General features: G+C 57.0%; 1 protein-coding gene and 1 long non-coding RNA gene across 3 annotated transcripts; one reads left to right on the top strand and one right to left on the bottom strand.

The window, feature by feature from the left end:
• Positions 1 to 32433: 32433 nt before the first annotated feature.
• On the bottom strand, positions 32434 to 58360 carry ZNF335 (zinc finger protein 335). Of its 2 annotated transcripts, none has more exons than XM_061630698.1 (29): positions 58105 to 58360; positions 56239 to 56338; positions 55166 to 55380; positions 54683 to 54956; positions 54377 to 54454; positions 53848 to 54132; positions 52852 to 53001; positions 52601 to 52753; positions 50694 to 50943; positions 50396 to 50573; positions 46170 to 46282; positions 45974 to 45992; positions 45565 to 45681; positions 45380 to 45456; positions 45130 to 45290; positions 44288 to 44520; positions 44118 to 44196; positions 42790 to 42884; positions 42472 to 42704; positions 42116 to 42227; positions 41680 to 42033; positions 41061 to 41203; positions 40778 to 40917; positions 40348 to 40451; positions 36560 to 36640; positions 36361 to 36444; positions 36192 to 36257; positions 35898 to 35979; positions 32434 to 35360 (listed from the first exon to the last, which is right to left on the bottom strand). In XM_061630698.1, exons 3-29 carry the CDS (start codon positions 55370 to 55372, stop codon positions 35242 to 35244), a joined length of 3987 nt encoding a protein of 1328 aa, XP_061486682.1. In that variant the 5' UTR covers positions 55373 to 55380; positions 56239 to 56338; positions 58105 to 58360; the 3' UTR covers positions 32434 to 35241. The 2 variants fall into 2 exon arrangements, with proteins under 2 accessions (XP_061486682.1, XP_061486683.1); XM_061630699.1 differs by having other exon boundaries at positions 41680 to 42030.
• A 120-nt stretch (positions 58361 to 58480) lies between these two features.
• Positions 58481 to 66062, top strand: LOC133386906 (uncharacterized). Its single transcript, XR_009763309.1, has 3 exons — positions 58481 to 58879; positions 59749 to 60141; positions 64726 to 66062. It is a non-coding gene; the product is annotated as an uncharacterized LOC133386906 (long non-coding RNA).
• The last annotated feature ends 3606 nt before the right edge of the window (positions 66063 to 69668 follow it).

Below are 69668 nucleotides of genomic sequence, written 5' to 3'. Positions count from 1 at the left end.
ACCTCCATCACCCTTCCCAGTGGGACTGCTGCCTGGCAGACGTGCCTCCTGCAGGACCAGGGCCCAGGCACCCAGCCAGCTGTGACTGATTCCCATCACCTGTCCCTCTTGGGAGGGATACATAAGCCGGCTGGCTGAGGCGGCCTGGGAGACCCAGTGCCTGCAGGAAGAAGGAGAACATCGCCACCCAGGGAAGGAGAGCCTGCTGCTGGAACACCACCTCCACCACCCTTCCCAGTGGGACTGCTGCCTGGCAGACGTGCCTCCTGCAGGACCAGGTCCCAGGTACCCAGCCAGCTGTGACTGATTCCCAACACCTGTCCCTCTTGGGAGGGATACATAAGCCGGCTGGCTGAGGTGGCCTGGGAGACCCAGTGCCTGCAGGAAGAAGGAGAACATCGCCACCCAGGGAAGGAGAGCTTGCTGCTGGAACACCACCGCCACCACCCTTCCCAGTGGGACTGCTGCCTGGCAGACGTGCCTCCTGCAGGACCAGGTCCCAGGTACCCAGCCAGCAATGACTGATTCCCATCACCGGTCCCTCTTGGGAGGGATACATAAGCCGGCTGGCTGAGGTGGCCTGCGAGACCCAGTGCCTGCAGGAAGAAGAACATCGCCACCCAGGGAAGGAGAGCCTGCTGTTGCTGCTGCTGCTGGAACACCACCTCCACCACCCTTCCCAGTGGGACTGCTGCCTGGCAGACGTGCCTCCTGCAGGACCAGGTCCCAGGTACCCAGCCAGCTGTGACTGATTCCCAACACCTGTCCCTCTTGGGAGGGATACATAAGCCGGCTGGCTGAGGTGGCCTGGGAGACCCAGTGCCTGCAGGAAGAAGGAGAACATCGCCACCCAGGGAAGGAGAGCTTGCTGCTGGAACACCACCTCCACCACCCTTCCCAGTGGGACTGTTGCCTGGCAGACGTGCCTCCTGCAGGACCAGGTCCCAGGTACCCAGTCAGCTGTGACTGATTCCCATCACCTGTCCCTCTTGGGAGGGATACATAAGCCGGCTGTCTGAGGTGGCCTGGGAGACCCAGTGCCTGCAGGAAGAAGAACATCGCCACCCAGGAAAGGAGAGCCTGCTGTTGCTGCTGCTGCTGGAACACCACCTCCACCACCCTTCCCAGTGGGACTGCTGCCTGGCAGACGTGCCTCCTGCAGGACCAGGTCCCAGGTACCCAGCCAGCTGTGACTGATTCCCATCACCTGTCCCTCTTGGGAGGGATACATAAGCCGGCTGGCTGAGGTGGCCTGGGAGACCCAGTGCCTGCAGGAAGAAGGAGAACATCGCCACCCAGGGAAGGAGAGCCTGCTGTTGCTGCTGCTGCTGGAACACCACCTCCACCACCCATCCCAGTGGGACTGCTGCCTGGCAGACGTGCCTCCTGCAGGACCAGGTCCCAGGTACCCAGCCAGCTGTGACTGATTCCCATCACCTGTCCCTCTTGGGAGGGATACATAAGCCAGCTGGCTGAGGTGGCCTGGGAGACCCAGTGCCTGCAGGAAGAAGGAGAACATCGCCACCCAGGGAAGGAGAGCCTGCTGCTGGAACACCACCTCCACCACCCTTCCCAGTGGGACTGCTGCCTGGCAGACGTGCCTCCTGCAGGACCAGGTCCCAAGTACCCAGCCACCTGTGACTGATTCCCATCACCTGTCCCTCTTGGGAGGGATACATAAGCCGGCTGGCTGAGGTGGCCTGGGAGACCCAGTGCCTGCAGGAAGAAGGAGAACATCGCCACCCAGGGAAGGAGAGCCTGCTGTTGCTGCTGCTGCTGGAACACCACCTCCACCACCCTTCCCAGTGGGACTGCTGCCTGGCAGACGTGCCTCCTGCAGGACCAGGTCCCAGGTACCCAGCCAGCTGTGACTGATTCCCATCACCTGTCCCTTTTGGGAGGGATACATAAGCCGGCTGGCTGAGGTGGCCTGGGAGACCCAGTGCCTGCAGGAAGAAGGAGAACATCGCCACCCAGGGAAGGAGAGCCTGCTGTTGCTGCTGCTGCTGGAACACCACCTCCACCACCCTTCCCAGTGGGACTGCTGCCTGGCAGACGTGCCTCCTGCAGGACCAGGTCCCAGGTACCCAGCCAGCTGTGACTGATTCCCATCACCTGTCCCTCTTGGGAGGGATACATAAGCCGGCTGGCTGAGGTGGCCTGGGAGACCCAGTGCCTGCAGGAAGAAGGAGAACATCGCCACCCAGGGAAGGAGAGCCTGCTGTTGCTGCTGCTGCTGGAACACCACCTCCACCACCCTTCCCAGTGGGACTGCTGCCTGGCAGATGTGCCTCCTGCAGGACCAGGTCCCAGGTACCCAGCCAGCTGTGACTGATTCCCATCACCTGTCCCTCTTGGGAGGGATACATAAGCCGGCTGGCTGAGGTGGCCTGGGAGACCCAGTGCCTGCAGGAAGGAGAACATCGCCACCCAGGGAAGGAGAGCCTGCTGCTGGAACACCACCTCCACCACCCTTCCCAGTGGGACTGCTGCCTGGCAGACGTGCCTCCTGCAGGACCAGGTCCCAGGTACCCAGCCAGCTGTGACTGATTCCCATCACCTGTCCCTCTTGGGAGGGATACATAAGCCGGCTGGCTGAGCTGGCCTGGGAGACCCAGTGCCTGCAGGAAGAAGGAGAACATCGCCACCCAGGGAAGGAGAGCCTGCTGTTGCTGCTGCTGCTGGAACACCACCTCCACCACCCTTCCCAGTGGGACTGCTGCCTGGCAGACGTGCCTCCTGCAGGACCAGGTCCCAGGTACCCAGCCAGCTGTGACTGATTCCCATCACCTGTCCCTCTTGGGAGGGATACATAAGCCGGCTGGCTGAGGTGGCCTGGGAGACCCAGTGCCTGCAGGAAGAAGGAGAACATCGCCACCCAGGGAAGGAGACCCTGCTGTTGCTGCTGCTGCTGGAACACCACCTCCATCACCCTTCCCAGTGGGACTGCTGCCTGGCAGACGTGCCTCCTGCAGGACCAGGGCCCAGGCACCCAGCCAGCTGTGACTGATTCCCATCACCTGTCCCTCTTGGGAGGGATACATAAGCCGGCTGGCTGAGGCGGCCTGGGAGACCCAGTGCCTGCAGGAAGAAGGAGAACATCGCCACCCAGGGAAGGAGAGCCTGCTGCTGGAACACCACCTCCACCACCCTTCCCAGTGGGACTGCTGCCTGGCAGACGTGCCTCCTGCAGGACCAGGTCCCAGGTACCCAGCCAGCTGTGACTGATTCCCAACACCTGTCCCTCTTGGGAGGGATACATAAGCCGGCTGGCTGAGGTGGCCTGGGAGACCCAGTGCCTGCAGGAAGAAGGAGAACATCGCCACCCAGGGAAGGAGAGCTTGCTGCTGGAACACCACCGCCACCACCCTTCCCAGTGGGACTGCTGCCTGGCAGACGTGCCTCCTGCAGGACCAGGTCCCAGGTACCCAGCCAGCAATGACTGATTCCCATCACCGGTCCCTCTTGGGAGGGATACATAAGCCGGCTGGCTGAGGTGGCCTGCGAGACCCAGTGCCTGCAGGAAGAAGAACATCGCCACCCAGGGAAGGAGAGCCTGCTGTTGCTGCTGCTGCTGGAACACCACCTCCACCACCCTTCCCAGTGGGACTGCTGCCTGGCAGACGTGCCTCCTGCAGGACCAGGTCCCAGGTACCCAGCCAGCTGTGACTGATTCCCAACACCTGTCCCTCTTGGGAGGGATACATAAGCCGGCTGGCTGAGGTGGCCTGGGAGACCCAGTGCCTGCAGGAAGAAGGAGAACATCGCCACCCAGGGAAGGAGAGCTTGCTGCTGGAACACCACCTCCACCACCCTTCCCAGTGGGACTGTTGCCTGGCAGACGTGCCTCCTGCAGGACCAGGTCCCAGGTACCCAGTCAGCTGTGACTGATTCCCATCACCTGTCCCTCTTGGGAGGGATACATAAGCCGGCTGTCTGAGGTGGCCTGGGAGACCCAGTGCCTGCAGGAAGAAGAACATCGCCACCCAGGAAAGGAGAGCCTGCTGTTGCTGCTGCTGCTGGAACACCACCTCCACCACCCTTCCCAGTGGGACTGCTGCCTGGCAGACGTGCCTCCTGCAGGACCAGGTCCCAGGTACCCAGCCAGCTGTGACTGATTCCCATCACCTGTCCCTCTTGGGAGGGATACATAAGCCGGCTGGCTGAGGTGGCCTGGGAGACCCAGTGCCTGCAGGAAGAAGGAGAACATCGCCACCCAGGGAAGGAGAGCCTGCTGTTGCTGCTGCTGCTGGAACACCACCTCCACCACCCATCCCAGTGGGACTGCTGCCTGGCAGACGTGCCTCCTGCAGGACCAGGTCCCAGGTACCCAGCCAGCTGTGACTGATTCCCATCACCTGTCCCTCTTGGGAGGGATACATAAGCCAGCTGGCTGAGGTGGCCTGGGAGACCCAGTGCCTGCAGGAAGAAGGAGAACATCGCCACCCAGGGAAGGAGAGCCTGCTGCTGGAACACCACCTCCACCACCCTTCCCAGTGGGACTGCTGCCTGGCAGATGTGCCTCCTGCAGGACCAGGTCCCAGGTACCCAGCCACCTGTGACTGATTCCCATCACCTGTCCCTCTTGGGAGGGATACATAAGCCGGCTGGCTGAGGTGGCCTGGGAGACCCAGTGCCTGCAGGAAGAAGGAGAACATCGCCACCCAGGGAAGGAGAGCCTGCTGTTGCTGCTGCTGCTGGAACACCACCTCCACCACCCTTCCCAGTGGGACTGCTGCCTGGCAGACGTGCCTCCTGCAGGACCAGGTCCCAGGTACCCAGCCAGCTGTGACTGATTCCCATCACCTGTCCCTTTTGGGAGGGATACATAAGCCGGCTGGCTGAGGTGGCCTGGGAGACCCAGTGCCTGCAGGAAGAAGGAGAACATCGCCACCCAGGGAAGGAGAGCCTGCTGTTGCTGCTGCTGCTGGAACACCACCTCCACCACCCTTCCCAGTGGGACTGCTGCCTGGCAGACGTGCCTCCTGCAGGACCAGGTCCCAGGTACCCAGCCAGCTGTGACTGATTCCCATCACCTGTCCCTCTTGGGAGGGATACATAAGCCGGCTGGCTGAGGTGGCCTGGGAGACCCAGTGCCTGCAGGAAGAAGGAGAACATCGCCACCCAGGGAAGGAGAGCCTGCTGTTGCTGCTGCTGCTGGAACACCACCTCCACCACCCTTCCCAGTGGGACTGCTGCCTGGCAGATGTGCCTCCTGCAGGACCAGGTCCCAGGTACCCAGCCAGCTGTGACTGATTCCCATCACCTGTCCCTCTTGGGAGGGATACATAAGCCGGCTGGCTGAGGTGGCCTGGGAGACCCAGTGCCTGCAGGAAGGAGAACATCGCCACCCAGGGAAGGAGAGCCTGCTGCTGGAACACCACCTCCACCACCCTTCCCAGTGGGACTGCTGCCTGGCAGACGTGCCTCCTGCAGGACCAGGTCCCAGGTACCCAGCCAGCTGTGACTGATTCCCATCACCTGTCCCTCTTGGGAGGGATACATAAGCCGGCTGGCTGAGCTGGCCTGGGAGACCCAGTGCCTGCAGGAAGAAGGAGAACATCGCCACCCAGGGAAGGAGAGCCTGCTGTTGCTGCTGCTGCTGGAACACCACCTCCACCACCCTTCCCAGTGGGACTGCTGCCTGGCAGACGTGCCTCCTGCAGGACCAGGTCCCAGGTACCCAGCCAGCTGTGACTGATTCCCATCACCTGTCCCTCTTGGGAGGGATACATAAGCCGGCTGGCTGAGGTGGCCTGGGAGACCCAGTGCCTGCAGGAAGAAGGAGAACATCGCCACCCAGGGAAGGAGACCCTGCTGTTGCTGCTGCTGCTGGAACACCACCTCCATCACCCTTCCCAGTGGGACTGCTGCCTGGCAGACGTGCCTCCTGCAGGACCAGGGCCCAGGCACCCAGCCAGCTGTGACTGATTCCCATCACCTGTCCCTCTTGGGAGGGATACATAAGCCGGCTGGCTGAGGCGGCCTGGGAGACCCAGTGCCTGCAGGAAGAAGGAGAACATCGCCACCCAGGGAAGGAGAGCCTGCTGCTGGAACACCACCTCCACCACCCTTCCCAGTGGGACTGCTGCCTGGCAGACGTGCCTCCTGCAGGACCAGGTCCCAGGTACCCAGCCAGCTGTGACTGATTCCCAACACCTGTCCCTCTTGGGAGGGATACATAAGCCGGCTGGCTGAGGTGGCCTGGGAGACCCAGTGCCTGCAGGAAGAAGGAGAACATCGCCACCCAGGGAAGGAGAGCTTGCTGCTGGAACACCACCGCCACCACCCTTCCCAGTGGGACTGCTGCCTGGCAGACGTGCCTCCTGCAGGACCAGGTCCCAGGTACCCAGCCAGCAATGACTGATTCCCATCACCGGTCCCTCTTGGGAGGGATACATAAGCCGGCTGGCTGAGGTGGCCTGCGAGACCCAGTGCCTGCAGGAAGAAGAACATCGCCACCCAGGGAAGGAGAGCCTGCTGTTGCTGCTGCTGCTGGAACACCACCTCCACCACCCTTCCCAGTGGGACTGCTGCCTGGCAGACGTGCCTCCTGCAGGACCAGGTCCCAGGTACCCAGCCAGCTGTGACTGATTCCCAACACCTGTCCCTCTTGGGAGGGATACATAAGCCGGCTGGCTGAGGTGGCCTGGGAGACCCAGTGCCTGCAGGAAGAAGGAGAACATCGCCACCCAGGGAAGGAGAGCTTGCTGCTGGAACACCACCTCCACCACCCTTCCCAGTGGGACTGTTGCCTGGCAGACGTGCCTCCTGCAGGACCAGGTCCCAGGTACCCAGTCAGCTGTGACTGATTCCCATCACCTGTCCCTCTTGGGAGGGATACATAAGCCGGCTGTCTGAGGTGGCCTGGGAGACCCAGTGCCTGCAGGAAGAAGAACATCGCCACCCAGGAAAGGAGAGCCTGCTGTTGCTGCTGCTGCTGGAACACCACCTCCACCACCCTTCCCAGTGGGACTGCTGCCTGGCAGACGTGCCTCCTGCAGGACCAGGTCCCAGGTACCCAGCCAGCTGTGACTGATTCCCATCACCTGTCCCTCTTGGGAGGGATACATAAGCCAGCTGGCTGAGGTGGCCTGGGAGACCCAGTGCCTGCAGGAAGAAGGAGAACATCGCCACCCAGGGAAGGAGAGCCTGCTGCTGGAACACCACCTCCACCACCCTTCCCAGTGGGACTGCTGCCTGGCAGACGAGCCTCCTGCAGGACCAGGTCCCAGGTACCCAGCCAGCTGTGACTGATTCCCATCACCTGTCCCTCTTGGGAGGGATACATAAGCCAGCTGGCTGAGGTGGCCTGGGAGACCCAGTGCCTGCAGGAAGAAGGAGAACATCGCCACCCAGGGAAGGAGAGCCTGCTGTTGCTGCTGCTGCTGAAACACCACCTCCACCACCCTTCCCAGTGGGACTGCTGCCTGGCAGACGTGCCTCCTGCAGGACCAGGTCCCAGGTACCCAGCCAGCTGTGACTGATTCCCATCACCTGTCCCTCTTGGGAGGGATACATAAGCCAGCTGGCTGAGGTGGCCTGGGAGACCCAGTGCCTGCAGGAAGAAGGAGAACATCGCCACCCAGGGAAGGAGAGCCTGCTGCTGGAACACCACCTCCACCACCCTTCCCAGTGGGACTGCTGCCTGGCAGAGGTGCCTCCTGCAGGACCAGGTCCCCGGTACCCAGCCAGCTGTGACTGATTCCCATCACCTGTCCCTCTTGGGAGGGATACATGAGCCGGCTGGCTGAGGTGACCTGGGAGACCCAGTGCCTGCAGGAAGAAGGAGAACATCGCCACCCAGGGAAGGAGAGCCTGCTGTTGCTGCTGCTGCTGGAACACCACCTCCACCACCCTTTCCAGTGGGACTTCTGCCTGGCAGACGTGCCTCCTGCAGGACCAGGTCCCAGGTACCCAGCCAGCTGTGACTGATTCCCATCACCTGTCCCTCTTGGGAGGGATACATAAGCCGGCTGGCTGAGGTGGCCTGGGAGACCCAGTGCCTGCAGGAAGAAGGAGAACATCGCCACCCAGGGAAGGAGAGCCTGCTGTTGCTGCTGCTGCTGGAACACCACCTCCACCACCCTTCCCAGTGGGACTGCTGCCTGGCAGACGTGCCTCCTGCAGGACCAGGGCCCAGGTACCCAGCCAGCTGTGACTGATTCCCATCACCTGTCCCTCTTGGGAGGGATACATAAGCCGGATGGCTGAGGCGGCCTGGGAGACCCAGTGCCTGCAGGAAGAAGGAGAACATCGCCACCCAGGGAAGGAGAGCCTGCTGCTGGAACACCACCTCCACCACCCTTCCCAGTGGGACTGCTGCCTGGCAGACGTGCCTCCTGCAGGACCAGGTCCCAGGTACCCAGCCAGCTGTGACTGATTCCCATCACCTGTCCCTCTTGGGAGGGATACATAAGCCGGCTGGCTGAGGTGGCCTGGGAGACCCAGTGCCTGCAGGAAGAAGGAGAACATCGCCACCCAGGGAAGGAGAGCCTGCTGTTGCTGCTGCTGCTGGAACACCACCTCCACCACCCATCCCAGTGGGACTGCTGCCTGGCAGACGTGCCTCCTGCAGGACCAGGTCCCAGGTACCCAGCCAGCTGTGACTGATTCCCATCACCTGTCCCTCTTGGGAGGGATACATAAGCCAGCTGGCTGAGGTGGCCTGGGAGACCCAGTGCCTGCAGGAAGAAGGAGAACATCGCCACCCAGGGAAGGAGAGCCTGCTGCTGGAACACCACCTCCACCACCCTTCCCAGTGGGACTGCTGCCTGGCAGACGTGCCTCCTGCAGGACCAGGTCCCAGGTACCCAGCCACCTGTGACTGATTCCCATCACCTGTCCCTCTTGGGAGGGATACATAAGCCGGCTGGCTGAGGTGGCCTGGGAGACCCAGTGCCTGCAGGAAGAAGGAGAACATCGCCACCCAGGGAAGGAGAGCCTGCTGTTGCTGCTGCTGCTGGAACACCACCTCCACCACCCTTCCCAGTGGGACTGCTGCCTGGCAGACGTGCCTCCTGCAGGACCAGGTCCCAGGTACCCAGCCAGCTGTGACTGATTCCCATCACCTGTCCCTTTTGGGAGGGATACATAAGCCGGCTGGCTGAGGTGGCCTGGGAGACCCAGTGCCTGCAGGAAGAAGGAGAACATCGCCACCCAGGGAAGGAGAGCCTGCTGTTGCTGCTGCTGCTGGAACACCACCTCCACCACCCTTCCCAGTGGGACTGCTGCCTGGCAGACGTGCCTCCTGCAGGACCAGGTCCCAGGTACCCAGCCAGCTGTGACTGATTCCCATCACCTGTCCCTCTTGGGAGGGATACATAAGCCGGCTGGCTGAGGTGGCCTGGGAGACCCAGTGCCTGCAGGAAGAAGGAGAACATCGCCACCCAGGGAAGGAGAGCCTGCTGCTGGAACACCACCTCCACCACCCTTCCCAGTGGGACTGCTGCCTGGCAGACGTGCCTCCTGCAGGACCAGGTCCCAGGTACCCAGCCAGCTGTGACTGATTCCCATCACCTGTCCCTCTTGGGAGGGATACATAAGCCGGCTGGCTGAGGTGGCCTGGGAGACCCAGTGCCTGCAGGAAGAAGGAGAACATCGCCACCCAGGGAAGGAGAGCCTGCTGTTGCTGCTGCTGCTGGAACACCACCTCCACCACCCTTCCCAGTGGGACTGCTGCCTGGCAGATGTGCCTCCTGCAGGACCAGGTCCCAGGTACCCAGCCAGCTGTGACTGATTCCCATCACCTGTCCCTCTTGGGAGGGATACATAAGCCGGCTGGCTGAGGCGGCCTGGGAGACCCAGTGCCTGCAGGAAGGAGAACATCGCCACCCAGGGAAGGAGAGCCTGCTGCTGGAACACCACCTCCACCACCCTTCCCAGTGGGACTGCTGCCTGGCAGACGTGCCTCCTGCAGGACCAGGTCCCAGGTACCCAGCCAGCTGTGACTGATTCCCATCACCTGTCCCTCTTGGGAGGGATACATAAGCCGGCTGGCTGAGCTGGCCTGGGAGACCCAGTGCCTGCAGGAAGAAGGAGAACATCGCCACCCAGGGAAGGAGAGCCTGCTGTTGCTGCTGCTGCTGGAACACCACCTCCACCACCCTTCCCAGTGGGACTGCTGCCTGGCAGACGTGCCTCCTGCAGGACCAGGTCCCAGGTACCCAGCCAGCTGTGACTGATTCCCATCACCTGTCCCTCTTGGGAGGGATACATAAGCCGGCTGGCTGAGGTGGCCTGGGAGACCCAGTGCCTGCAGGAAGAAGGAGAACATCGCCACCCAGGGAAGGAGACCCTGCTGTTGCTGCTGCTGCTGGAACACCACCTCCATCACCCTTCCCAGTGGGACTGCTGCCTGGCAGACGTGCCTCCTGCAGGACCAGGGCCCAGGCACCCAGCCAGCTGTGACTGATTCCCATCACCTGTCCCTCTTGGGAGGGATACATAAGCCGGCTGGCTGAGGCGGCCTGGGAGACCCAGTGCCTGCAGGAAGAAGGAGAACATCGCCACCCAGGGAAGGAGAGCCTGCTGCTGGAACACCACCTCCACCACCCTTCCCAGTGGGACTGCTGCCTGGCAGACGTGCCTCCTGCAGGACCAGGTCCCAGGTACCCAGCCAGCTGTGACTGATTCCCAACACCTGTCCCTCTTGGGAGGGATACATAAGCCGGCTGGCTGAGGTGGCCTGGGAGACCCAGTGCCTGCAGGAAGAAGGAGAACATCGCCACCCAGGGAAGGAGAGCTTGCTGCTGGAACACCACCGCCACCACCCTTCCCAGTGGGACTGCTGCCTGGCAGACGTGCCTCCTGCAGGACCAGGTCCCATGTACCCAGCCAGCTGTGACTGATTCCCATCACCTGTCCCTCTTGGGAGGGATACATAAGCCGGCTGGCTGAGGTGGCCTGGGAGACCCAGTGCCTGCAGGAAGAAGAACATCGCCACCCAGGGAAGGAGAGCCTGCTGTTGCTGCTGCTGCTGGAACACCACCTCCACCACCCTTCCCAGTGGGACTGCTGCCTGGCAGACGTGCCTACTGCAGGACCAGGTCCCAGGTACCCAGCCAGCTGTGACTGATTCCCATCACCTGTCCCTCTTGGGAGGGATACATAAGCCGGCTGGCTGAGGTGGCCTGGGAGACCCAGTGCCTGCAGGAAGAAGGAGAACATCGCCACCCAGGGAAGGAGAGCCTGCTGTTGCTGCTGCTGCTGGAACACCACCTCCACCACCCTTCCCAGTGGGACTGCTGCCTGGCAGACGTGCCTCCTGCAGGACCAGGTCCCAGGTACCCAGCCACCTGTGACTGATTCCCATCACCTGTCCCTCTTGGGAGGGATACATAAGCCGGCTGGCTGAGGTGGCCTGGGAGACCCAGTGCCTGCAGGAAGAAGGAGAACATCGCCACCCAGGGAAGGAGAGCCTGCTGTTGCTGCTGCTGCTGGAACACCACCTCCACCACCCATCCCAGTGGGACTGCTGCCTGGCAGACGTGCCTCCTGCAGGACCAGGTCCCAGGTACCCAGCCAGCTGTGACTGATTCCCATCACCTGTCCCTCTTGGGAGGGATACATAAGCCAGCTGGCTGAGGTGGCCTGGGAGACCCAGTGCCTGCAGGAAGAAGGAGAACATCGCCACCCAGGGAAGGAGAGCCTGCTGCTGGAACACCACCTCCACCACCCTTCCCAGTGGGACTGCTGCCTGGCAGACGAGCCTCCTGCAGGACCAGGTCCCAGGTACCCAGCCAGCTGTGACTGATTCCCATCACCTGTCCCTCTTGGGAGGGATACATAAGCCAGCTGGCTGAGGTGGCCTGGGAGACCCAGTGCCTGCAGGAAGAAGGAGAACATCGCCACCCAGGGAAGGAGAGCCTGCTGTTGCTGCTGCTGCTGAAACACCACCTCCACCACCCTTCCCAGTGGGACTGCTGCCTGGCAGACGTGCCTCCTGCAGGACCAGGTCCCAGGTACCCAGCCAGCTGTGACTGATTCCCATCACCTGTCCCTCTTGGGAGGGATACATAAGCCAGCTGGCTGAGGTGGCCTGGGAGACCCAGTGCCTGCAGGAAGAAGGAGAACATCGCCACCCAGGGAAGGAGAGCCTGCTGCTGGAACACCACCTCCACCACCCTTCCCAGTGGGACTGCTGCCTGGCAGAGGTGCCTCCTGCAGGACCAGGTCCCCGGTACCCAGCCAGCTGTGACTGATTCCCATCACCTGTCCCTCTTGGGAGGGATACATGAGCCGGCTGGCTGAGGTGACCTGGGAGACCCAGTGCCTGCAGGAAGAAGGAGAACATCGCCACCCAGGGAAGGAGAGCCTGCTGTTGCTGCTGCTGCTGGAACACCACCTCCACCACCCTTTCCAGTGGGACTTCTGCCTGGCAGACGTGCCTCCTGCAGGACCAGGTCCCAGGTACCCAGCCAGCTGTGACTGATTCCCATCACCTGTCCCTCTTGGGAGGGATACATAAGCCGGCTGGCTGAGGTGGCCTGGGAGACCCAGTGCCTGCAGGAAGAAGGAGAACATCGCCACCCAGGGAAGGAGAGCCTGCTGTTGCTGCTGCTGCTGGAACACCACCTCCACCACCCTTCCCAGTGGGACTGCTGCCTGGCAGACGTGCCTCCTGCAGGACCAGGGCCCAGGTACCCAGCCAGCTGTGACTGATTCCCATCACCTGTCCCTCTTGGGAGGGATACATAAGCCGGATGGCTGAGGCGGCCTGGGAGACCCAGTGCCTGCAGGAAGAAGGAGAACATCGCCACCCAGGGAAGGAGAGCCTGCTGCTGGAACACCACCTCCACCACCCTTCCCAGTGGGACTGCTGCCTGGCAGACGTGCCTCCTGCAGGACCAGGTCCCAGGTACCCAGCCAGCTGTGACTGATTCCCATCACCTGTCCCTCTTGGGAGGGATACATAAGCCGGCTGGCTGAGGTGGCCTGGGAGACCCAGTGCCTGCAGGAAGAAGGAGAACATCGCCACCCAGGGAAGGAGAGCCTGCTGTTGCTGCTGCTGCTGGAACACCACCTCCACCACCCATCCCAGTGGGACTGCTGCCTGGCAGACGTGCCTCCTGCAGGACCAGGTCCCAGGTACCCAGCCAGCTGTGACTGATTCCCATCACCTGTCCCTCTTGGGAGGGATACATAAGCCAGCTGGCTGAGGTGGCCTGGGAGACCCAGTGCCTGCAGGAAGAAGGAGAACATCGCCACCCAGGGAAGGAGAGCCTGCTGCTGGAACACCACCTCCACCACCCTTCCCAGTGGGACTGCTGCCTGGCAGACGTGCCTCCTGCAGGACCAGGTCCCAGGTACCCAGCCACCTGTGACTGATTCCCATCACCTGTCCCTCTTGGGAGGGATACATAAGCCGGCTGGCTGAGGTGGCCTGGGAGACCCAGTGCCTGCAGGAAGAAGGAGAACATCGCCACCCAGGGAAGGAGAGCCTGCTGTTGCTGCTGCTGCTGGAACACCACCTCCACCACCCTTCCCAGTGGGACTGCTGCCTGGCAGACGTGCCTCCTGCAGGACCAGGTCCCAGGTACCCAGCCAGCTGTGACTGATTCCCATCACCTGTCCCTTTTGGGAGGGATACATAAGCCGGCTGGCTGAGGTGGCCTGGGAGACCCAGTGCCTGCAGGAAGAAGGAGAACATCGCCACCCAGGGAAGGAGAGCCTGCTGTTGCTGCTGCTGCTGGAACACCACCTCCACCACCCTTCCCAGTGGGACTGCTGCCTGGCAGACGTGCCTCCTGCAGGACCAGGTCCCAGGTACCCAGCCAGCTGTGACTGATTCCCATCACCTGTCCCTCTTGGGAGGGATACATAAGCCGGCTGGCTGAGGTGGCCTGGGAGACCCAGTGCCTGCAGGAAGAAGGAGAACATCGCCACCCAGGGAAGGAGAGCCTGCTGCTGGAACACCACCTCCACCACCCTTCCCAGTGGGACTGCTGCCTGGCAGACGTGCCTCCTGCAGGACCAGGTCCCAGGTACCCAGCCAGCTGTGACTGATTCCCATCACCTGTCCCTTTTGGGAGGGATACATAAGCCGGCTGGCTGAGGTGGCCTGGGAGACCCAGTGCCTGCAGGAAGAAGGAGAACATCGCCACCCAGGGAAGGAGAGCCTGCTGTTGCTGCTGCTGCTGGAACACCACCTCCACCACCCTTCCCAGTGGGACTGCTGCCTGGCAGATGTGCCTCCTGCAGGACCAGGTCCCAGGTACCCAGCCAGCTGTGACTGATTCCCATCACCTGTCCCTCTTGGGAGGGATACATAAGCCGGCTGGCTGAGGCGGCCTGGGAGACCCAGTGCCTGCAGGAAGGAGAACATCGCCACCCAGGGAAGGAGAGCCTGCTGCTGGAACACCACCTCCACCACCCTTCCCAGTGGGACTGCTGCCTGGCAGACGTGCCTCCTGCAGGACCAGGTCCCAGGTACCCAGCCAGCTGTGACTGATTCCCATCACCTGTCCCTCTTGGGAGGGATACATAAGCCGGCTGGCTGAGCTGGCCTGGGAGACCCAGTGCCTGCAGGAAGAAGGAGAACATCGCCACCCAGGGAAGGAGAGCCTGCTGTTGCTGCTGCTGCTGGAACACCACCTCCACCACCCTTCCCAGTGGGACTGCTGCCTGGCAGACGTGCCTCCTGCAGGACCAGGTCCCAGGTACCCAGCCAGCTGTGACTGATTCCCATCACCTGTCCCTCTTGGGAGGGATACATAAGCCGGCTGGCTGAGGTGGCCTGGGAGACCCAGTGCCTGCAGGAAGAAGGAGAACATCGCCACCCAGGGAAGGAGACCCTGCTGTTGCTGCTGCTGCTGGAACACCACCTCCATCACCCTTCCCAGTGGGACTGCTGCCTGGCAGACGTGCCTCCTGCAGGACCAGGGCCCAGGCACCCAGCCAGCTGTGACTGATTCCCATCACCTGTCCCTCTTGGGAGGGATACATAAGCCGGCTGGCTGAGGCGGCCTGGGAGACCCAGTGCCTGCAGGAAGAAGGAGAACATCGCCACCCAGGGAAGGAGAGCCTGCTGCTGGAACACCACCTCCACCACCCTTCCCAGTGGGACTGCTGCCTGGCAGACGTGCCTCCTGCAGGACCAGGTCCCAGGTACCCAGCCAGCTGTGACTGATTCCCAACACCTGTCCCTCTTGGGAGGGATACATAAGCCGGCTGGCTGAGGTGGCCTGGGAGACCCAGTGCCTGCAGGAAGAAGAACATCGCCACCCAGGGAAGGAGAGCCTGCTGTTGCTGCTGCTGCTGGAACACCACCTCCACCACCCTTCCCAGTGGGACTGCTGCCTGGCAGACGTGCCTACTGCAGGACCAGGTCCCAGGTACCCAGCCAGCTGTGACTGATTCCCATCACCTGTCCCTCTTGGGAGGGATACATAAGCCGGCTGGCTGAGGTGGCCTGGGAGACCCAGTGCCTGCAGGAAGAAGGAGAACATCGCCACCCAGGGAAGGAGAGCCTGCTGTTGCTGCTGCTGCTGGAACACCACCTCCACCACCCTTCCCAGTGGGACTGCTGCCTGGCAGACGTGCCTCCTGCAGGACCAGGTCCCAGGTACCCAGCCAGCTGTGACTGATTCCCATCACCTGTCCCTCTTGGGAGGGATACATAAGCCGGCTGGCTGAGGTGGCCTGGGAGACCCAGTGCCTGCAGGAAGAAGGAGAACATCGCCACCCAGGGAAGGAGAGCCTGCTGCTGGAACACCACCTCCACCACCCTTCCCAGTGGGACTGCTGCCTGGCAGACGTGCCTCCTGCAGGACCAGGTCCCAGGTACCCAGCCAGCTGTGACTGATTCCCATCACCTGTCCCTCTTGGGAGGGATACATAAGCCGGCTGGCTGAGGTGGCCTGGGAGACCCAGTGCCTGCAGGAAGAAGGAGAACATCGCCACCCAGGGAAGGAGAGCCTGCTGCTGGAACACCACCGCCACCACCCTTCCCAGTGGGACTGCTGCCTGGCAGACGTGCCTCCTGCAGGACCAGGTCCCAGGTACCCAGCCAGCTGTGACTGATTCCCATCACCTGTCCCTCTTGGGAGGGATACATAAGCCAGCTGGCTGAGGTGGCCTGGGAGACCCAGTGCCTGCAGGAAGAAGGAGAACATCGCCACCCAGGGAAGGAGAGCCTGCTGCTGGAACACCACCTCCACCACCCTTCCCAGTGGGACTGCTGCCTGGCAGACGTGCCTCCTGCAGGACCAGGTCCCAGGTACCCAGCCAGCTGTGACTGATTCCCATCACCTGTCCCTCTTGGGAGGGATACATAAGCCGGCTGGCTGAGCTGGCCTGGGAGACCCAGTGCCTGCAGGAAGAAGGAGAACATCGCCACCCAGGGAAGGAGAGCCTGCTGTTGCTGCTGCTGCTGGAACACCACCTCCACCACCCTTCCCAGTGGGACTGCTGCCTGGCAGACGTGCCTCCTGCAGGACCAGGGCCCAGGTACCCAGCCAGCTGTGACTGATTCCCATCACCTGTCCCTCTTGGGAGGGATACATAAGCCGGCTGGCTGAGGCGGCCTGGGAGACCCAGTGCCTGCAGGAAGAAGGAGAACATCGCCACCCAGGGAAGGAGAGCCTGCTGCTGGAACACCACCTCCACCACCCTTCCCAGTGGGACTGCTGCCTGGCAGACGTGCCTCCTGCAGGACCAGGTCCCAGGTACCCAGCCAGCTGTGACTGATTCCCATCACCTGTCCCTCTTGGGAGGGATACATAAGCCGGCTGGCTGAGGTGGCCTGGGAGACCCAGTGCCTGCAGGAAGAAGGAGAACATCGCCACCCAGGGAAGGAGAGCCTGCTGTTGCTGCTGCTGCTGGAACACCACCTCCACCACCCTTCCCAGTGGGACTGCTGCCTGGCAGACGTGCCTCCTGCAGGACCAGGTCCCAGGCACCCAGCCAGCTGTGACTGATTCCCATCACCTGTCCCTCTTTGGAGGGATACATAAGCCGGCTGGCTGAGGTGGCCTGGGAGACCCAGTGCCTGCAGGAAGAAGAGAACATCACCACCCAGGGAAGGAGAGCTTGCTGTTGCTGCTGCTGCTGGAACACCACCTCCACCACCCTTCCCAGTGGGACTGCTGTCTGGCAGACGTGCCTCCTGCAGGACCAGGTCCCAGGCACCCAGCCAGCTGTGACTGATTCCCATCACCTGTCCCTCTTGGGAGGGATACATAAGCCGGCTGGCTGAGGTGGCCTGGGAGACCCAGTGCCTGCAGGAAGAAGGAGAACATCGCCACCCAGGGAAGGAGAGCCTGCTGCTGGAACACCACCGCCACCACCCTTCCCAGTGGGACTGCTGCCTGGCAGACGTGCCTCCTGCAGGACCAGGTCCCAGGTACCCAGCCAGCTGTGACTGATTCCCATCACCTGTCCCTCTTGGGAGGGATACATAAGCCAGCTGGCTGAGGTGGCCTGGGAGACCCAGTGCCTGCAGGAAGAAGGAGAACATCGCCACCCAGGGAAGGAGAGCCTGCTGTTGGAACACCACCTCCACCACCCTTCCCAGTGGGACTGCTGCCTGGCAGACGTGCCTCCTGCAGGACCAGGTCCCAGGTACCCAGCCAGCTGTGACTGATTCCCATCACCTGTCCCTCTTGGGAGGGATACATAAGCCAGCTGGCTGAGGCGGCCTGGGAGACCCAGTGCCTGCAGGAAGAAGGAGAACATCGCCACCCAGGGAAGGAGAGCCTGCTGCTGGAACACCACCTCCACCACCCTTCCCAGTGGGACTGCTGCCTGGCAGACGTGCCTCCTACAGGACCAGGTCCCAGGTACCCAGCCAGCTGTGACTGATTCCCATCACCTGTCCCTCTTGGGAGGGATACATAAGCCGGCTGGCTGAGGTGGCCTGGGAGACCCAGTGCCTGCAGGAAGAAGGAGAACATCGCCATCCAGGGAAGGAGAGCCTACTGTTGCTGCTGCTGCTGGAACACCACCTCCACCACCCTTCCCAGTGGGACTGCTGCCTGGCAGACGTGCCTCCTGCAGGACCAGGTCCCAGGTACCCAGCCAGCTGTGACTGATTCCCATCACCTGTCCCTCTTGGGAGGGATACATAAGCCAGCTGGCTGAGGTAGCCTGGGAGACCCAGTGCCTGCAGGAAGAAGGAGAACATCGCCACCCAGGGAAGGAGAGCCTGCTGTTGCTGCTGCTGCTGGAACACCACCTCCACCACCCTTCCCAGTGGGACTGCTGCCTGGCAGACGTGCCTCCTGCAGGACCAGGTCCCAGGCACCCAGCCAGCTGTGACTGATTCCCATCACCTGTCCCTCTTTGGAGGGATACATAAGCCGGCTGGCTGAGGTGGCCTGGGAGACCCAGTGCCTGCAGGAAGAAGAGAACATCGCCACCCAGGGAAGGAGAGCCTGCTGTTGCTGCTGCTGCTGGAACACCACCTCCACCACCCTTCCCAGTGGGACTGCTGCCTGGCAGACGTGCCTCCTGCAGGACCAGGTCCCAGGCACCCAGCCAGCTGTGACTGATTCCCATCACCTGTCCCTCTTGGGAGGGATACATAAGCCGGCTGGCTGAGGTGGCCTGGGAGACCCAGTGCCTGCAGGAAGAAGGAGAACATCGCCACCCAGGGAAGGAGAGCCTGCTGCTGGAACACCACCGCCACCACCCTTCCCAGTGGGACTGCTGCCTGGCAGACGTGCCTCCTGCAGGACCAGGTCCCAGGTACCCAGCCAGCTGTGACTGATTCCCATCACCTGTCCCTCTTGGGAGGGATACATAAGCCACCTGGCTGAGGTGGCCTGGGAGACCCAGTGCCTGCAGGAAGAAGGAGAACATCGCCACCCAGGGAAGGAGAGCCTGCTGCTGGAACACCACCTCCACCACCCTTCCCAGTGGGACTGCTGCCTGGCAGACGTGCCTCCTGCAGGACCAGGTCCCAGGTACCCAGCCAGCTGTGACTGATTCCCATCACCTGTCCCTCTTGGGAGGGATACATAAGCCGGCTGGCTGAGCTGGCCTGGGAGACCCAGTGCCTGCAGGAAGAAGGAGAACATCGCCACCCAGGGAGGAGAGCCTGCTGTTGCTGCTGCTGCTGGAACACCACCTCCACCACCCTTCCCAGTGGGACTGCTGCCTGGCAGACGTGCCTCCTGCAGGACCAGGGCCCAGGTACCCAGCCATCTGTGACTGATTCCCATCACCTGTCCCTCTTGGGAGGGATACATAAGCCGGCTGGCTGAGGCGGCCTGGGAGACCCAGTGCCTGCAGGAAGCAGGAGAACATCGCCACCCAGGGAAGGAGAGCCTGCTGCTGGAACACCACCTCCACCACCCTTCCCAGTGGGACTGCTGCCTGGCAGACGTGCCTCCTACAGGACCAGGTCCCAGGTACCCAGCCAGCTGTGACTGATTCCCATCACCTGTCCCTCTTGGGAGGGATACATAAGCCGGCTGGCTGAGGTGGCCTGGGAGACCCAGTGCCTGCAGGAAGAAGGAGAACATCGCCACCCAGGGAAGGAGAGCCTGCTGTTGCTGCTGCTGCTGGAACACCACCTCCACCACCCTTCCCAGTGGGACTGCTGCCTGGCAGACGTGCCTCCTGCAGGACCAGGTCCCAGGCACCCAGCCAGCTGTGACTGATTCCCATCACCTGTCCCTCTTTGGAGGGATACATAAGCCGGCTGGCTGAGGTGGCCTTGGAGACCCAGTGCCTGCAGGAAGAAGAGAACATCGCCACCCAGGGAAGGAGAGCCTGCTGTTGCTGCTGCTGCTGGAACACCACCTCCACCACCCTTCCCAGTGGGACTGCTGCCTGGCAGACGTGCCTCCTGCAGGACCAGGTCCCAGGCACCCAGCCACCTGTGACTGATTCCCATCACCTGTCCCTCTTGGGAGGGATACATAAGCCGGCTGGCTGAGGTGGCCTGGGAGACCCAGTGCCTGCAGGAAGAAGGAGAACATCGCCACCCAGGGAAGGAGAGCCTGCTGTTGCTGTTGCTGCTGGAACACCACCTCCACCACCCTTCCGAGTTGGACTGCTGCCTGGCAGACGTGCCTCCTGCAGGACCAGGTCCCAGGTACCCAGCCAGCTGTGACTGATTCCCATCACCTGTCCCTCTTGGGAGGGATACATAAGCTGGCTGGCTCAGGTGGCCTGGGAGACCCAGTGCCTGCAGGAAGAAGGAGAACATCGCCACCCAGGGAAGGAGAGCCTGCTGTTGCTGCTGCTGCTGGAACACCACCTCCACCACCCTTCCCAGTGGGACTGCTGCCTGGCAGACATGCCTCCTGCAGGACCAGGTCCCAGGTACCCAGCCAGCTGTGACTGATTCCCATCACCTGTCCCTCTTGGGAGGGATACATAAGCCGGCTGGCTGAGGTGGCCTGGGAGACCCAGTGCCTGCAGGAAGAAGGAGAACATCACCACCCAGGGAAGGAGAGCCTGCTGTTGCTGCTGCTGCTGGAACACCACCTCCACCACCCTTCCCAGTGGGACTGCTGCCTGGCAGACGTGCCTCCTGCAGGACCAGGTCCCAGGTACCCAGCCAGCTGTGACTGATTCCCATCACCTGTGCCTCTTGGGAGGGATACATAAGCCGGCTGGCTGAGGTGGCCTGGGAGACCCAGTGCCTGCAGGAAGAAGGAGAACATCGCCACCCAGGGAAGGAGAGCCTGCTGCTGGAACACCACCTCCACCACCCTTCCCAGTGGGACTGCTGCCTGGCAGACGTGCCTCCTGCAGGACCAGGTCCCAGGTACCCAGCCAGCTGTGACTGATTCCCATCACCTGTCCCTCTTGGGAGGGATACATAAGCCGGCTGGCTGAGGTGGCCTGGGAGACCCAGTGCCTGCAGGAAGAAGGAGAACATCGCCACCCAGGGAAGGAGAGCCTGCTGCTGGAACACCACCGCCACCACCCTTCCCAGTGGGACTGCTGCCTGGCAGACGTGCCTCCTGCAGGACCAGGTCCCAGGTACCCAGCCAGCTGTGACTGATTCCCATCACCTGTCCCTCTTGGGAGGGATACATAAGCCAGCTGGCTGAGGTGGCCTGGGAGACCCAGTGCCTGCAGGAAGAAGGAGAACATCGCCACCCAGGGAAGGAGAGCCTGCTGCTGGAACAGCACCTCCACCACGCTTCCCAGTGGGACTGCTGCCTGGCAGACGTGCCTCCTGCAGGACCAGGTCCCAGGTACCCAGCCAGCTGTGACTGATTCCCATCACCTGTCCCTCTTGGGAGGGATACATAAGCCAGCTGGCTGAGGTAGCCTGGGAGACCCAGTGCCTGCAGGAAGAAGGAGAACATCGCCACCCAGGGAAGGAGAGCCTGCTGTTGCTGCTGCTGCTGGAACACCACCTCCACCACCCTTCCCAGTGGGACTGCTGCCTGGCAGACGTGCCTCCTGCAGGACCAGGTCCCAGGCACCCAGCCAGCTGTGACTGATTCCCATCACCTGTCCCTCTTTGGAGGGATACATAAGCCGGCTGGCTGAGGTGGCCTGGGAGACCCAGTGCCTGCAGGAAGAAGAGAACATCGCCACCCAGGGAAGGAGAGCCTGCTGTTGCTGCTGCTGCTGGAACACCACCTCCACCACCCTTCCCAGTGGGACTGCTGCCTGGCAGACGTGCCTCCTGCAGGACCAGGTCCCAGGCACCCAGCCAGCTGTGACTGATTCCCATCACCTGTCCCTCTTGGGAGGGATACATAAGCCGGCTGGCTGAGGTGGCCTGGGAGACCCAGTGCCTGCAGGAAGAAGGAGAACATCGCCACCCAGGGAAGGAGAGCCTGCTGCTGGAACACCACCGCCACCACCCTTCCCAGTGGGACTGCTGCCTGGCAGACGTGCCTCCTGCAGGACCAGGTCCCAGGTACCCAGCCAGCTGTGACTGATTCCCATCACCTGTCCCTCTTGGGAGGGATACATAAGCCACCTGGCTGAGGTGGCCTGGGAGACCCAGTGCCTGCAGGAAGAAGGAGAACATCGCCACCCAGGGAAGGAGAGCCTGCTGCTGGAACACCACCTCCACCACCCTTCCCAGTGGGACTGCTGCCTGGCAGACGTGCCTCCTGCAGGACCAGGTCCCAGGTACCCAGCCAGCTGTGACTGATTCCCATCACCTGTCCCTCTTGGGAGGGATACATAAGCCGGCTGGCTGAGCTGGCCTGGGAGACCCACTGCCTGCAGGAAGAAGGAGAACATCGCCACCCAGGGAAGGAGAGCCTGCTGTTGCTGCTGCTGCTGGAACACCACCTCCACCACCCTTCCCAGTGGGACTGCTGCCTGGCAGACGTGCCTCCTGCAGGACCAGGGCCCAGGTACCCAGCCACCTGTGACTGATTCCCATCACCTGTCCCTCTTGGGAGGGATACATAAGCCGGCTGGCTGAGGCGGCCTGGGAGACCCAGTGCCTGCAGGAAGAAGGAGAACATCGCCACCCAGGGAAGGAGAGCCTGCTGCTGGAACACCACCTCCACCACCCTTCCCAGTGGGACTGCTGCCTGGCAGACGTGCCTCCTACAGGACCAGGTCCCAGGTACCCAGCCAGCTGTGACTGATTCCCATCACCTGTCCCTCTTGGGAGGGATACATAAGCCGGCTGGCTGAGGTGGCCTGGGAGACCCAGTGCCTGCAGGAAGAAGAGAACATCGCCACCCAGGGAAGGAGAGCCTGCTGTTGCTGCTGCTGCTGGAACACCACCTCCACCACCCTTCCCAGTGGGACTGCTGCCTGGCAGACGTGCCTCCTGCAGGACCAGGTCCCAGGCACCCAGCCACCTGTGACTGATTCCCATCACCTGTCCCTCTTGGGAGGGATACATAAGCCGGCTGGCTGAGGTGGCCTGGGAGACCCAGTGCCTGCAGGAAGAAGGAGAACATCGCCACCCAGGGAAGGAGAGCCTGCTGTTGCTGTTGCTGCTGGAACACCACCTCCACCACCCTTCCCAGTTGGACTGCTGCCTGGCAGACGTGCCTCCTGCAGGACCAGGTCCCAGGTACCCAGCCAGCTGTGACTGATTCCCATCACCTGTCCCTCTTGGGAGGGATACATAAGCCGGCTGGCTCAGGTGGCCTGGGAGACCCAGTGCCTGCAGGAAGAAGGAGAACATCGCCACCCAGGGAAGGAGAGCCTGCTGTTGCTGCTGCTGCTGGAACACCACCTCCACCACCCTTCCCAGTGGGACTGCTGCCTGGCAGACATGCCTCCTGCAGGACCAGGTCTCAGGTACCCAGCCAGCTGTGACTGATTCCCATCACCTGTCCCTCTTGGGAGGGATACATAAGCCGGCTGGCTGAGGTGGCCTGGGAGACCCAGTGCCTGCAGGAAGAAGGAGAACATCGCCACCCAGGGAAGGAGAGCCTGCTGTTGCTGCTGCTGCTGGAACACCACCTCCACCACCCTTCCCAGTGGGACTGCTGCCTGGCAGACGTGCCTCCTGCAGGACCAGGTCCCAGGTACCCAGCCAGCTGTGACTGATTCCCATCACCTGTCCCTCTTGGGAGGGATACATAAGCCGGCTGGCTGAGGTGGCCTGGGAGACCCAGTGCCTGCAGGAAGAAGAACATCGCCACCCAGGGAAGGAGAGCCTGCTGTTGCTGCTGCTGCTGGAACACCACCTCCACCACCCTTCCCAGTGGGACTGCTGCCTGGCAGACGTGCCTCCTGCAGGACCAGGTCCCAGGTACCCAGCCAGCTGTGACTGATTCCCATCACCTGTCCCTCTTGGGAGGGATACATAAGCCGGCTGGCTGAGGTGGCCTGGGAGACCCAGTGCCTGCAGGAAGAAGGAGAACATCGCCACCCAGGGAAGGAGAGCCTGCTGTTGCTGCTGCTGCTGGAACACCACCTCCACCACCCTTCCCAGTGGGACTGCTGCCTGGCAGACGTGCCTCCTGCAGGACCAGGTCCCAGGTACCCAGCCAGCTGTGACTGATTCCCATCACCTGTCCCTCTTGGGAGGGATACATAAGCCGGCTGGCTGAGGTGGCCTGGGAGACCCAGTGCCTGCAGGAAGAAGGAGAACATCGCCACCCAGGGAAGGAGAGCCTGCTGCTGGAACACCACCTCCACCACCCTTCCCAGTGGGACTGCTGCCTGGCAGACGTGCCTCCTGCAGGACCAGGTCCCAGGTACCCAGCCAGCTGTGACTGATTCCCATCACCTGTCCCTCTTGGGAGGGATACATAAGCCGGCTGGCTGAGGTGGCCTGGGAGACCCAGTGCCTGCAGGAAGAAGGAGAACATCGCCACCCAGGGAAGGAGAGCCTGCTGCTGGAACACCACCGCCACCACCCTTCCCAGTGGGACTGCTGCCTGGCAGACGTGCCTCCTGCAGGACCAGGTCCCAGGTACCCAGCCAGCTGTGACTGATTCCCATCACCTGTCCCTCTTGGGAGGGATACATAAGCCAGCTGGCTGAGGTGGCCTGGGAGACCCAGTGCCTGCAGGAAGAAGGAGAACATCGCCACCCAGGGAAGGAGAGCCTGCTGCTGGAACAGCACCTCCACCACCCTTCCCAGTGGGACTGCTGCCTGGCAGACGTGCCTCCTGCAGGACCAGGTCCCAGGTACCCAGCCAGCTGTGACTGATTCCCATCACCTGTCCCTCTTGGGAGGGATACATAAGCCGGCTGGCTGAGCTGGCCTGGGAGACCCAGTGCCTGCAGGAAGAAGGAGAACATCGCCACCCAGGGAAGGAGAGCCTGCTGTTGCTGCTGCTGCTGGAACACCACCTCCACCACCCTTCCCAGTGGGACTGCTGCCTGGCAGACGTGCCTCCTGCAGGACCAGGGCCCAGGTACCCAGCCAGCTGTGACTGATTCCCATCACCTGTCCCTCTTGGGAGGGATACATAAGCCGGCTGGCTGAGCTGGCCTGGGAGACCCAGTGCCTGCAGGAAGAAGGAGAACATCGCCACCCAGGGAAGGAGAGCCTGCTGTTGCTGCTGCTGCTGGAACACCACCTCCACCACCCTTCCCAGTGGGACTGCTGCCTGGCAGACGTGCCTCCTGCAGGACCAGGGCCCAGGTACCCAGCCAGCTGTGACTGATTCCCATCACCTGTCCCTCTTGGGAGGGATACATAAGCCGGCTGGCTGAGGCGGCCTGGGAGACCCAGTGCCTGCAGGAAGAAGGAGAACATCGCCACCCAGGGAAGGAGAGCCTGCTGCTGGAACACCACCTCCACCACCCTTCCCAGTGGGACTGCTGCCTGGCAGACGTGCCTCCTACAGGACCAGGTCCCAGGTACCCAGCCAGCTGTGACTGATTCCCATCACCTGTCCCTCTTGGGAGGGATACATAAGCCGGCTGGCTGAGGTGGCCTGGGAGACCCAGTGCCTGCAGGAAGAAGGAGAACATCGCCACCCAGGGAAGGAGAGCCTGCTGTTGCTGCTGCTGCTGGAACACCACCTCCACCACCCTTCCCAGTGGGACTGCTGCCTGGCAGACGTGCCTCCTGCAGGACCAGGTCCCAGGCACCCAGCCAGCTGTGACTGATTCCCATCACCTGTCCCTCTTTGGAGGGATACATAAGCCGGCTGGCTGAGGTGGCCTGGGAGACCCAGTGCCTGCAGGAAGAAGAGAACATCGCCACCCAGGGAAGGAGAGCCTGCTGTTGCTGCTGCTGCTGGAACACCACCTCCACCACCCTTCCCAGTGGGACTGCTGTCTGGCAGACGTGCCTCCTGCAGGACCAGGTCCCAGGCACCCAGCCACCTGTGACTGATTCCCATCACCTGTCCCTCTTGGGAGGGATACATAAGCCGGCTGGCTGAGGTGGCCTGGGAGACCCAGTGCCTGCAGGAAGAAGGAGAACATCGCCACCCAGGGAAGGAGAGCCTGCTGCTGGAACACCACCGCCACCACCCTTCCCAGTGGGACTGCTGCCTGGCAGACGTGCCTCCTGCAGGACCAGGTCCCAGGTACCCAGCCAGCTGTGATTGATTCCCATCACCTGTCCCTCTTGGGAGGGATACATAAGCCAGCTGGCTGAGGTGGCCTGGGAGACCCAGTGCCTGCAGGAAGAAGGAGAACATCGCCACCCAGGGAAGGAGAGCCTGCTGCTGGAACACCACCTCCACCACCCTTCCCAGTGGGACTGCTGCCTGGCAGACGTGCCTCCTGCAGAACCAGGTCCCAGGTACCCAGCCAGCTGTGACTGATTCCCATCACCTGTTCCTCTTGGGAGGGATACATAAGCCAGCTGGCTGAGGTGGCCTGGGAGACCCAGTGCCTGCAGGAAGAAGGAGAACATCGCCACCCAGGGAAGGAGAGCCTGCTGCTGGAACACCACCTCCACCACCCTTCCCAGTGGGACTGCTGCCTGGCAGACGTGCCTCCTGCAGGACCAGGTCCCAGGTACCCAGCCAGCTGTGACTGATTCCCATCACCTGTCCCTCTTGGGAGGGATACATAAGCCGGCTGGCTGAGCTGGCCTGGGAGACCCAGTGCCTGCAGGAAGAAGGAGAACATCGCCACCCAGGGAAGGAGAGCCTGCTGTTGCTGCTGCTGCTGGAACACCACCTCCACCACCCTTCCCAGTGGGACTGCTGCCTGGCAGACGTGCCTCCTGCAGGACCAGGGCCCAGGTACCCAGCCAGCTGTGACTGATTCCCATCACCTGTCCCTCTTGGGAGGGATACATAAGCCGGCTGGCTGAGGCGGCCTGGGAGACCCAGTGCCTGCAGGAAGAAGGAGAACATCGCCACCCAGGGAAGGAGAGCCTGCTGCTGGAACACCACCTCCACCACCCTTCCCAGTGGGACTGCTACCTGGCAGACGTGCCTCCTACAGGACCAGGTCCCAGGTACCCAGCCAGCTGTGACTGATTCCCATCACCTGTCCCTCTTGGGAGGGATACATAAGCCGGCTGGCTGAGGTGGCCTGGGAGACCCAGTGCCTGCAGGAAGAAGGAGAACATCGCCATCCAGGGAAGGAGAGCCTGCTGTTGCTGCTGCTGCTGGAACACCACCTCCACCACCCTTCCCAGTGGGACTGCTGCCTGGCAGACGTGCCTCCTGCAGGACCAGGTCCCAGGTACCCAGCCAGCTGTGACTGATTCCCATCACCTGTCCCTCTTGGGTGGGATACATAAGCCGGCTGGCTGAGGTGGCCTGGGAGACCCAGTGCCTGCAGGAAGAAGGAGAACATCGCCACCCAGGGAAGGAGAGCCTGCTGTTGCTGCTGCTGCTGGAACACCACCTCCACCACCCTTCCCAGTGGGACTGCTGCCTGGCAGACGTGCCTCCTGCAGGACCAGGTCCCAGGCACCCAGCCAGCTGTGACTGATTCCCATCACCTGTCCCTCTTTGGAGGGATACATAAGCCGGCTGGCTGAGGTGGCCTGGGAGACCCAGTGCCTGCAGGAAGAAGAGAACATCGCCACCCAGGGAAGGAGAGCCTGCTGTTGCTGCTGCTGCTGGAACACCACCTCCACCACCCTTCCCAGTGGGACTGCTGCCTGGCAGACGTGCCTCCTGCAGGACCAGGTCCCAGGCACCCAGCCAGCTGTGACTGATTCCCATCACCTGTCCCTCTTGGGAGGGATACATAAGCCGGCTGGCTGAGGTGGCCTGGGAGACCCAGTGCCTGCAGGAAGAAGGAGAACATCGCCACCCAGGGAAGGAGAGCCTGCTGCTGGAACACCACCGCCACCACCCTTCCCAGTGGGACTGCTGCCTGGCAGACGTGCCTCCTGCAGGACCAGGTCCCAGGTACCCAGCCAGCTGTGACTGATTCCCATCACCTGTCCCTCTTGGGAGGGATACATAAGCCACCTGGCTGAGGTGGCCTGGGAGACCCAGTGCCTGCAGGAAGAAGGAGAACATCGCCACCCAGGGAAGGAGAGCCTGCTGCTGGAACACCACCTCCACCACCCTTCCCAGTGGGACTGCTGCCTGGCAGACGTGCCTCCTGCAGGACCAGGTCCCAGGTACCCAGCCAGCTGTGACTGATTCCCATCACCTGTCCCTCTTGGGAGGGATACATAAGCCGGCTGGCTGAGCTGGCCTGGGAGACCCAGTGCCTGCAGGAAGAAGGAGAACATCGCCACCCAGGGAAGGAGAGCCTGCTGTTGCTGCTGCTGCTGGAACACCACCTCCACCACCCTTCCCAGTGGGACTGCTGCCTGGCAGACGTGCCTCCTGCAGGACCAGGGCCCAGGTACCCAGCCACCTGTGACTGATTCCCATCACCTGTCCCTCTTGGGAGGGATACATAAGCCGGCTGGCTGAGGCGGCCTGGGAGACCCAGTGCCTGCAGGAAGAAGGAGAACATCGCCACCCAGGGAAGGAGAGCCTGCTGCTGGAACACCACCTCCACCACCCTTCCCAGTGGGACTGCTGCCTGGCAGACGTGCCTCCTACAGGACCAGGTCCCAGGTACCCAGCCAGCTGTGACTGATTCCCATCACCTGTCCCTCTTGGGAGGGATACATAAGCCGGCTGGCTGAGGTGGCCTGGGAGACCCAGTGCCTGCAGGAAGAAGGAGAACATCGCCACCCAGGGAAGGAGAGCCTGCTGTTGCTGCTGCTGCTGGAACACCACCTCCACCACCCTTCCCAGTGGGACTGCTGCCTGGCAGACGTGCCTCCTGCAGGACCAGGTCCCAGGTACCCAGCCACCTGTGACTGATTCCCATCACCTGTCCCTCTTGGGAGGGATACATAAGCCGGCTGGCTGAGGTGGCCTGGGAGACCCAGTGCCTGCAGGAAGAAGGAGAACATCGCCACCCAGGGAAGGAGAGCCTGCTGTTGCTGTTGCTGCTGGAACACCACCTCCACCACCCTTCCCAGTTGGACTGCTGCCTGGCAGACGTGCCTCCTGCAGGACCAGGTCCCAGGTACCCAGCCAGCTGTGACTGATTCCCATCACCTGTCCCTCTTGGGAGGGATACATAAGCCGGCTGGCTCAGGTGGCCTGGGAGACCCAGTGCCTGCAGGAAGAAGGAGAACATCGCCACCCAGGGAAGGAGAGCCTGCTGTTGCTGCTGCTGCTGGAACACCACCTCCACCACCCTTCCCAGTGGGACTGCTGCCTGGCAGACATGCCTCCTGCAGGACCAGGTCCCAGGTACCCAGCCAGCTGTGACTGATTCCCATCACCTGTCCCTCTTCGGAGGGATACATAAGCCGGCTGGCTGAGGTGGCCTGGGAGACCCAGTGCCTGCAGGAAGAAGGAGAACATCGCCACCCAGGGAAGGAGAGCCTGCTGTTGCTGCTGCTGCTGGAACACCACCTCCACCACCCTTCCCAGTGGGACTGCTGCCTGGCAGACGTGCCTCCTGCAGGACCAGGTCCCAGGTACCCAGCCAGCTGTGACTGATTCCCATCACCTGTCCGTCTTGGGAGGGATACATAAGCCGGCTGGCTGAGGCGGCCTGGGAGACCCAGTGCCTGCAGGAAGAAGGAGAACATCGCCACCCAGGGAAGGAGAGCCTGCTGCTGGAACACCACCTCCACCACCCTTCCCAGTGGGACTGCTGCCTGGCAGACATGCTGTAGGACCAGGTCCCAGGTACCCAGCCAGCTGTGACTGATTCCCATCACCTGTCCCTCTTGGGAGGGATACATAAGCCAGCTGGCTGAGGTGGCCTGGGAGACCCAGTGCCTGCAGGAAGAAGGAGAACATCGCCACCCAGGGAAGGAGAGCCTGCTGCTGGAACACCACCTCCACCACCCTTCCCAGTGGGACTGCTGCCTGGCAGACGTGCCTCCTGCAGGACCAGGTCCCAGGTACCCAGCCAGCTGTGACTGATTCCCATCACCTGTCCCTCTTTGGAGGGATACATAAGCCGGCTGGCTGAGGTGGCCTGGGAGACCCAGTGCCTGCAGGAAGAAGGAGAACATCGCCACCCAGGGAAGGAGAGCCTGCTGTTGCTGCTGCTGCTGGAACACCACCTCCACCACCCTTCCCAGTGGGACTTCTGCCTGGCAGGCTGAGGTGGCCTGGGGTTTTGTGTTTTGTTTTGTTTTCTTTTGGCTACCATTGGTTTTAGCTATGGGGGTTCGGTTTCGTTTTATATTGTAGTTCTTGGGTTTTTATGTAGTTTGTATGTTGTATTTTACTTTATCTTGTACGCCGCCTAGAGCGGCCGCTTGTGCGGCCAGATAGGCGGCCTCGAAATAAAATTTTTTATTATTATTAGTATTATTTAGCCCAGATTGTAGCATCTGGGCCCCTTTTCAGGGCAAGCAGGTTCCCACATGTGCATTCACCTCGTGTTGACAGTAGCATCATCTGACAACTTGAATCAGGCCCTGCTGTGTATCCATTATGGAGGGGATAACAGAGGTGGCCCCACCCAGCCCAGGATCCTTCTTCTCCCGCGCCTCGGCGTAGCGCCCTCCTGCGCTCCACACGCAGATGCCCCAGAGTGCAGTCCCGGCAGCGCCTCCAGGCACGGCGTGCAAAGACTCTCCTGAAAGGCCCCAGACAACCCTGCGGCAGACTGGCCGGTGGTCTGCCTTGGCATACAGCAGGTTCCCTGGGAAGGCTTCCCCAGATCTGGGGGGAGATTTGGGGTATGGTACCCCTCTCCCGCTCCGCGCGGCCCACCCCGGCAGCTCCTGCACAAACACGGCCCCCTCGACGTCTGCCGCTCCTTCCCCAAGGGGAGGCCGCCGCGTAGCCAACGGGAGCAAGAAGCGCCCCGCGGAAGAGCCAGGCAAGCGGCGCGCTCGGCCGCCCCGTCTACCTGTCGCTGCCTTTCGGAAACCGCGCGCTAGACCTCCCCCCGACAAAGGAGGGCACCGCGGCCGGAGCAGCAGGCAGCTGTTAGTGGGGGGGGGAGGTGGTAGAGCGCGAGCAGCCCCCGCCCCGTCGCGCCTGCTGCTGCCTGGGGCAGCTTAAGGCGTCCCTTGGCTCCCGGCTCGCAGTCCCCGCTCCGGCGATTAAAAGAGTAACAAACCCGCTTCAGGTGGCTCGCTGCGCCCGTGGGAAGGTCGCACCGACCCCGACGCCTCTCGGGTCGGGAAGGCCGTCAAGCCCCGCTGCACCTCCACGGCCCCGCGGCTTCCACGCCCGCGCAAGGCTCTCGGCGCTTCCCGGAGGAGCGGCGCTCGGAATCCGCGCAGCCGCCGACGCAAGACCCAGCAGCAGGAGGCGCTGGGGGGGCCCGCACGCCCGTTTCCTGGGCTGGTGCCCGGCTCTCCCGTGCCTCCCCTTCCGGTGCAGGGGAGGCCCTGATGGGAGGAGAGAAGGCGGGGGGCCGGTGCAGCCCCGCTCTTCCTTGCGCGCTTCCCTTCTGGGGTGCTTTCCGCCGGTCGCAGGCGCGCCCCTCTCGGCCTCCGGAGACGTCGGAACGGAAAGGAAGCAAAGCGATCGGGGAGAGGAGTCACGCCCGTTCTCAGCCTAGGGCCGACCAACGCGCCACTGGCGCAGCCGCTCGAGAAAGACGCGGTCTGGCGGGGCAGAGGCTGCGCGGGGATTCTGCCCGTCCCGATGCTGTTACGTACATAGCGCCGTAGGGGCACAGACGGGCAAATGGCCCTGCGACACGCCCCCCCCCGCACTTCCACCCTGAAATCCGACACGGGAGAGGCAACAGGACTGAAAGCTCCAAGTCTGTGCGAGGACCTAAGCCGGAAGACCCCCTCTCTACATGTGAGCTCATGGGCGGGGTAAAAGCAGAACGACCTATGGGGCCTGGGGGACAGAGGGCATCGCTGCACAGGTCAAGAGAAAAGGAAGCTGCCGGATAATAAGCCCTGAAGGATCCTGTGCGGTGGGGACAGGGGCTCCAGCCCCCATCACCCTGGGCCTTGGGAAAGATGCAGGCCAGCATCACCTGCAGGAACTCGCGGCAGCAACGGCTTCTCTGGGGTTTTAAACAGGAGCCGTCTCCATACAAAGCAGACCTCAGCGGCTAACAGCGAATTGCACCAGCTTCAGCTGGTAAAACAGCTGCAGTGGACAGCCTGACCACTGTTGTCCATGTGCTCCAGGCTGGATTACTAGAATGCATTCTATGTGGGGCTGCCCTTGGGGTTTGTCCAGTGCAAAATGGGGCAGGGCATCGCCACCAAGTTACCCCACTGCTGAAAGAATTTGCACTGGCTGCTTGTTAGCTACTGGGCTAAGTTCAAGGTATATAAAGGTATTGGTATATAAAGCCCTATGCAGCTTGGGACCAGGATACCTGAAAGATCGGCTTACCCCTCCCAGTTGGTCACTGGGCTGTGCAGGTGAGGCTCTCCTGCAGACACCATCTCACTGGGAGATCCATTCTGCACAATATAGGAAGTGGACCTTTAGTGTGATGGCACCTACCCTTTGGAATGTCCTCCCCTTAAATATTAGACAGGTGCCATTTCTGTTATCTTTTCAGTGCCCGCAGAAGACCTTCCTCATTATGGAAATATGCAGAATAACTCAGCAGTCTGAGCTGCATGTGCCAGTGTGTGTACTTGTAGCGGCTTTTACCCTGCATTGAGACCACTGAGACTTTAAGACTTAGTAAAATAAGAAATGCTACTTTATTTGTAGAAATACACAGTAGATAGGAAAGGCATACCTAGTTCTAACTAAGTTGGAGGTGCAGTGCCCAGACGTGGGTCTTGCTCTCATAGCTCAGGAGAGAGCACAAAGACAGAGATCTCTCCTCTTTCCTCTGCCAGGCCAAGTTGAAGAAGACAAGGGCAGGAGGGGCACGTCAGCTTCCCTGAGTGTATCAGTTTACAATGAAAGGAAGTTAGGTAGAGAAGAGCACAGGTCAAGGTAGGCAAGCCCAGCCAGCTGGAGGGCCCTCCCTCTGTCTTCCTTCTGGAATACACACAAAAGAACCCAAACAGGAGTCGCTCTTGCCCCACTCCCAACATCTCTTTCAACAAGTCTTTTAAGCAGAGACCTTATGCTGGAAGCACATGTTTTAAACATGTTTTTATTTAAGATTTTCATTTTTATCATGTTTGTTTTGTTTTTAATGTTTTATAGATTTTAGTGATTTGTCATTTGCTTGCCACCCTGGGTTCCTTTTGGGAAGGCGGGATATACATTTAATAAATAGTAATAATATTCTGCTGCTGAGCTGCTCCTGTGGCCAAAGCTGGCCGGCCTTTCCCCAAACACCTCCAGCAGTTGACTAATTCAGAGGAAAGGGGGGCATCCATTCTTTTATTGAGCCAACAGCCCTCAGCTCACTGCAAAACATTTGGAGGGCACCCACTTAGCAAAGGCTGCTTTAGAGCAGCTGCATCTTGAGTTCAGCAATCCAGACAAGAGCAGAGCACTACCACTTCCCTTCCTGCCTCCTTTCATATCCTTCGAAACTGCTACTCCCTCAAGTTTTCCAGCCTTTCCTAATGGATCTGGCCCTTCCTTGAGCAGTCAGCTGAGGCTCACCAAATGCGTGTGTGCTGCATACAAAGGGGAAATGAGCATACATCTTTCCTCAAGCTCATGGTACACAAATGCCCCAAGCAACCCAACTCTTCATTCCAGGAGCTGGCCAAATACAGAAGAAAGTGGACAGCCACAAGGGGATGTGCACAGCATTGCATCCCTCTTCACCCCTGCCACAGGAAAGGCCAGCTGAGCACATCAACAACTGGGAAGTCTTGGCCCATGAGCGTCCCAATTGGAGGTCAGCCATTATCAAAGGTGCTGTGGACTTTGAAAAAGCACGAGTACAGGGCGAAAGGGACAAACGAACTAAGCGGAAGGCACATCAAGCAAATCCTCATTGTGACCACCTTCCATCTGGAAACCTATGTCCTCACTGTGGGAGGCTGTGTGGATCCAGAATTGGCCTCCACAGTCACAGACCTTACCCTGGAAGACAATCTTACTCGGCCACGAGTGATCGCCAATGAATGGATGCCCTTCTGCCCTCTGCTTAACGTGGCAGCAACATCTTGGAAGAGACTGGGCCAGCTACCCATTCTGGCCTTGCTTGGATGCTGCTGTGCCCTCCACATGTGGAACCATGGCCTTGGCCCCAGAAGACTCTGTGCCACCCACCCTCTCACAGGAGTGTTGTTGGTCGATCTGTGAGACAGCGGCCTGTAAGCTACACACAAGTGCCTTAGCCCCAGCACCTGATTTAATTTGCTGGGGCACAGCTGGAGCCGATTCGCCAGGCAAGGACAACAGCGCTGGGGTGCCCTAGATTTCCAGAATCCTGTCGCACCTGACGCTCCTGCACAGCTGAGCCGGCCAACCTCTAGCCAGCCAGCGTCTGCATGGCTGGCTCAACAGGCCTACAGAATACATCCCTGCTTCAGGTGCCAGTATGGTGCAGTGCTTAGAGTGTTGGACTAGGACCTGGGAAACCAGGGTTCAAATCCCCATTCCATGAGGCACGCGAGTGACCTGGTGGCAGTCACTGCCTCTCAGCCTAACCTGCTTCACAGGGTTGTTATGGGGATTAAATTAGGAGGGGGAGAACCATGTACGACACTTGGAGCGCCTTGGAGGAAAAGCAGGATATAAATGCAGCAATATATAAAATAGCCATGAACTTATCTACCACCCACCATTGGTCCGAAACCCCTTTGCTTACTCAGCCCATGAGGACAACAGCAGGCTACACGGTAAGGGCAGAAGACTGGGATATTTCTTCTCACGGCTGCGGGCTCGACCCTACTGGTCCCTGTGCCCTAGACTAGCTGCCTGCATGCCCACCCCTTGCCGGAATAGAGCCTGAGAGCCGTCTGTGTGCTTCTGCTGAAGGTAATCGGTATAATGCAAACGGCCCTAGTCAAACTCCCAGATTAGCTGTTCTAATCCCATGTAAACACCGGCAAGCAATCGGCTCTGGGAGACAGCAGTTGTACTGGGGTGAGTTGCACGGGAAATGGTCTGTTGACCAGTTGAGTTGATTAATTCCAGGGAGGTGGAGTGGGTGGCCTGAGGTCAGCTCCCCTGCCAGAGTCAATGCCACCTCAGCAGGTTGTAGAGACGAAGCAAGTGGGGGACACTGCTTCCTTACAGTCCTGTGCCTTTATTTGGAAGCATATTTCCCACCATGGCTGTGGTCCTTGCGGGAAGCCCCCTCCCGCTCCCTCCTCTGTCCATAGTGGCTGCTCAAGCATCCAGCTCCCAGTTCAGCCACTAACAGGCAGCAAGTAGGCAGGGCCGACGAGATGGGCTGGGCCTGCCAGTCCCGCGGTGCAGCTCCTTCCGAGAGGCAAGCGCCGAACTGGGTGCAGGGCTGTGCTGTGTCCCATGTTGTGGCAGAAGGCGCAATCCAGACCCAGTGCTGATTCTGTTGCCAACACACAGCAGGTCCCCCAGAGCCATGAAGACGCAGGTTGATGCTTTGGGGAGGGGAAGGAGGCCCCTGCTAGTCCCCCAACGTGATGATGTCATAGTGGATGCCCGGCTGCCGCTCGTGGATCTGGTCAGCTGCGCAGTCTGTGCTAAACGGGCCCTGGCCTTGGGCCATGGCAGCATCAGCCACCGCTGCAGAGAGAGGGGTGGAGTAAGTAGAGCATGGGGGGGGGGGAGGGAGAGTTAAACCAGGGCCAGCAGAGGGGAGACAAGAGGAGCTGCCCGAAAGGCAGAATCTGTATCAACTTATGTAAGACCCATGGAAGAAAAATGGGAGAGGCACAGCAAAGCAGGGTGCTAAGAGATCTAGCCACCTCCACCCCCGAAAGCAAAATGTGGAGCACCCCTACGAGGGGGGTAGGGGGCAGAAAAACAACTTTTGGGAAATACACCATTAGCCCTGCTGGGGCCTCTCATCTTTCCTCTGAAACAACTGCTTGCTCAAGGCTTCCAGAAGGGGAAGGTTTAATACAGCCTTTACCAACCGGGTGCCCTTGAGATGTTGGGACTATTCACCTCCCATCAGCCCCAGCATCATGTGGCCGTGCTGGCTGGGGCTGCAGCCAGGGGCGTCCAAAGGGCACCGGGTTGACAAAGCTGGCTTAGTGCTTTGACCCAGGTCCACATTTAGAGGTCAACAGAGCACAGGCACGTTCCCTCCCTGCCCACCTGTCGCTGCTGAGTGTGCTGCTGCTTCCAGCTGAGCTTGTGTGAGGAGCTGCTGCCCGGGCGACACAGGCACATACTGGATCTGCAGGGACACATGAGAGGGCCTGTAGGAGGTGGGAGGCAGCCCTTCCAGGCACCGCCATCCCCCCTCCCAACCCCAGCCGGGGGCCCGTTGCACTTGCCCATCCCCCTTGGCCCAGCTCCGCCAGCTCAGCCCTCCTGCCCCAAGCCCTTTCTTCCCAGCACGCAGGGTGTGAAGAGGCCCTAGCCAGCCCCCAGGCCCCTTCCTTATACCTGAGGCTCCTGCACGAACTGGCCCCCTTGTTCATACTGGATGTGGGTGATCTGCCCATCGTGCACCTGCAAAGGCAAGAAGGGCCAGCCGTGAGGGGGGACAGAAAAGGGTAGATCTGGTGGGCAGGAGGAAGGCAGCTGGTTCAACTCCCCTCCAACGCTGTCTCACCTGGATGTGATGGGTCCCAGGCAGTACCACATACTCCTGGGGAAGGAGGTGCTGAACACCATCCTGGGCGATGATGTACTGTACCTGGGGGGGGGGAAGAGAGAAACCATTTGAGCCAGCTCCTTGCACTTCTGTCCTCCCCCTCCCAGCTTCTCTTCCTGCACCCCAGGGCCAGAGTCCCTGCAGCCTGCCTGCCTACCTGGTTCTCCGCCGTCACCAGGTGCTGCACCACTTGTCCGTCAGCTGTCGTCATTATCTCCTGGATGTAGGCGGCATCCTCCTGCAAGGAAGCACAATGCCTTAAGGCTCTGCCTCTGCACCCAGCGGGCCATATCTGAGCACTCTGGCTTCCTGGCACACATTATTTACTAGCTAAGAGGCTGCTAAAAGCGAAGAGAGTAAACTGGGGCGAGGGGAAAGGGAATTACCCAAGCTTTCAAAATTTAAGAGCTTAGGGACACTGAAAGTCCTAATTCTGAATTGCAGGAAAAGGCCAGAAGGACACAAGAGCTGCAGCTGGGCCAAGCCAAAGGGGGCACATCCAGCCCAGCATACCATTGTCCACAGTGACCAACCAGCTGCTCCAATGGGAAACCCCCAAGCGGGACATGAAAGGAATAGCCCTCCTCCTGGGTGTTGGCCTCCAGAGAACAGCTCTGGGAGGGCAGGTCCTCAGGACTGCAGCCATGCAGCTGTCATGACTAGTAGCCACTGACAGTCAGAGCCTCCATAATGTGTCTAATCCCCTTTTAGAACCGCTTTCTCCACACCATGCATCATTCTACACACCACCATCATGCCTCGAAAGCCCCAGGTGTTGTGACCTTGTCCTCTACTAGGAGTCACTCCACCCCCTCGATCATTTTAGTAGTCCTAGATATTCTAAATGACTATTCCCTAGATCAGTTGGTCATGGAACCGACCAGAGGGACGGCAACCCTGGACTTAATCCTCAGTGGGGACCGGGACCTGGTGCGAGATGTAAGTGTTGTTGAACCGATTGGGAGCAGTGACCACAGTGCTATTAAATTAAACATACATGTAACTGGCCAATTGCCAAGAAAATCCAACACGGTCACATTTGACTTCAAACGAGGAAACTTCACAAAAATGAGGGGATTGGTAAAAAGAAAGCTGAAAAACAAAGTCCAGAGGGTCACATCACTCGAAAATGCTTGGAAGTTGTTTAAAAACACTATATTAGAAGCTCAACTGGAGTGCATACCGCAGATCAGAAAAGGTACCGCCAGGGCCAAGAAGATGCCAGCATGGTTAACGAGCAAAGTCAAGGAAGCTCTTAGAGGCAAAAAGTCTTCCTTCAGAAAATGGAAGTCTTGTCCAAATGAAGAAAATAAAAAAGAACACAAACTCTGGCAAAAGAAATGCAAGAAGACAATAAGGGATGCTAAAAAAGAATTTGAGGAGCACATTGCTAAGAACATAAAAACCAACAACAAAAAATTCTCTAAATACATTCAAAGCAGGAGACCATCTAGGGAGACGATTGGACCCTTGGATGATAAGGGAGTCAAAGGTGTACTAAAGAACGATAAGGAGATTGCAGAGAAGCTAAATGAATTCTTTGCATCTGTCTTCACAGTGGAAGATATAGGGCAGATCCCTGAACCTGAACTAACATTTGCAGGAAGGGATTCTGAGGAACTAAGACAAATAGTGGTAACGAGAGAGGAAGTTCTAAGCTTAATAGACAATATAAAAACTGACAAATCACCGGGCCCGGATGGCATCCACCCGAGAGTTCTCAAAGAACTCAAAGGTGAAATTGCTGATCTGCTAACTAAAATATGTAACTTGTCCCTCGGGTCCTCCTCCGTGCCTGAGGACTGGAAAGTGGCAAATGTAACGCCAATCTTCAAAAAGGGATCCAGAGGGGATCCCGGAAATTACAGGCCAGTTAGCTTAACTTCTGTCCCTGGAAAACTGGTAGAAAGTATTATTAAAGCTAGATTAACTAAGCACATAGAAGAACAAGCCTTGCTGAAGCAGAGCCAGCATGGCTTCTGCAAGGGAAAGTCCTGTCTCAGTAACCTATTAGAATTCTTTGAGAGTGTCAACAAGCATATAGATAGAGGTGATCCAGTGGACATAGTGTACTTAGACTTTCAAAAAGCGTTTGACAAGGTACCTCACCAAAGGCTTCTGAGGAAGCTTAGCAGTCATGGAATAAGAGGAGAGGTCCTCTTGTGGATAAGGAATTGGTTAAGAAGCAGAAAGCAGAGAGTAGGAATAAACGGACAGTTCTCCCAATGGAGGGCTGTAGAAAGTGGAGTCCCTCCAGGATCGGTATTGGGACCTGTACTTTTCAACTTGTTCATTAATGACCTAGAATTAGGAGTGAGCAGTGAAGTGGCCAAGTTTGCTGACGACACTAAATTGTTCAGGGTTGTTAAAACAAAAAGGGATTGCTAAGAGCTCCAAAAAGACCTCTCCAAACTGAGTGAATGGGCAGAAAAATGGCAAATGCAATTCAATATAAACAAGTGTAAAATTATGCATATTGGAGCAAAAAATCTTAATTTCACATATACGCTCATGGGGTCTGAACTGGCGGTGACCGACCAGGAGAGAGACCTCGGGGTTGTAGTGGACAGCACGATGAAAATGTCGACCCAGTGCGCGGCAGCTGTGAAAAAGGCAAATTCCATGCTAGCGATAATTAGGAAAGGTATTGAAAATAAAACAGCCGATATCATAATGCCGTTGTATAAATCTATGGTGCAGCCGCATTTGGAATACTGTGTACAGTTCTGGTCGCCTCATCTCAGAAAGGATATTATAGAGTTGGAAAAGGTTCAGAAGAGGGCAACCAGAATGATCAAGGGGATGGAGCGACTCCCTTACGAGGAAAGGTTGCAGCATTTGGGGCTTTTTAGTTTAGAGAAAAGGCGGGTCAGAGGAGACATGATAGAAGTGTATAAAATTATGCATGGCATTGAGAAAGTGGATAGAGAAAAGTTCTTCTCCCTCTCTCATAATACTAGAACTCGTGGACATTCAAAGAAGCTGAATGTTGGAAGATTCAGGACAGACAAAAGGAAGTACTTCTTTACTCAGCGCATAGTTAAACTATGGAATTTGCTCCCACAAGATGCAGTAATGGCCACCAGCTTGGATGGCTTTAAAAGAAGATTAGACAAATTCATGGAGGACAGGGCTATCGACGGCTACTAGCCATGATGGCTGTGCTCTGCCACCCTAGTCAGAGGCCGCATGCTTCTGAAAACCAGTTGCCGGAAGCCTCAGGAGGGGAGAGTGTTCTTGGACTCGGGTCCTGCTTGCGGGCTTCCCCCAGGCACCTGGTTGGCCACTGTGAGAACAGGATGCTGGACTAGATGGGCCACTGGCCTGATCCAGCAGGCTCTTCTTATGTCCTTATGTCCTTTTCTAGCTCCATGACATTTTTGCGGGCACAAACAATACATGGCATTACAATACTGGTTTCACCACAGACTTGCAAAGGCATTATGGTGTTGCCAGCTTTATTTTTGACCCATTGATCCTTGAGGTTCCCCTGTTCTACTTCTACAATACAATGACTGTACACAGTATTCAAATGTGCCCATGTCATGGATTTGCACTAAACGCATTATGAAATTTGGCAGTTATCTTTTCAGTCCTGTTCCTAATTTAAGAATGACAATATTCTTTATAGCTTTCACGCCAGAACTTGCAAGTTCAGGATGTCTCCAGAGCTCCTAGCACAAGTCAGCTTTAAAAAAACAATAATTTCCCAGAGGACAAATCTGTCAATGGCTGCCAGCAACATAAATGCCGCATCAGAGGTAGATGCTGGGGCCAACCACCCAGGGCTGGCTCTCTCCACTCTTTGCAGCCTCCCCAGGAAATCTGGCTCGCCAGTTGGGGGGCTGAACACAAAGAAAGGTTGGCCACGGGACTAATCCGGCACAGCCTATCTTGTGTTCCTCTGGCCTCCCAGTGGGGTCAGGATGTTCTACTGGTGCTTACCTGATTGGGGACACTCTGCTCTTGCGTCATAATGATGCGCTCCTGCCCCAGAGCCTGCTGGAGTCTCTCTGGAGCCAGCACAGCTTGGCCAGAGTGCAGAGTCGCTGTTGGGTGTGGGGAAGAGAGAGCGCCAGTCAGTGGGGTTGGCTGGGACAGGACTGCTCTGCTCACGGACACAGATGGCCTCCCACGGGACCAAGATGCTGGGGTTCGCTTTAGGCCACATTTTACGTTTCTACCTTCAACCCCCCTGCACTGAGTTTATTTTATTTATTTATTTATAGTTTCATTTATATCCTGCCCTTCCTCCCATCTGGAGCCCGCTGGGAGTTTAGGACTCTGAGAGGAACAGAAAAGTATCCTTTGCCGCTCCCATGGCTGGTGGGGAGGGAAAAGAGGAAAGGAAGAAGGCCTCTCTCTCTCCGCTCACTCTGCAGCGCAGCCAGGGCCTCGTCGTCGCCATTCAGGATGATGGTCTGGGAGGCGCTTGGTGTCGGCTCGGGCACCTGCTTCCCTTCAGAGCTGTGCAGCCTCTGCATATGAAATTTGAGGTGCCCATTGCGGTTGAACCTGCAGGAAGAAAGAAGAGCCTTCATTCAGGTTCACTGCAGGCAGAGAGCCCGGGAAGGGGGGTGCCCGCCTGCCGTAGAGGTCAGATCCTTTGCTCCTAGGTGAAAGGAGATGCCACGCTGGCAGCGGCATCCCTCACCCACCTCTGCCCGCAGACGTGGCAAGCAAAAGGCTTCTCATTGGTGTGGGTCAGCGTGTGGCGCCGCAGATCCTTCTTGTTCTTGGAAGCAAAGCTGCAGTGCTGGCACTTGTGGGGCCGGAGGCTGGCGTGTTGCTCCATGTGGCTCTGGGAAGGGGGGCAGGAAGAGACAATTCAGGACTCCTTGGGAATCAGAGGAGGAGGGGGTGGGGAATCTGGCACTCCACCCTCCCTGCCTCTCCCACAAGGCAGGGCCCCCTCCCCAAATCAACCCCACGCAATTCAGACTGGCATCTTGCCCAGGCCTGCCTTCCCTCCCTAAATCTCCCAATGCATCCCACAAAGGGCAAAGTTCCTTCCCAGCTACATTGAGCGGAAACAGTCAGAGGCATCCCTGAAGGGCAACTTGATGACACCCCAGACCCCGCCTTCTCCTCCCGCGCCTGGTAGGCCAACTGCTCCTTCGACACCAGCGCATCCTCCTTCCCTCCCCACACCTCTCTTGCAAGCGATCAGAAGAAGGGCAGCCTCCACTCCGACTGTCCCACTGTGGGCCATGGTCGACCTCCATGCCCCTCCCCTCCCCCCTCCACCGGAGCCCCTTGCCGCAGAACAGCACTAACCCGGACATCCGGCCAAACAGCTGCTGTGAACGGGCAATCGGGGCACTTGAAGGCGTTAGGTCCGACATGTGCCCGCTTGTGACTCTCCATCTCGGCTCGGCCTGCAAAAGTCGCCATGCAGATCTTGCAGGAAAATTTCTTGGCCGAGGGCATCTTCCCTGGGAGCTTCTTAGTGGAGGCGTCATTGCAAGAGGCCTGCTTGGCAATGCCCTGCCGGTTGGGCAACCTGGCCTTGCTGGAGGCCCCCTCCCGATCCACAGGAGCCAGCGGAACGGGCTTGTGGGCCGGCCAGGCCAGGCACTGGACCAGGGGCCACCTGACACCACACTGAGGCTCAGGCTGCTCCCCGCTCTTCTGTGGTGGACAAAGGAGATGGGGTCAAGCGGTCTCCTGGACCAGGCTAGCCTCCCCCTCCCGGGATAGGCCCCGCCATCACCTCTGCAGAATGTGCCTCCTGCTGGCTCTCTGGAGCGCTGCTGGGAGTCACGGCATCCTTCAGAGTGCCTCTTACCACTGACTGAACGGCTTCACTGGGACTCTCCGCCTCGCTGCCAAGAGAGATGAAGCAGAATGAGCCTTTTGGGGGTAAGGAGTATGTGCGTGGAAGGCTGTGCGTCTTCCTAGCACCCTCAAACCACAAAAGGAAGTAAGAATACAAAGTAAGCCGATTGTGATGCACAGCGACCCTCTCCTCTGGGTCCCTGCAGGCAGACCTCTTTCCCCATCTCACCTTGTGCCTAGAGATTGAGAGCGGCCAGTCCAGGGGAACCCTCACCCACCCACACCTCTCACCCGTACAGCGTGCTGCCGGCCTCCTCGCTTGGGGCAATGATACTGTATTCCGTTGTGCTGCTGAAGGGGATGGTGACTTGCTGGACCTCTGCACCACCCAGGGCTGCCTCCTCGTAGGCCGCGCTGTGCTCCGTCACATGCAGGGTCAACACCTCCGTCTGGGGCTCCTCCCAGTCTTGCTCTGCCTGGGGATCGGAGGCCTTGGAAAAGCCATCTGTCTTCACCACAGCCACCTGCAGGGGCAAAAGCGTACGTGGACCCAGAGACTCTACCCCGCCACGCACCGTCTCACGCAGGTCGAGCCGGAGCTGGCCTCACCTCCAGAGCACTGGCGGGCCCCTCCCGCTGGCTGCTCATGTTCAGCAACAAGTCCAACGCCGTCTGCGTAGCGAGCTCAACGGAGCCTTCCACATCTGGCGTGGAAGCAGGAGAAGCGTCAGGGTTAGCTACCCAGGGGGCCTTCCTCCTCCGATTCCCCACCTTGTCGAGCTGCACCGGTGATGGAAACAGACTGCCGCCAACACTCAGCACTGGCTGCCATCTAGAACTGAGGCGGCTGCCTTACAAGGAGGCAGGGCACCGGTCGACCCAGCTCAGTACCGGCTACGCGGACTGGCAGCGGCACTCCAGGGTTCTGCGGCAGGGAGTCTTCCTCAGCCTTGCCTGGCAATGCCACGAGGGACTGAACCTGGGAGCTCCTGGCTGCAAGGCAGCACTCTGCCTCTGAGCGACAGTCCGTCCATTGCAACTGGCCGGATTCAAGGTTCTTGCCCTCAACAACTGAGGCCCAGGACACCTTAAGGAGCACCTTCCTCTGTATGTCCCAAGCCAATCACCAAGATCATCTGGAGGAGCGCTATCAGTGGTCCCCCATGGACTACAAGCCTGACGCATCTCACCAAGGACCTTCAGTGCAGCAGGCCCAACTCTGCAGAACTCCCTCCCACCAGAAAACAGGCAGGCGCTGTCCCTGCCAAGCTTTGGCTGCCTGGTAAAATGGTTTCATCCCAGGAGGACTTTGCACCATGAATGAATGCTGCTCTGACGCTTCAATCTCTGATGTTTAATTTATGTTTGGAACTTTACACATTGCACGTATTTTTATTTTGTAAGCTGCTTTGGGATCAAGATGGAGAAAAGCAGGGTATAAACTTTTAAATGAGAAGTAAAAGGCAAGACAGGGCCTCAGGGGCTTGCTAGCCCACTCCAGGGTATGCGCAAAACTCAGTCAGCCACTCATCCCGGACACCTGCTCTTGTCTGTCTCACCCACTGCACTAATAGGCAGGGAGGCTGTCGACCAGCCCCACCCAGGCCATTTCGGAAGGGAGTCAGAGATTTGGTGAAGAGAAAAAAGGGCTGACAGAGAGAGGTCAAGCAAAGGAGCAAAGCACGCCCACTGGTGAATGAAGTCAGGCCCAGCACCCCAGTGGGCTTTTACTGGGTTGCAGCCACTCCCGACACGTAAAGCCAAGGCCGTCCTGACCAAATTCAAACACTGACCAGCACAGGGGTGAGCTGATCTGCTGGGCGAGAAGGGCCTCTGCTCCCCCCCCCAGGGGTTGCAGAAAGATGGGTCTAGGGTGGGAGACCTCCCTCTGCTCAAAGCTTCACACTAGCCGGCCTCATGCTCTCCCCAGCACACACCTGGCTGATAGATGATGGTGGCCCCCTCCAGCGGCTCCTGGGAGAGGATGGGGGGCTCTTGCACTGCTTGGCAGGCAACCTGCGGGAAAGAACAAAGTGTTGGGTGCCACTCAGAGCTGGCAGAAGGGAAGGGGCAGCCGGAACACAGGCAAGGATGCCCGGGCACTCACCGGGGAGCTGGGGGCAGCTGCCTCCGTGGCAGGCTGGCTCTGACTGTGCTGCTCTTTCAGCTCCTCAATCTGCTGGAGGGTGAAGAAGGGGCGGCGGCGGCAAGGGGGCTCCTCCGGGTGCCGCTGCACCCACTCCTCAAAGTTCTCCGTGTGGCGGCACTGGACGTGGAGGCGCAAGTTCTTCTTGTGCTTGGTGGTGAAGTGGCAGAACTCGCAGGCAAAAGGCTTCCCCCCTGTGGGAGGCGGCAGAAGCGGCAGCAGCCGCCGGCTGAAGACGTCACGCTCACTAGCACAGACGGCTCGCTCTGCTAGCATGAAGGGCCGCTGCAAAGCGCCTGACCTCCCTGCCTGTTCCCCACCACGCAGGGAGTCTCCAAAAGGAGCAGTCCGATGAGGAGGACGCCACCGCAGGTGGAAACTGCGGATCACTGGCCGGAGGAGGGGGGACATTTCTGCTACGCCTCCCTCTGCCCGGTTTCTGCTAGCTGGGGTGCTTTGCAGAGATACCACTGGAGCCACCATGGCCAAGGACCTCCCCCTCCAAGGAGGATTCTTGGCCGAGGGAGGGAGGGAGGGGTAGAGCAGGCCGGGATCTGTTCCACCTGGGCCAGGCACAGTGCCTGCTTTTGGACTGGCCCCACAAGGCAGGTGCTTTCTGGGGTCAGCACCAGGAATGAGGGCCAGGCGCTCTGCCGCGAAGGGCTGAGTGAGAAGCTTGAGCAACTCCCTTTGCCCAGGCAGGGCAGACCCTTGGCAGCTGGCCAGGGAGGGAGGGAGGCTCTGCCTCCCCCTCAAATGCCCCACTGTGGAAAACCCAGCCAAGGCGGCTTCCCCCCCCTCACCTGTGTGCTTGACAGCCATGTGGGACAGGAGGAAGTCCTCGCGGACGGTGGCATACGGGCAGAGGCTGCAGCGGTAGGGCTTGTCGTGGATGTGCAGCAGCTGGTGCTTCAGGAGAAGCTTCTTGTCCTCACAGACGTGGTCGCAGAACTCGCACTTGAACCTGCCCAGGAGAAGACGGCAGTCACTAGGGGCCGGGGGGGGCATTGCTCCCCATTACTGCCTCCTCCCCCAAAGGAACAGCAGCGCTACCGGCGGTTTGCAACTGGCTGGATGTGGGTCAGCAGGTGCATCTTAAAGGTGTAGCGCTTCTTGAAAGACTTCCCACACTGCAAGAGAGCAAACAGCAAGGGCTCATGTCATGCAGGGTTGCTGTGTTTTCCTTCTCCCCCCCCCGTGCCACATGACGCCCAGGGGCCCTTGGCCCCTATACCCACCTTGTCACACATGTGCGGCTTTTCAGTGCTGTGTGTCTTCATGTGCTGAGTGAGCCGCTTCTGCATTGGATAGACGCGGTTGCAGACCGGGCAAGGGAAGGAACTCCGCTTGGGGGGCTGAAGAGAGAGAGCCCCCATGTGATCAATACAGTCTAGCTTGGGAGAGAGGATGGTGGGTGCTCCCCCCCCCCACCAAAAGGCAATCAGCTGTGCCTAGCCCAGAGAGCTGGCCTTGAATCTGGGCATCAAGCTCAGCTCCTGGCCCTTCAAGCTTCTGGCTGCCCAGGAGCAAACTGAGGCTGCCTCCCTTTTGGGGCTGTTGCAAGGAGGTCCAGAAAGCCCTTTTGCAAGTTAGGAAATCTATGCACAGAAGTGTGATGTAGGCTCTGGCTAAGAAACAAACACTCACCGGGTCAGCTCGCTTCTTCCTAAAACAAAAAGGGAGGAAGGAAAAAACCGGTTGAGGTAGTTGAGGAATGACCTGGCCGAAGGGCGTGGGAGGGGAGGTCCCACAGAGAGCTGCAGCCGGAGCAGCAATGGGGCCCACCTGCGTCTCCATGGAGGCCGGAAGATGGCCCCTGCCCACCCAGCCAGTCAACACCTACTTGTCACGCTTGTGCACTGCAGAATGACGGATGACATCCTTCCGGTACACGCTGGTGTAGTTGCACTCCTCGCACTTGTAGGGCTTGCTCCCCACATGGTTGAACATGTGTTCCTGCAAGGGGCGAAGAGGAGGCGGCTTAAGGCACGGCGCCCCACGCTGCTTATGTCATGCCCTTTGGGGACTTATTTCTGGGTTCTGGGGTGCTGCATAGAAGGAGCAGATCCACTTGTTGTCTGAACCAACAGTTGGTTTCAGGAAACTGAAGGCTGGAGAAGCAGAAGAAATGCTGCCTCACTAGCTCTGAATACAGGGAGATAAAATCAGCGATGGCCCCAGTATTCCCCTTTGGAGATGGGCATCCTGATGACCGACAGCCTAAGGGGCCCTTAGGCAAGAGAATCCTGGTTACCCCCTATTCCAATTAAAAACAAGGGAGAGAATTTATCTCTAGGACCAATTCAAGCATGACCCTGTCCGCGCTTTGAGATCATCTGGTGAGGCCCTACTCACTATTCCATCTTTCTCACAAGTTTGCTTTGTAAAAACATAGAATAGGGCCTTTTCAGTGGCTGCCCCTAGACTGTGGAATTCCCTCCCTAGCGAAGTTCGACTGGCTGCCTCACTTTCATCCTTTCGTGCCCAGGTGAAGACTATTTTATTTAGACAGGCTTTTAATTAATATAGTCATATTTTTTAATTTATTGTTGATTTAATCCATTTTTAACTGTTTTAAATTGTATATTACTTGTTTAACTGATTATGGTTTTTATCTGTAAGCCGCCCTGAGTTGTTAGGAAATAGGGCGGGGTATAAATATTTTAAATAAATAATAAATAAATGTGCTGAGATAACACAGAATTTATGCTTAATGGGGATGAAATATCTTATTACTTTGATCTTTGCCAGGCTTAAGTGGGCCTGCAGGCCAGAAGTTCCTCAACCCTGCAGTAGATTATTATCATCATTTAAAAACATATTTTTTCTGTTTGGAGAAAGAAGCCTTTGTTCTGGGCGATCAGCTTGAGAAAGGAGGATAGAATCCTAGAGTTGGAAGGGGCCTTGTAGGCCATCATAGAATCCTAGAGTTGGAAGGGGCCTTGTAGGCCATCATAGAATCATAGAGTTGGAAGGGGCCTTGTAGGCCATCGAGTCCAACCCCCTGCTCATAGCAGGAAATCCACAGCTAGAGCATCTCCCGCAGATAGCTGTCCAGCCTCTGCTTGAAGACATCCAGTGAAGGGGATCCCACCACCTCCTTAAGCAGTCGGTTCCATTGCCAAACTGCCCTTACTGTCAAGAAGTTCCTTCTAATGTCCAATCTGAATCTACGCTCCTGCAACTTAAAACCATTAGACCTAGTCCTACCCTCTGGGGCAGCAGAGAACAAATCTGTACCCTCCTCTATGTGACAGCCCTTCAGGTACTTAAAGAGCGCAATCATGTCACCCCTCAGCCTTCTCTTCACCAGACTGAACATGCCAAGTTCCTTCAACCTTTCCTCATAAGACTTGTTCTCCATACCGGCTATCATCCTCGTCGCCCTCTTCTGAACCCGCTCCAACTTGTCTATATCTTTCTTAAAATGAGGAGCCCAGAACTGAACGCAGTATTCCAGATGAGGCCTGACTAATGCAGAATATAGTGGGACTATTACTTCCCTCGACCTGGAAACTATAGCTCTGTTTATGCATCCCAAAACCGCGTTTGCCTTTTTTGCCACAGCATCACACTGCTGGGTCATGTTCAACTTGCGATCCACTACAATTCCAAGGTCCTTCTCACACGCACTACTGCTAAGCCGGGTATTTCCCATCCTGTACCTGTGCATTTTGTTTTTGTGGCCTAAATGCAGAATCTTGCATTTGTCTTTACTGAATTTCATTTTATTAATTTCAGCCCAATTTTCTAGTCTATCCAGGTCCCTTTGGATTTTATTCCTGTCCTCCCAGTTTCGTATCATCCGCAAACTTCATAAGGCTTCCCTCCACCCCGTCTTCTAAGTCACTGATAAAAATGTTGAAGAGTATCGGCCCCAGGACAGAACCCTGTGGCACTCCACTCGAGACCTCCTTCCAGGCAGAAGCAGAGCCACCGACGACCACTCTTTGAGTACGGTTTTCCAACCAGTTGTGAATCCACCTGACAGTATTTCCATCTAGTCCGCATTTGACTAGTTTGCTAATCAAAAGGTCATGGGGGACTTTGTCAAACGCTTTGCGGAAATCTAGATAGATGACATCTACAGCATTTCCACCATCTACTAAGCTAGTGACCCGATCAAAAAAAGAGATGAGATTAGTTTGACAGGATTTTTTCTTGACAAACCCATGCTGGCTCCTACTAATCACAGCATTGTCATCTAGATAGTTGCCAATGGACTCTTTTATTATCCATTCTAATATCTTTATAGATTTAGGGCAGTAGTTTACGGGGGTATCATCTCTCAGCCAGGAGCGAAATGGTTCCCAGATGGCTCTCCCCAGCCTGGGCAATAGGTAGGGTGCAGCATTGATATGACTCTGGGATGCAGTGAAAGGAAGAGGAACAAGGAAGGCCCAGAATCTTGGTGTAAGTCACACATTAATGAAGGACTTGTTTTTTAATGAGGAGTAAATTATTCAGGGGTGTTATGAGACAGAACCAGCCAGATGCTTGGCTGGAGATTTGAAATTAAGAAGGGTTTTATATTAGGGAAACACACAAAGAAGAAGTCCTTTTTTTCTTCTTCTTCTGAAGTTTCTCTTAAAACATTTGGTTTATATTGGTCTTCCTCCATGGATATTTTTCTCCCTCCCCTAACAGCAGCTCCTCAGCAGGCAAGGCTGGCTTGGTGTTTTGGGGAGATGGAGAGCAGCTCTGGGCTGTTTGCATTTCCTCAGGCTAGCCTGTCTGCTCGCTAATGGGAGACTTGTAGTCCTTCTAGCACAGGCCTCACAGACCACTAGATTCTTCATTCCATTTGTTATTCTTCCTTAGGTAGTCTTAGTGGCTAGAAGTGCCTTTTATCAGCTGAACCTGGTGAGATAACTACAATTGTTCCTGGATGGGAACATCTTGGCCACAGTACTTCAGGCACTGGTGACTTCAGGACTGGATCACTACAGTGCTCTCTATGCGGGGCTTCCCTTGCCCTTGACCCAGGGGCTGCAGTTAGTGCAGAATGCTGCAACCAGATTGCTGACACAAGTGAGACCTTGTCAGCATATAACATCTTTGCCCGGAGATCTGCGCTGGCTGCCGATTTGTTACTGGGCCAAGTTCAAGGTGTTGCTACTAGTATATAAAACCGTTAACAGCTTGGAATCACTTTACTTGTGGGACCACCTTATCCCTTATGTGCCTACTCATTCCACACTTGTAAGAAATTGTTCTTTTAGTGTGGCAGCACCTGCTCTTTGGAACTCCCTGCCTACTGACATCAGGCAGGCGCCTTTGCTGTAGTCCTTTCGGCGCCTGCTTGAAACTTTTCTGTTTAAGCAGATGTTGGTCTGTTTTAATCATTTTAGTTAGTGGCTGTTTTGTTTTTAATGTTTTTAATTACTTGTTTTTAACTGTTTTATTGATAAATGTAATGTTATTTGTAAGCCTCTTAGAGGTCTTTACATTCAAGCAACATATAAATTTTGTTATATAAATAGTCATGCATTATTTTTGCTTGGGAATCTCCCAGTGGAAACGAGTAGACCTCACCATGGAAAAGCTCATAGATATGTTTTATTGCTGTACGCTACCGTGATACTGGACTATATAAATACTTTTATAAATAAATAGAGACCTTTTAATTACTATTTTTGCATTTTCAGCATAGTGAACCATTCTTACTCCTTTAGCATTTTAAGTTAGAAATGAACTGGACTGGAGGGCAGTAGAAAGACCATCGCTTTCTTACCTTTCACACCTCTTCTGTAATTTTTCATTTCCCCTTAAACCAGCGCATGCAAATGTCTTTATATTTGTTCTCGAGCTTGCAGTAGTTTCATGTTATACTTTTTTATAATTTAATTTATAGTTTATTTTGTATCATGCTCCCATTGTTTCAAACCAATTATTTATGATCTTTCCCCATTTGTCAATTATTTTTAATACATTTTATGTTTTCTTTTGGATGTGATTCAGGCTCTTTGCTCATTTTTCCTGCAGCTCACTGGAGGAAATCAGCATAAACTGAACTGAGACCAACCAGCGGGCCTTGGAAGCAGGGAAGGGTTACTGCCAGGAACTCACCTTCAAAGATGACCAGCGCCGAGAGCGGTAACTGCACTGCAGACAGCGGAAGAGCTGGGGGTCGCCTCCCTCGTGCGAGTCCACGTGGAAGCGTAGGTCCTCATGCGTGAGGAAACGGGAACCACAGATCCGGCACACGTAGGGGCGCAACAAGGGCTTGGCTGACTTGTAGCAGTATCTGCAGGACACCCCAGGAGAACTCAGTGCCAACAGCCCAGCCCCACTAAGGTCGTTTCTCTGGCAGCATCTACAGGAGCCCCAATGGGACACACAGCACTAGCCCCACCCATTCTCTCACCTTCGCCCTATGTACTTGCGGTATTTCTTGCCCAGGAAACGGTGAGAGGGCCGGCCTCGCCGACGGGGAATCATTTCTAGTTTGTCATGAGAGGAGGGGTCCCTGTTCTCAGAGTCAGACTGACTCACAACGGGCTCCACAAGGCTTTCTCCGCCAACAGGCACCTGGTCTGAGGAGCTGGCTGCCTCAGGGACTTGGGGGTCTCCTTGGGAGATGCCCTGCGATGAGACTACAGGCTCCATGTCACCACCTGCCCAAAGGAAACATTTGGCTCAGTGTGGGGAAGGCAACTGAATGCTGGTGGGAGCTGGACACGGTAACATTTTCACACATAAAAAGCAAGGGGCAAGCAAGAAAAGAGAGCATGACATGAGCCCACAACAGTGACGCTGGCTAGAGAATTAGCCTGGCCATTGGGAAATTTAGGTTTGACAGCCATCTCTGGGGCCTCACATCCCCATCTGTAGAATGAGTGGAAAGCGCCCTCTCAGGATCTCTGCAGGGACCACTGCTTTCCATCCCATCCAGCTTGTAGGCAAGCCTGCAAGGAAACAGCACAGTATTTGTGATGACTTTCAAAAGCATCACAATGTGTGCAGAGACAAAAAGCTTAACTTCAGGCACACCAAGGGGGCAGAGCCGGGTTGTAACATCCAAGAGAGGGAGGGCCATGTTGAATTGGCCTCTGAGAAAGTACCCTGTGGCAACAGAATGGGCCATTTCAGTGCTGGGAATTCTTAGGAAAAGGTCTGAAAATAAACTGGCTAATATTACAACGCCATTAATGTTGCAAACAATTTACAGAACATTTTAAATTAACAGACGAGAGTAAATATAGTACAGCTATATTTGAAATATTGCCTAGAGATCTGGTTGTGCAATCTCCAGAAGCGCATCACAGGAAAAGCTACGGAATGGGCTAGAGCACCCCTCACAATGTGGTGCCCTCCAGATTTGTTGGGAATGCAACTCCCTTCATTGCTGAATCTTGGCCCTGCTGGCTGGGGGCTGATGGGAGTGAGGAGTCCAAAACTTCGGGGGGGGGAATCAGGATGTAGGTTAGGAAATCTCCCTTCCCAAGTTTGTTTTCCCCCCGAACGGTAGGATGTGCCCCCACCTCTAGGGGAACTACAGAAGGCTACAAGACTGGCTGGATCAGTTGCAGTTTCACCTAGCAAACAACATCCCAGCTTTTCCAGCTTGGTACCAAGTACAGGGGAACAAAACGCCCTGCCTTTTCCAAGCCTTCACTTGCTGCTGCCTTCCTTTCCTGGGGCTCCAGCCCAGGGGGTAGCATGGGAGCCTGGTGAAGGAGGGGGGCTGTTTAAGAGGCACAGCCAGAGACAGCAGGCCTGCCTCTCCTGCAGCAACACCTGAGGGGAAGCAGCTGCCTTTCTGGGAGAATCGTTTATGGGCCTCTCATCACAAAGATGCAACAATGCTAACTTACTAATAAGTAGTCCACTGAACTCCAAGGGTCTGCAAGATGTCCCCCAGGGAATTTGGAAACCTCCACATACAGAGGACGATATTCGATGAAACAGTTGCACACGCATGCACAAGGATTACTGCTAGCACAACAGAACTTCACACACTCCTCACGCCATCCCCAAATCTGCTCCAGAGGGTTGGGGGAAACCCAGAAATGCAGGTGGCATGGGAGGGGGGAAGAGAGGGGCACAACGTTCTGTTGTGCAAGAACGAACGACGCAGCTCCACCTGCAATACACAGCCAGTGACCTGTGTCATTCTGGCCCTAAACAATGCTGGACTTCTCCACAGCTGCTGGAGTTCTGCAGAGACTTGAAAACTGAAGGCTCACCCACTAAGCTGCCACATTGTCCATGTGGGGCTGCCTTTAAAATGCACCTTTGCGCTTATGCCCACGCACTCTCCTTCTTCCTTACCCTCTGGCTCAGGGACAACCTCCAGGCAAGGGAATTTGCGGGGCCGTCCTGGGCGTCGGCGCAGGCGCTCCTCGCTGGAGGTGGGCATGGGGCAGGTGAGCTTGGGCAGGCGCCCCCCGGGCTCATCCTCTGCCGGGTTGTAATCACTGTCGCCTGCAGCAAGAGGGGCCAAGGCGGGCACAGGTAAGCAGCAGGAAGGGAGGACAAGGGAGCCAGACAAGCAGCTGCAGCCAGCGGTTGCTGAGAAATACCTTCTGGGTCATCAATAGCACCTGCGTCCACAATGTCGTCCTCTTCCTCCTCCTCCTCCTCCTCCTCTTCCAGCTTCCTCTTATCTGGGCCCTTCAGGACAGGATCCCCCTTACGTGGGCGCCCTTTTTTCAAACCACCAGTGGCAGACACTGGAGAAGACAAGGCAACCCAACTCAGTCCCGCAAGAGAGCTCTCAGTCGGAATACTTTGTTACTCCCACCTACAACCGATCACACAGCACCTTGGGCTTGTATCCAACAAGGTCACCCTATTTGCAGCGGAACTCCCGCTCCTGCATGTCCTCCATGAGAAATTTGCTCCAGAAGGTTGGGGGAACCCCTGAACAGATTGGGGGGGCACAGGGAGGTAAGAAGAGGAAGGGGAAGTCCTTGTGCAAATAGGACCACATTAGCTACAACACTGCCCTGAGTGAGGCACTGCACCGGCCACAACACCCTGGAGAGGTCCAGAACTATGTATCATGACTTCTTTATTATTTATTTATCAAATTTATATCCTGCCATTCCTCCCAGTAGGAGCCCAGGGTGGCATTCACGATTAGCCTCCACAAACACAGGACTCAACATACCGAGAGCCTTAGCTAGCCACTTAAGCAGCAACTTGCTTTGTATACAAGTCTCCCACCGCTGGAAAGATCACCCCATGGAGGCCAAGAAGCCAGAAACGGAGGAGAGGAGGAGCGGGCCTTCCAGGGGTCAAAGCACGGAGCTTCCAGCGCTCTGCCACGCTCGCCATCCCTTCCCTTGGCTCACGGAAGCTGATCATGCAAGATCTAGATGAGCTGTTTTATTCACGCTGCAGAATCAGAGGAATCTTTTTTTATGGCAGACACCCCGGTCACGCAAATCTCCCTCAGGGGAAAGCAGAACGCCCCCCTGCCTGCCCAAAAGGCATTCCCCACCTCTGGCTTTACGCGCACATCCACCTCTCCTGACCCCTCCCGAGTTGGAGGAAGCATGCAGAGCAAGACGCACCCGGCTGGAAGTGTCGCTCCCGCATGTGCTGGATGAGGATCTGCTTAGAGGTGCTCTTGTACTGGCACATCTTGCACTTGAACTGCTGCACCACAACCACCTCCATCAGCTCCTCCAGGCTCTGCAGGTCAGGCTCCTCGGACTGGCTCAGCTGCGCTGGCTGGTCCAACAGCTCCAATGGCCCTGGGTGCTCCACACACGTGGAGGTGGGGCCGTCCACCAGGGCTTCCACAGCCAAACTCTGGGCCAAGGCAGAGCTGGCCACATGGGACATCACAGGGGCACCTGCGGCAAAGGGACCAAGCAAACACAGGCCCCACACTCTTACGGCAAGCAGCAGCTGAGAGCTCCTCATGCAGCCCCATTCTAGGTGGCCATGAAGGACCCCTCCAGCCATCTCAATTCCTTGCTGACAGAAGCTGGGGCCGCCGGGGCCTTAAGCTCCCAGCCCACCAGCAGGGAAGAAGGCAGCTGGACTAGGAGGCTTCCCCACTGATCAGTAGGAAGCCAACCAAGGTCTTCTCCTTACCATCATCTGGACCCTGCAGGATGAGGTACTGAGTCGTTTGTGCCCCGCCGTCCTCCTCACTTGTCACAGCAATGCACCCTGTGCCAGGAAATAAAACGACACATCAGCTTCTCTCCACTAGGCAGGTCTGGGGTGGGTGCTACAGGCTGCAGAGACCTGCAGACCTACAAAAACACCCCAGGAGAAGTGGCTGTGCAAACCCCTTCCTGTAGCTACTTGCTACCACAGCGGAGACTCCTCAGACTCTCTCTATCTGCCACACTCGTGGATTCCTGCTCACAGCCCGTCCCATCATAGCATGCTTACTCTGAATGATGTCCGGTCCGATGGTGGACTCTATGATCTTGTCAATTGCGGAGCTCAGGTCCGATGATGTCGAGGCGGTGGAGTTGGACACCACAGAAGCCCCTTCTGCAAGGACGCTGGAGTGAACAAGGCCCTGAGCAGACTGAGAGACCAGGATGGACTGGCTCACTGTGGAGACGCTGGACACCAGGGTGGACTGTGCAATGGAGGACGAGTCCGGCAGGTAGGCCCTGGGCAAGGCATCTGTGCTGGAGCTGCTCTCAGACACCTCAGCCTGGGAGACAGACAGAGAGGGAAGGAACACAGTCTGCTTTTCTATTCAAAGATGACTCCCTACTAGCCTCTATTACCTCCCCCAGGCAGCACTTGCTATCCTCCCACTCCTTTGGCCCGGGTGGCTGGGCCCGGCCTTCTGTGTCCCCCACTTGTGACAGATATGATGTCCACCTCCCAAAACTGGCCCAGAAGAGGCTTGGTCCATACCATAGAGATCCCTCTGCTGTCTGAACTCTGGCCTACACCGGATTCGTCAGCTTCTGAGAGAGTGACGGGCACTGAGGCAGCATCGCTGCTATCCGCAGACATGGTCTCTGAGGTTTCCATGCCAAGGCCGCTCTCAGAGGGTTCCTCTTGCTGCCCCAGACGAGGGGCTGCATCGCTGCTGCTCTCCACTGCGTTCTCTGCTTCCATGGCCAAGCCTGCGGGGGGGGGGGAAGAGTACTAATCTTCAATCAACCGTACTGGGACGTGGCACATTCTGCCGCCCATCAGTAAAACGTTGAGCCACAGGAAGAAGTGTCCAACTACAAGGGAGGAATGTTCGATTGCCCGTAGAAGAGGAAAATGGAAATGGACTGCCTTCAAGTTGATTCCGACTTAGGGCAACCCTACGAATAGGGATTTCATGGTAAGCAATATTCAGAGGGAGTTTGCCATTGCCTCCCTCTGCGGCTAGTCCTCCCCAGCTGGCTAGGGCCTGATCAGCATGCCACAGCTGCACAAGCCAGCCCCTTCCTTGTCCGCAACTGCCAGCTGGGGGGCAACTGGGCTCCTTGGGACTCTGCAGCTTGCCCACGGCTGCACGGGTGGCAGGGTACGTAACCCCTGAGCCACTCCCTGTGGGGTGATCTTTAGCTGGCCCTTGACACCCAGGAGACATGAGCGGGGATTTGAACTCACAGACTCTGGACTCCCAGCCAGGCTCTCCTCCCCACTGTGCTATACGTGGAAGAGGGATCCCTCCCAAATTCAGGGGGCATGGAACCTAATCAACACTCTTTCAAAACTGTATTTCCAAAGCTCTCTTACAAGGACAGCATGTAGGCACAAGCCAATCATTGTTTCTCGGCCAAACTACCTTACAGGTTGCTGTGAGGATAAAACAGGGAGTGGAGAACCACGTACTCTACCTTGAGCTCTTTGAAGGACAAGTTGGGATATAAATGCAATAAATAAATAAAAACTCTTTGAATATGCAGAGCTGTACCATCTAACCATTGTCATGACAACCCCAGAAACTATCTTTCTGCTGCACGGAACACACTTGTGATACGTACCTCAATGGCAATATCCTGACTATAGTTGGAAACCAGATATCATTCTTCTTAATGTGATTTAGCAAGGCCAGAGAACGACCAACACCTAGGAGCTTTCACACTGCACAAGGAAAAGAGACAGTAAATCTAATTGTTTTAAAAAGGGACGTAGACAAATTTCTGGAGAATAAGGCTATTAGTGGCTACTAGTTATGATGGTTATGGTACACACAGGACTATAGGCCATATGCGGCTAAACACCAGTTGCTGGGAATCACAAGCAGAGAGAGGGCTTTCGCACTCATGCCCTTCCCTTCAGGGCTTCCTATCTGGCCATCTAATGGGCCACTGCAAGAACAGAATGCTGGGCTAGAAGGGCCCCCTTTGGCCTGATCCAGCTGGTTCAGCTCCCACAGACAGCATGTGATCTGCCCTATACCCAAACCTGGGTGGCTTCAGAGACAAAGGAGGTACACTCTCATTCCACGTTTTTTGTTCCATCAGGACACCAAAGAGGAAAGGATCAAGCAACTAAGGTATCCCACTCTAGTGATATATCCTGGCAGCAGGGAAGCTAATGTTAGAATGGTAATCATCTCAGTACTTTTCCACCTGCAAAGTCTGGCATGTCCCATAGCATTAAAAGTTTAGCTTGCTAGACACTAGACTCCAATTTTTTTTGAGCCTGGGGCAGTAGTCAACTCTGTGCAGACCACACGCCATCCCCAAATCTGCTTTGGCAGGTTGAGGGAAAACCTCAGAACAGATTAAGGGGGCTTGCAGGGTGAGGAAAGGGGGAGTGTTCCACTGCACAAGAAGAAATTATTATACTGATGGAAAGATCCGCTTAACACTATGTCAGATTACTACGTGCCTTTTTTCAATCCTGCACTTGACCAGTGGTTGGGATGTAAAGTTTAACACACAACTGAACAAGATGTTGGGAGTGTGGCTTGTCCAGAATCCCAGAGTCCATTTCTATTTGAGCATGAAGAAACACCATGTCCACACTGCTGAGATTTTTGGTCTCTCATTTTCACTCACATCCCAAACCCAGGAAACCGAAAGGACTTTTCCAAGGGACCTTTTGGGGACTGGAATCTCCCTCTTCCTCAAAATAAGGACGGGCAGCAAAAGGCAAGCCGCGCTGGTTGCAGCAGACCCAATGGATTCCTGGTCATTAGCGAGCACGACCCTAAGACTCCTCGCAGGGCTGCTAGGCCTGCAGACAGGCTCCAGATCACCAGAATGCCTTGAAAAAGGCCCTGCCTGCTCCCTCCCGGGCCTGCGCGACACACTTTGCACTGATGCAAGCGCTGGAACTCCGGAGCCCCCGCAGCGCAGCCCTCGAGCCTGGAGCGGAGCCCCGCCGCCGCAGAGGCAGCAGAAGCCGCCGCGAGGGGCCCAGAGGCTGCTGCCCGGAGGCATCTCCAGGGCGAAGCGCAGCGGCATAACGTCGGAGTCGGAAAGAGCCGCCAGCGGCGCAGGGGGCGTCCCGGGCCCAGCTCCGGCTTGGGATCCGCCTCTGGCGGAGAAGGGACAGCATCGCAGGCAGGCAGGCAGGGATTCTCCCACCATGCACCGGGAGAGATGGGGGGTTAAGAGGCACCCCCCTCCTGTCCTCTCTCCCTCCCTCCTATTGGCGCAGCCCAGCGCGCGCTTGTGTGTGTGTGTGTGTGTGTGTGTGTGTGTGTGTGTGTGCGCGCGCGCGCGCGCGGCTCCCCCCTCCCGCGGGGCCTTGTCCACGGCGGGCTGCCCTTGGCGCTGCCTGAGCCCTCGCCCGCACCCTCGCCCGGCCGCCCGCCGCCATCTTGCGCAAGACACCCTCGCCAGGCGGCCAAGGGGACGACGTGCGGGGGAACCCGGGCCCGACCTCAACCTCCTTACCGCCAGGGGTTTCTCCGGACGCCGCCTCCTGTATTGCCGCCAACCGCTCCCTCCGGTCCGGCACCCGCGCGGTCGCCACCGCCTCTTCCCTCACCCGGCGGAGGGATTCTCCGGCCGGACCCCGCGTCCGCCGCTCTCATCGCTTCTGCCGGGACTACTTCGCAAGACGTGGTGGGATGGAATGGGCGAGGCGAGGCGAGGTGCGGCGCTGCTGCTGCTGCTGCTCCACGCTACTCTACGCCCTCGCCTTTCCCCCCTGCTACATACCATAACGCCGGCGATTTCTTCGGGAAGGTCTTGCACCCCATGGAACTACTTTGTCTCAGGGGCCGGCGGAAGGCTCGTGACGTTGTTAACGGTCGACGTGCGAGTCACATGGCCGTTTCGGGGTCACGTGCAGGAGGCGGAAGAGACTGGAGCCGCCCGGGTTGGCGAGGGGAAGCGGAGGCCGCTCTGGGTCCGGGCTTCGCGGGAAGGGCTCGGTGGAGGCCGCTCCGCCAGCGTCAGCCTACCCGCTGGCCGCCTTGGTCGGGTGGCCGCCTCCCTCCTCGTGCCGGAGTCCTTCGCCCTCTCCGAGCGGGCCACCGCGGTGCTTCTTGGGCTGCGGGAGCCGAGGCTTCCTTCTCGAGGGCTCCCACTGAGCGTCAAGCCCCACTCGCCGGCCCGCTTTGCTTTGCTTTGCTTTTCAGGACGGGCCTTGCCACTTGACCAGCAACTCCCTCTGTAAAGCCGGCCTGCTCAGTTTGTTGCTTCAGGATGTCGCCCTCGCTGAGAGGTGCGTTTTGACCTTGCTTGCGTTCAGTGTGAACTGTTCGCTCAGCCTCCGGCTGTTTGTCTCCCAGCAGATATCCGGGTAGTTGAAGGCCCCCATCACTACTACTTCTTGCCTCCTTGAGATTTCAGAGATTTGTTTGAGAAAGGCCTCGTCTACCACCTCTTCTTGGCCAGGGGGTCTGTAGTAGACACCTACTACCATGTCGGTTTTATTTGTTTCTCCATTTATTTTTACCCAAATGGTCTCTACCGGACCCCTTTGTTCGCTCTCTTGGATTTCCATAGAGGTGTATTTGTCTTTGACGTATAATGCTACTCCTTTTCCTTTTCTGTTGCTTCTATTCTTTCTGTAGAGTTTATATCCTTGAATGGCTATATTCCAATCATGGGAGTCATCCCACCAAGTTTCTGTTATCCCTATGAAGTCATATTTGCCTTGATGCACTAAGACTTCAAGCTCCCCTTGCTTGTTTTCCAAGCTCCGCGTGTTGGTATATAGACACCAGAAGTCTCTTTTGTCCCGATTGGATTCCTCCGTTAATATACCGTGAGCTTTGCCGTGCATCCCTTTCTCTCTCCCAGTGTCTCCTGTACCCTTCAAATCGCTGCGTTTACAACCCGCTGTCTTTGGATCGGTCTTTAAGCTATCATCTCCATCCCCCAGAGGCTTTAGTTTAAAGCCCTCTTGATGAGTTTTGCCATGCTTCTGCCAAAGAGATTCTTCCCAGTCCTCGTGAGGTGCAGCCCATCTCCTGCCAACAGTCCCCCCTCCAAGAAGCTTAGACCATGGTCCCAGAATCCAAACCTCTCCCGTCGACACCATCTGCGTAACCAGTCATTGACCTGCAGTATCTTCCTTTCCCTTTGTAGTCCTCTATCCTTCACGAGAAGAATCGACGAGAAGACCACCTGCGCCCCCAAATGCTTGACCTTCTTACCCAGAGCCTCATAGTCCGAGGTGATCTGTTCCAAGGTGTTTCTGGCCGTGTCGTTCGTGCCCACATGGATGAGGAGAAAGGGGTACCTATCTTGGTTCCCAATGAGCCTCGGCAGGTTGTCAGCGACGTCCTGGATGCGTGCCCCAGGGAGACAACAGACTTCCCGATTCATTTTGTCCAGCTGGCATACTGGTGCCTCTACCCCCCTGAGCAATGAGTCTCCAACCACCAGCACCCTCCTCTTTTTCCCGCGAGCGGTGGTTGCATCAACTTCCTTCTTCTGGGGTGTGGAGTCTTCCTTTGCAGCCAGTGGCTCTTGATGCAGGTGAGTTTCTTGAGGCTCTTCAGAGGTGCTGTCTGCCGAGAGACACTGAAAGCGATTTGTTAGTTGCAGCAGTTCTGAATCTGTCCTGTTTTTCCTTGCCCTTACAGTGACAGTCCTCCACGGGGATTTGTTGCTCCTATTCCCCTCACAGAGCTACAATTCCCAGAGTTCTCTGGAAAGAGGGATTGATTCTTAAACCACTCTGGAGACTGTAGCTCTGTGAGGGGAATAGGGGTCTCCTAACAGCTCTCAGCACCCTTCACAAACTACACTTCCCAGCATTCTTTGGGGGACGTTGTGACTGATTAAAGTGGAACAGCAGAATAAATGTATGGTGTGAATGTGACCGTAGTCTTACTCAGAGAAGACCCATTGAAGTTTGTGGATCTACTCCAGTATGATGAATGTTAGATATCACCAAGGAATTCCTTCTTGTTGCCTGTTATCTCTCATTTGTATAAGATACCTGGCTTGATTTTGTGGGTGGGGTTTAGAGTGAATATGCCCAATTAGGCTGTGTTCTGGGATGGATAGCTACTTTTGTCCTACTGAAAGGAAAGGGGAGGGGCTGCTTCATATTCAGCTCGCTGTCTTGGGGGCAAAGGTGGGGGAAGACTCCACAATAAAGCCCAGATTTGGAGACAGTTTCCTTTCTGCCTAAACCGCACTTTTGGCAGAGTTGCGCTCTGTGCCCGCCCGCCCACCCTCTCTCCTTGGGTGTCTCATTGCTTCTTGCAGCAGTCCTCCTGTGCTGCCTGCCTCCCACCACTGGGGTTTGCTTTCATGCTCTGATTAGGGAGCCAGCAATTTGCTTTTAGGCTCCACTAAATGACTTAGTATTGACACAGCCTGACCTGCAGTGTACCAGCCTGTCTGTGAGCTGGGGTGGAGGGAGTCTGGGCCAAGAGGACCAGCAGAGAGACCACTGCAGCAGGATTCCACTGAGCCAGGTACCTTCCTGCTCTTTTGCCAGAAACTCAGGTGGCACATCAGCCAGCTTCCAGCCACAGAGTTGTCTTGCCCTCAAAACAACTCTACCAAAAGGGAGGCAATGTGGTGGCAGGCTACATGGCCTGCCTTCAAGTCGATCCCAACTTATGATGACCCTCTGAATAGGGTTTTCATGGTAAGCAGTATTCAGAGCGGGTTTACCGTTACCTAGTCCTCCCCTGCTGGCTAGGGCCTGCTCAGCTTGCCACAGCTGCACAAGCCAACCCCTTCCTTATCTGCAACTGCCAGCTGGTGTGCAACTGGGCTCCTTGGGACTATGCAGCTTGCCCACAGCTGCACAGGTGGCAGGGCACGTAACCCCTGAGCCACTCCCTGTGGAGGCTAGATATTGCCCCACAGCTAGTGACAAATCCTTTGAATTGGGGCAAGCCTTCCAAAGGACCAGGATCCACCATAGATTCTCCTCTCTGGTTTTTGTTGCCTCATCTCTGCCTGCACGTAAAATGCTTTGGTGCCCAAATCACGTCTCTTGCCATTCAGATTGTGTGGCGTGCACTCCTTAAATCTGCTCTTGTATCCAGAGGTACCCCTTGCTTTCCGTGGCCTTTGCCTCTCCACCCTCGGCTGCCCAGAGGTCTCCTGGACCCTTGTGTGGTTCGGCCTTGCTACCCCATGGGCCTGAGACCCCCAGAATACTTCCCTCACAGGGCTTTCTGTAGCACTTCTCAGAGGTGAGTTTCCACAGGAAGACTAGACAGGTGAAGGCGGGGTGGGCTCTGCCTGCCAGCACAACCCACAACGTCAGACGCTGGCAAGACCCTCCCCTGACACTCGCACCTTGAGGGCAGGTGTCGGGCGGAACTGCTAGCAGGGTGTGTAATGTGTGTGTTGGGGGGGCTGGCCCTCTGTTCCGCTCTGCCTTCAGCCCACCTGTGGGGGCTGCCTTCTGAATGGGGCCTTTTCAGATCTCTCCTCAGAGGCCATGAAGCCTTTAGCCCAACACCATAATTCTCAACCCCCTACAGAAACAGCCTAATTAATGCAAGTGAGAAATGGAAATGGACTGCCTTCAAGTCAATCCCGCCTTTTGGTGACCCTACGAATAGAGTTTTCATGGCAAGCAGTATTCAGAGGGGGTTTACCATTGCCTTCCTCTGAGGCTGAGAGGCAGTGACTGGCCCAAGGTCACCCACTGAGCTTCATGGCTGTGTGGGGATTCGAATCCTGGTCTCCAAGGTCGTAGTCCAACACTCTAACCACTACACCACACTGGCTGTAATGCAAGTGAACTGCAAGCATGTTCCCCTGTGACTCTGTCTCCTTCCTCCTCTCCCATTTCTCCTTCCCCTCCTCTGTTGGATATCAGATTGTAAGTTCCACAGGGCAGGAAACTCTCCCTCTTATTTATTCCCTTGACAGGTACCATACCTATTGATGGGATTGTTTTTATCATGCTCTTTTATTAATATTGTTAATCTTGTTTCTTTGTTTCACAATGGAATGTGATATTTGCATAATCCTCCATTTGAAGTTTGAGCATCTGCTGGAATCCCCTTGCACCAACTTTCCAAGTTGGAGGGGGAAGAGAGGGAAAATCAATGACCCAGGGAGGTGATGGGCTCTCCGACACTGGAGGCCTTCAAGAGGCAGCTGGACAGCCATCTGTCGGGAATGCTTTGATTTGGATCCCTGCATTGAGCAGGGGGTTGGACTGGATGGCCTTATAGGCCCCTCCCAACTCTACTATTCCTTGATTCTATGAAAAGGCTTAAACAGAATGCGATATATAATGCCTTGGAATGGAAAAGTTGGCCTTGTATATTCAGGATGCAGCTCTACGTTTCAGGTTCAAAAGCCCTGTAAACTTCTGCACCGATTTTCAAAAGGGCCAGGAATGAGCAAAGCATTGCCAAGACTGTCTTCGCTAATAGCCTTCAGATGTCAGCTGCCAAGGTCGGTGTCCCTGGGTTTGCAGAGGGATCTGGCAGGGTTGGGAATCTCTGTTCTGGGTTTGCCAGATTTCAACCCATTCCCTTTTTGCAGTTGGCGTTTGAGGCTGTGATGCTAATGACTTGGTCTGAGAGTGTGGGGCCTTTTGGTGTGTTCACAGTTTCCCTTCTCAGTGTTACCCTGTTTGTGCTCTGTTCCACACACCCTAGGATGTTTCTTTTGTTCTAGACAAGACAAGACAAAAGTCCTGCTCTTAAAACATAGAATCGTAGAGTTGGGAGGAGCCTATAAGGCCATCGAGTCCAACCTCCTGCTCAAGGCAGAAATCCAAACTAAAGCATCCCCGACAGGTGGCTGTCCAGCTGCCTCTTGAAGGCCTCCAGTGTTGGAGATACATAAAACATTAAAAACATTTTATTGATAATTTTAAATTTTCTTTTAAACTTCTTAGAGGTTTTGTTACAATCAAGTGGTATGTGAATTTTGTTAAATGAAATAAATACCACTTTAGATATTCCTCCTGCCCCAAGAGTGCTCAAAAACGTAAAAGTATATGCTAATTTCCTGAACGTTATAAGTGAGGAGGAGGGGAGAGGGGCCCCTTTTGAAGGCTGTGTCTGCCTTAAACCAGCCAATTGGTTTCATGGAGTGATCCTATTTTTTGCAGGGGAGGGGATGCCCTAGTATTTTTAGAGAAGGAGAGAAACACCTCCCTCCTATGACTTCCATAATTTTTTAAGCTTTGGGCTTAATGATGTCAAGGGTCATCATTAGCTACCAGGCTAAGTTCAATGTGCTGGTTTTGGTGTACGAAGCCCTATGCAGCTTGGGACCAGGATAGCTGAAAGACCGTCTTGTCCCTTATATCCCCAGTCGATCACTGCGCTCTGCAGGTGAGGCCCTCCTGCAGACACCACCTTATCAGGAGGTCCGTTCTGCACAACAGAGGAAACAGACCTTTAGTGTGGTGGCACCGACCTGTGGAATTCCCTCCCCTTAAATATTAGACAGGTGCCATCTCTGTTATCTTTTTGGTGCCTATTGAAGATCTGTTGAGATTACTGTAAGGCCCTCTATGTGGGGCTGCCCTTGAGGTTGGTCCAGAAGCTGCAGCTGGTGCAAAATGCGGCAGCAAGACTGCTCACTGGGGCAGGGTATCACCAACATGTCACCCCGTTGCTGAAAGAATTGCACTGGCTGCCAATTTGCTACTGGGCCAAGTTCAAGGTTCTAGTTTTGGTGTCCAAAGCCCTATACAGCTTGGGACCAGGATACCTGAAAGACCGTCTTACCCCTTACATACCCAGCCGATCACTGCGCTCTGCAAGTGAGGGCCTCCTGCAGATACCACCTTATCAGGAGGTCCGTTCTGCACAACATAGGAAACAGACCTCTAGTGTGCTGGCACCTACCCTGTGGAAGTCCCTCCCTTTGAATATTAGGCAGGCTCCATCTCTGCTGTCTTTTTGGCACCTCCTGAAGACCTTCCTCTTCCAACAAGCCTTTTAAATTATTATTGTTTATTATTATTATTATAAGTGCAGATCTTTCCGTATCTGCATCAGAATGGGGGTTTTTTAGATTATTTCATTGTCTTGTTGCTTGCTTGCTACCATGGTTTCCTTTGGGGGGAAGGAAAGCTGGGATATACATTTCATTAATACATTTCCCCCAACCATGCAGCACGCTTTTGGGTCAGACAGCAGGTGGCCAACAGGAGCAGCACTGAAGCCACTATGACTCCACTACCAATTGCTGTGTTGTTGCCCAGTGCTAAAGGGTTTATGCTCCAGCCCAGTCTATCCTGATGTGGCGGCAGAGCTGAATGTGTTGTATCCTTGGGCTGGAAGGAGGTATGAAGACAGATGTGGCCCACCCTAGAGAATCCTGACTCGAGAACATAGGAAGAACCATCCTGGAGCCACACCTGAAAGGTCTCTCTTGGCCAGCAACCTGTTTCCCAGAGAGGCCAGCCAGATGCCCCAATGGGGAGCAGCTGACAAAACAGGGAGTGGAGGGCACGATCTGCACGCACACACACACACCCAGTATATTATATTCTGCCTCATTTCATGGGGGTTCCACTTGGATTTCATGGCAAGCAGGTGGTGCCACAACTGTGGTCTTTGTAGCACTGGAGTGTGGCTGTGGCAAAAGCTCCCTCCCAGAGTCACCCTCCTTAGCCTTGCTGCCCTGTGCCACACCTGCCTGCCGTGGTGTCTGGACAGTGATTCATCCTGCTGCCTTTTCTCCCAAGTGCTGTGGGTCTGGCCCCAACACACCCAGCTTTTGGTCTCCCTGATGAGCCAGAAGGCCCCTTAAAGGACATAAGAGACCCTCTGGGCTGTAAAACCTGCAAGACCCTCTCCTTCCTTGCTGGCCTCTTTCCGCCTGGCCTGGCCGGGAGGGGCCTTGACTGACTGCAGCTATAAAAGGTATCACTTCCTGAAGATGCCAGAGACCACCTTGACTGTGGGGTGTTGTTTAGGGGCTTCTCTTTCGGTAAAAATTTAATTTCTGCTGGTCAGTTTTTTGTTTTGCTGTTAATGGGATTATGCTTCTGTATTTTATTGCTGGATTTTATTAGGAATTATAAGGATGTATCAATTTATTGTATGTTTTTTAAGATGTTTTTGTTAGCTTATTGACCATTTGAATTTCTTACAGTGAATTGTGTAACTTTTTCTGTTGATGTTGTGAGCCACCTTGTGCATAGATTGTTATGGAAAGGCGGCATACAATTAAACAGTGACGATGACGATGATTATAAGATTGCCATCCAGAATCAGATTTGTGGGCTGGGTAGCTCAGCTGCCTCTGTATAGACCAGCCTTCTCCAACCTGGTGCACTCCAGATATGTAAGACTCCTAGCTCCCATCAGCCTTGGCCACCTGGGCTGATGGACAGTGGTCAGCCAGATGACAGCACAGGTTCATAAAAAGGGCATTTGATGCTTATGCACACTGTGTGTGTCTTGGCACTGTGGGTCTGTTGGTTCTCAAGGCTAATAAATGTTGGTTCACCCATCCTTCATGTATTCATCTAATCTTTAAAGACATTTGTGAGAATGGCCACTGCAGAATTTCTGGTTGTGAGTCCCTTGGGTTCATTCCCCTTATCTTTAAATCTGTTTCCAGGAGGTTTCTGCATTTTGAGAAGTGGTTGAGAGGTCTTCCCAATTCCCTCTCCATTCCCTGTGATGTTGTGAAGCTCCCCCTGCCTTTCCTTGGCCGTCTTCCTTCCCACACTGGGTTCCTGTGCGCTCTGCTTCATGTGTGAAAGGGATGGTGCCAGCAATTGGAGCATCTTGGCTAACGTTGTCGCCCTGGGCTCCCAATGGGAGGAAAGGCAGGATATAAATCAAAGAATAAATAAATGTTCTCCTCCCTGACATTGAGCCCAGTAACTCCCCCCCCGTGGGTGCTGTGGGTTTCCTTCCTGCACACCCAAGCAGCCTCCTTACTGACGGCCTGTGGAGGGATGCCCAGCAGGTCTGCAGGCACGGCTGCCTCACTTCCCCACCTGGGCAAGGGGCTCTTGCATCAGCAATAACAGCATTGCCAGACTTAGAGCAAAACAGCGTCAGCTGCCAGAAACAGGCTTTGCTTCATATCAGTTGCTTCACTGCCTCTCTGGCCCTTCGAGGGGAGGGAGGGAGGGGGCATATTGCTGAGAACCTCATCTCAAAAAGGATATTATAGAGTTGGAAAAGGTTCAGAAGAGGGCAACCAGAAGGATCAAGGGGATGGAGCGACTCCCTTACGAGGAAAGGTTGCAGCAGTTGGGCCTTTTTAGTTTAGAGAAAAGGCGGGTCAGAGGAGACATGATAGAAGTGTATAAAATTATGCATGGCATTGAGAAAGTGGATAGAGAAAAGTTCTTCTCCCTCTCTCATAATACTAGAACTCGTGGACATTCAAAGAAGCTGAATGTTGGACGATTCAGGACAGACAAAAGGAAGTACTTCTTTACTCAGCGCATAGTTAAACTATGGAATTTGCTCCCACAAGATGCAGTAATGGCCACCAGCTTGGATGGCTTTAAAAGAAGATTAGACAAATTCATGGAGGACAGGGCTATCAATGGCTACTAGCCGTGATGGCTGTGCTCTGCCACCCTAGTCAGAGGCAGCATGCTTCTGAAAACCAGTTGCCGGAAGCCTCAGGAGGGCCGAGTGTTCTTGCACTCGGGTCCTGCTGGACAGGATGCTGGACTAGATGGGCCACTGGCCTGATCCAGCAGGCTCGTCTTATGTTCTTATGCTATTTGGTTGCGGGAGAGAAGCCTCCTTCCCTTGCTTGCCGTTCCAGATCCATGCTCAGCCCTGGACTAGCCAGGAGCCAGCAAGCTCCTTAGAACCTTGGCCAGAGGGTGGTGAGGCTTGCTGGGGTAATGTCAGGGTCTTCATCTGGTACCAGAAGCGACCTCTCCCTTCCCCTGAACTGATGTGGTCGCATGAAGAGAGTGTTGAGCTTGAAGCCTGGGCCGGACCATCTATTTAGGGCAGTGCTGGCTTTTATAACTTCCTTCCCCCCCAAAAGGTTCACGTAGCGCGGTAAGATTTGAAAACCAAATGGAATAAAAGCTCCCACATGAAAAACATGTAAATCTCACAAACCACAAGATGACTTTCTTTGTCCACTTCATTGTATGCTAGTCAGACCCCCCCCCCGAGAGTTGTGCCCACTTCTGGCCACAACATTTTAAGAGGAACGTAGGCAAACCGAGGAGGTAAGCGAAGGTGGCCAGTGGTATGGAAAGGCTGAAGGACCTGGGTAGGTTTATCCAGGAGAAGAGATTGGGGGTGGCGGGAGAGACCATGAAGGGCAGCTGCACAAAAGGGCGAGGGCCAAGCCTGATCGGAGGGGCTTCAGTGACAATTGCTTGAACTTGAACATCAGGAGGAATGCCTAAATGGCAGGAGCAGTCTTGACCGTGGGACCTATTACTTGCGGGGATGGTGGGCTAGGTGGCCTACAAGGCCCCTCCCAGCTCTGCATTCTATGATCCTCTGAGGCCTTCAGGCACAGGCCAGGCAGCCCTGTTAGAGATGCTTTAGTTCCAAATTTCCTGTCCTGAGCAAAGGGCTGGAGGGTGCAAAATTGCATTAAATGGCATATAAGACACTCCCCCAGCTCTGTGCCTCCAACTGCCTGAATCTCAGTTCCATTCCCCACTTGAACGCTGGCCACTGACAGAAAACAGCAAAGCGTAGAGCCCAACGGAAGTCAGAAAGGGCTCCTCTCAACTCTTCCTGTCGACTTCGATGGGGTGTGCGCAGGAGACCTCCTGGAGGAAATGGCTCTGCTGCATTTGCTGAAGGCTGCTCAGGCCAAGATGCTCGGTGGAGTGGAGGCGCTCCTGGTTCAAGCCCTGTCTGCGCTGCAGGCGAGGCATGGAAAGGTCCCATTCACTCAGCCTGATATGGGAATCTGTAAGATCCGCCTTACAGAGCTGTCACTGGGACCTCTGTTGCCCCAGGCAGGCAGGGGCTGGATGGGGCTGTGCTCCTCCAGGGCATGATGTGGCCTGGCTGGAGATTCTGCCTCCCAGCTTTCCGAGTGGACACTTAGCCCAAAAGGAAGGCCTCAGGCGATGCTCCTCAGGGCAGGGGCCGCTGGCGTTATCCTCCGTCATTTCCCCTGGAGCCCGACCAGAGTCCTCTCCTTGACCCTGGGGAGGTGTCCTTGAGTTCCTTCCTTGGCCTTCTGCTGTCCCAGGATGAGGTTTCTGGCTTCCAGCACTTCCAGGGGTTGCTGATTCATCAGCCCGGTTAGTTTACAAAGAGGAGAAAATCAGCAGAGTGTGGAAAAACAAGTAAGATCAACAAGGCTTGGCTGGAGACGCAGAGCTGGGGGCTGTTGGGTCACGAGAGCTCCAGGGCTGGGAATGAGGGGTCTGGAACTCTGCCTGGGCAGCAGCCACGCTCGTCCGCAGCTGACCCCCTGACCCGCTGGCCTCTGCCATTCTAGGTGATGGTTTATTCTGTGCTGCCTTTGGGCCAAACAGGCCCCAAGGAGGCTTACAAAGAATACCCACACATACAAATAAGGAGGGGGGAAACCAACATTACAAAAACTTAAGCCAACAAGATCGTAACTTTTTGAAAAAGCACCAACAACGAAACCAACTGTGTTCATCTTCCTGGTATAGGGCAGTCACAGAATCATAAGAGTTGGGAGGGGCCTATAAGGCCATCGACTCCAACCCCATCCCCAGACAGATGTCGGAAAGAGCAGTGATGAGGGGGCAAGGCAGGTGGAAAAGTTTGCCCCTGGATGGTCTCAATGGTCCGACTGAGGATCTCGTCACCCACACCTCCTAATATTGGTTCCCTTATGCCAACCTGGTGCCCTGTAGATGCTTTGGACTACATCTTCCATTTGCCTCAGCCAGGCTAGGGCTGATGGACTTGTAGTCCTAAACATCTGGAGGGCACCAGGTTGGAGAAGACTGGTGCAATGGGTCATACGCCACAGCCTGCCTTGCCTGCAGCTCTGGCCGCGTCACACACCTTGGCAGTAAAGCCTAGAGCCAAGAAGGAGTTGCTTTGGGCAACAATGCTTTAGTCACAATGACTCCCTCTCCTCCAACCGGTTACTGAACACATCATCATCCGAAGCAC

The sequence above is a fragment of the Rhineura floridana genome, chromosome 6, assembly GCF_030035675.1.
Source record: "Rhineura floridana isolate rRhiFlo1 chromosome 6, rRhiFlo1.hap2, whole genome shotgun sequence".
NCBI classification, from domain to species: Eukaryota; Metazoa; Chordata; class Lepidosauria; order Squamata; family Rhineuridae; genus Rhineura; species Rhineura floridana.
Note: the sequence above shows the minus strand (reverse complement) of the source record. Positions and strands in the feature narration are given on the sequence as shown.

Bases quoted from the DNA above. Each gene is read 5' to 3' on its own strand.
- ZNF335 (XM_061630698.1), bottom strand. From the start codon at position 55,372: ATGGAAGCAGAGAACGCAGTGGAGAGCAGCAGCGATGCAGCCCCTCGT. The intron at 42,228-42,471 runs GTGAGAGGTGTG...CTCTCTTGGCAG, and splicing joins GCCGGCAGCACGCTGTACGG to CGAGGCGGAGAGTCCCAGTG. The intron at 35,361-35,897 runs GTGGGCAGGGAG...CTCTCTCTGCAG, and splicing joins AGCACACTCAGCAGCGACAG to CGGTGGCTGATGCTGCCATG.